Source organism: Phoenix dactylifera, chromosome 2, assembly GCF_009389715.1.
Source record: "Phoenix dactylifera cultivar Barhee BC4 chromosome 2, palm_55x_up_171113_PBpolish2nd_filt_p, whole genome shotgun sequence".
Taxonomy (NCBI): Eukaryota; Viridiplantae; Streptophyta; class Magnoliopsida; order Arecales; family Arecaceae; genus Phoenix; species Phoenix dactylifera.
The window spans coordinates 22861607-22933695 of NC_052393.1; the positions used below are offsets into that span (position 1 = coordinate 22861607).

The 72089-nt window shown below is 38.6% G+C and overlaps 1 protein-coding gene across 3 annotated transcripts; it reads left to right on the plus strand.

Moving 5' to 3' along the window:
* Nucleotides 1-2787: 2787 nt before the first annotated feature.
* Nucleotides 2788-48465, plus strand: LOC103719139 (ADP-ribosylation factor GTPase-activating protein AGD2-like). Of its 3 annotated transcripts, XM_008808241.4 has the most exons (20): nt 2788-2977; nt 4203-4279; nt 4877-4977; nt 6511-6581; nt 7969-8031; nt 14266-14310; nt 15212-15277; nt 15377-15424; nt 15513-15608; nt 15703-15744; nt 15838-16053; nt 16711-16842; nt 17723-17941; nt 18108-18194; nt 18779-19033; nt 35186-35307; nt 36165-36255; nt 43946-44400; nt 47140-47288; nt 47957-48465. In XM_008808241.4, exons 1-19 carry the CDS (start codon nt 2930-2932, stop codon nt 47252-47254), a joined length of 2349 nt encoding a protein of 782 aa, XP_008806463.4. In that variant the 5' UTR covers nt 2788-2929; the 3' UTR covers nt 47255-47288; nt 47957-48465. The 3 variants fall into 3 exon arrangements, with proteins under 3 accessions (XP_008806463.4, XP_038979615.1, XP_038979614.1); XM_039123687.1 differs by lacking the exons at nt 2788-2977; nt 6511-6581; XM_039123686.1 differs by lacking the exons at nt 2788-2977; nt 4203-4279; nt 4877-4977 and adding an exon at nt 6393-6418.
* Nucleotides 48466-72089: the final 23624 nt, after the last annotated feature.

The following is a 72089-nucleotide window of genomic DNA, read 5'->3' on the forward strand; positions in this document are numbered from 1 at the left end:
TATTTGCTTATTAAGAAGCTTTCCTTGTAACTTTTTCCAAACTATTTTCTTACTTGATTCAATCCCCTGATTGAATCAAGGGTTGTAAGGTTTGTTGGTGAGCTAAGGTTAAAACCAACGGTGTAAGGGTTCGATTTTGATCCCGGAAAAACAATCGAGTGGTTCTAGTCGGTGAGCCTGTAAAAACCGACCGAGTTCGTTTTGATCTCGTAAAACAACAAGTTGGGTTGTGAACTTGTAAAACAACCGGCTGTAATCCGAGGGATTATAGTGAACTCCTAAGTATAGCTTGGGGAGTGGACGTAGGAGCAGGGGTTAGCTCCGAACCACTATAAATTGTTTTGTGTTTGTGTTGGTTGCTGCACTCTCTCTTACACTCTCTCTAATCTTTCACTGCATATAGTTACTTAACCGGAATACTTGCAATAGAATTGGATATTAACCAAACGTAGTTTTTAATTGGTCGAAATTTAAATCATAACCCAATTCACCCCCCCCCCCCCTCTCGGGTTGTCTTCTTGGGCAACAAGCCTTATTCTTGGTGTAAAGCAGAGAGGATGTTTTGGGTTATGAATGATAACATCTAAGTTACTTGAACGGGACATTTTTTTTCATTGTAATACTTGTATATGTTTTCTTAAAAAATTACATATTCTTTCAACTTTATGTGTAACTTGTTGGGGGAAAAAAATGAATCACCCCGAAATACGTGAGAGCATTGCCAGCATGTGACTGAAGGCGCCCGACCCGAAGGCGCCCGATCTGAAGGCGCCCGACCTGAAGGCGCCCAATCGAAAGCCCGGCCTCACTATCCACCCGCTATGGTCACATCCTTCTGCAGCTCGGCCAGGGACCATACCCTACAACAATTAAGGCGCATGGCCTCCGCAGATCTCCGATTCACTTCATAATCAATACGCATGATCTCCGTCGATCTCCGGCTCACTCAACAATCAATACACGCGCTATCTACGGATCTCAAGCCCTCCACGGCAAACAGTTGACCCACTCAACTATGTTCGATCAGCCACGACGACTCACTGGCTCCGGCCGGATCTTCCACGGCAACGCATTAATTCACACGATCGTGCATTAATTCATACGATCATGCTCAATCATGATGGTAACCCGTTCACCCTATCACATCACAGGTACACCTGTACCCCTCTATAAAAGAAAAACCCCTCCCTCTTAGAGGGAACCCTGAAACACAAAAACTCTAAAATATCTTTTCTCCCTCTACACCTTAGCCCCCTCTGACTTAAGCATCGGAGGGCCGGCACCGGAAACCCCGGCCACCGGCTTTTTGCAGGTCTTTTGGAGGACGCCGCCCACCGACGAACCACCATCCGCCGTCTCCTGCTGGAGCTCTTTCCTTCTCAGCCACTGGTCATCCCCGGGTCCAAATTCCAGCAACAGTTAACTCATTGCCTATAGCGGTATCATATTGTATAATATATTTATATCTATGTAAACTTTGGCTTGAGTCATGATGCAAATGAAACCATTTGAGTTTCTATATAGTGCTAACATTGCATTAGAACCCCAAGTTCTAGTTGCTTAAGAATATAGTCTTAATATAGCTGAGTAGAACAACCTCGATTTGATTTTGAGAGGCATTGCCTCTCAATTTTCAGAATAAAATATTATGATTTTGTAAGCATAGAATTGAACAGCCCAAAAGCCCGAGTTACTCTCTAGAGTTTGAATCCTCTCCATTATAATAGAAATATGAGAACTTATATTTTACATAGCATACACCACATAGCCATGCTACTAATCATAGTTGCATATTCTTTTAAACCTGATTCATCAAGCGCTCATCAAGCGCAAGTTTCTCATATAAATAGTAGAAATTTCCTTGCATTATTCGATGGCGGCTAACTCAGGGCTTTAGGATTCTACAAAAATAGAAAATGGAAGGAAATAGCAGAAGGGATGGGTGACAATGGAGATCAATAAAACCATGCTTTGGAATGACCTCGTTATCCCTGCCGTCACCCCCTCTTTTTTTTTTTTTTTTTTTTTTGCTAAATAAAAGGGTGGGGGGGACAAGCCCACCCCCGCGTAGCAGCCTCCACTGGGCCCCACTCCGCCAGGAGAATGTTCGATGCGGGCAGAAATGACCGTGTGTTGGGCACCCTGGCCGGTTTTACTTATACCCTCTCCACCCGTGGGCTCGGCTCGGTTACCCCTCTGGGCTCCGGCACGAATACCACGTGTGAGTACGTCACACCTGGCACCACAAAGGCTACCAGCAGAGCGATACGCCCTTGTAGACCCCGTGTCCGAGTAGGGAGCATCCAATCTCCATAATTTAATCGACGCCCGTGCGTTTCGAATTTGGAACCACTTGGTTGAAAGTAAGACCACGCTCCCACTCGGCTACCACCTCAATAGTGTGATCCCCCTCCTTTGGTTGCACGAACAATCCTTACTTTTAAATCTCTGCTTTGTTCATAATTTTCATTTCGTACAATAGACACGTGTCAGACATCCATGTGCTTGACACCATCTTCAGCTACTCGGAGCTCAACGCCTGATCTTCTCCCATATTTAGACCGGATATCCAAATCGCCCCCTTTTTTTTTTTTGGTACAAATCCAAATCGCCCCTTAAAAGTCGCTGACAGCCTGACAACCTCTCTACCCAACCTCGAAAGCCCACCATCTCAAGCCACGTGTTGGTGACGAACATGTTCCGAGCCTGAACACTGTCACCCTCCAGATAAACGTCTGATCCCCATCAGACGGTTAGCCTTCTCCCCAAAGGTCCAAGGGAAACAGAACAGAACGGCGTGGGGGATGGCCATCGTGCCCCTGCCGAGTTCGTCGATCTCCCGATTGTATTTCCACGCCCTCCTCCCCTGATACCGAGAACTCTTCTTTTGTGGCGACCAGCTAGCGATCGAGCGAGCGAGCGAGAAGCCATGGCGGCCTTCGCGAAGCTCGAAGACTCCCCAATGTTCAGGACGCAGGTGCGTCTCTCTCTCTCTCTGAAAGATCCTGAGCTGAGATCTCATCAGGGTTTGTTTTCTGGATGACTTTGACCGATCTGGCCCGTAAAGATCGGAGCTTTCGATGTGGGGACGCATTTTGGTTGTTTTCCATCTCGATGGAAACAAAAAATTATTGGAATTTGTTGTAACTCGGAGAGAAATTAATAGATTTTAAGGAGGTTTCGGTTTGGATTATCATTTCCTCTTCATGAAACAACCGGGTATTTCTTTTTCTTCAACTGTGATATCTCTCCTTTTCTCCCCCTCAGAGCGAGTTATAATTCTATCTTGTTTGCTGCCGCATAACCTCTCGATAAACTCGCCGTTCTCATTTAATAAGTTTGTTTTTTTAATGGAATTGTTTAGTCTTTCACTGACACTCTTTAATTTTAAGGTCATTCATAGGCAGCTGAAAAGTGTCCACCTAAAACTGTGAAGTTTCTTCCTGAAGATGAACTCATTGTTGACAGCAACTGTTAGCACAGTTAGTTGGCACCTCTTTTTTTGAGAATGCAGTTGGTTGGCACCTCACTCCTAAGAGCTTTCCCCTAGAAGGTACAGTTAGATGTTGCATGACGATGTGTTCGTACAGCAATCATCTAGCGGCTCTGCTTCATGAGAACAGTAGTGTTGCTGCCTGAAGGGAAACTCTTTTTATGTTGCAGGATCATTCATAGATTTTGGTACTTGAAGAATAATTAATATGAACAGGAATGTCATAGGAATAAGACCAACTGAATTATCAGTTGAAATTAGAGCAGTCAAACTCGATCCTGTAATTCATTGCGATGTGTTATTACTTATTGAGCTTTTATTTAATAGCACAAGCTGAACTTGATTATTCAATTTTTTTTTCTCTCTGAGATACTCTTTCAAAGGCCCTCTGAGGTTTGCCATGTGTATCCTCTTCAGTTTTAAGGTGTTATCTTGGTTTTATACTGGGTTGCTTCAAGCATATCTTTTCTCAGGTGAAAACTAAACTTTGTTGTTCAATAAGGATTGTTGACATTTCTGGTTGGTGAACATTGATTACTCCTCCACCATCTTCCTTCTTTCTCTTCTGCCGGCCTTTTAGAGCCACGAAAATAATCTCAGCTGCAGCTTAGTTTTCCCCTTTTCTTTTAATTTTATAGTAGGATACTTAAGGTTGCCTTATTTTCTTTAAGCAAACTGAAAATTCTCTTTTCATTCTGTTGCTATGAAGATTTATTCTTTGGAACAATCAGCTGATGAATTGAAAGATCGCTGCCAAAAGCTTCACAAAGGATGTAAGAGATTTATGTGAGTATGCTCTATTCTTCTGAAAATTTAACAAGCTGAACTGCATATTTTGTGGCAAATACTTATTTCTTTATATATAGATGCCTGATTTACCTATTGATTTTTAGAATTTGTCATCTTAGTTGGACTTCTTTCTATTGATAGCTGGACGTGTATTCCACAGGTCTGCATGTCTGCATTTCTGCCGAAGTTACTGTTTGCTAAATGAACTCATGAATGTATTAGAAAATCCTTTTCTGCATGTATTAAAATGCATGCCTCTCTCCACTCTTGTGTTGTTAGTCATTTGCCCCATTAGTTTCATTCTGGGAGATCACCTGCATGCTCTTGATGGTACTCACATAGGAAAATTGACTATTTACATGTTCTGATTTTAAGGGCATTATAATTATGTGTGTCGACCTATTTGTCCTTCTGTATGCTTTAGCATTATATCATACTTTTGTTGGGTTGGGGTGTGGGTGTATGTTGACACTGATGAAGGTTTATTGGATGAATCCAGGATGACTATCTGTTTTATGAATATGTTTGTTCATGTATGTACGTGGCACTGCATTTGCGGTAGTCTTTTTAATGATTTAGTTTCTTATATTTCAGAACATCACTCGGTGAAGCATATGATGGAGACCTTGCCTTTGCAGATTCCTTGGAAGCATTTGGGGCTGGACAAGATGACCCTACTAGTGTAGCCATAGGAGGTTGTATCAGCCGCATTCATTTGTTTTTATTACTCTACATTGATGTGGACCTAGTTTTTTTTTTTTTTCCTTTCATAGTTATCAAATTTGGAAAGGATTAATCCGAATATGTTTGGCTTATCTATTTTCATTTGGATATCTTACATTTTTGACATTCTTGCTTGCGGTACCAATATCAAAAAACACATATGTATGGAGAAAGTGACTAGGGTGGTGTATGGAACCTAATTTGCAGTTATAAGCATATCATAGGTGATTTCCTATGTTGATTGCCTTTTCTCGAATAAAAAATTCTAAAAATTGAAAGCTGTGATAAATCCTAAAGCCTTAGAAATGAATGAGATAACATGAAGAATGAGTTACAAATAATATTACGATTGTGATAACATAGAGCATTAAAACAATAAATCAACTAGGAAGCAGCAATGCTTCATATTGCATGCAGTGTCTATATGGGATGTGTATTAGATACTGATACTTGTTAGATGCTTCTAGGGTATGTTTTTGATATTTATGTTAAATATCTTATTTTTCAAAATTGTAAGAAAACCATCCCGGATACTTCCCGATTGCACTTGAGATACTTCATCGATACCTCTAGGAATGAAAGGAGGTCCGGAGGATGACTTTTCTTCCTTTCTTTTTTTCTTTATGAATACTAACCTTTTAATAGTGAATGGCTAATTTTTGGAGTTTGTGATGTTGTTATTATAGTTAGAGTATGGAGTGGGCTTTGTGATTTTGAATGATGATTAAAAGATAGGTTTGTGGAAGATGATCTATTGTATAAAGTGTGCACTATATATATTTTTTATAGCCCACTATCCTTTATGGATGCATTTTTTTTTTTTAAGTTCATTGTTGTATCCTAGTTGTATTTATCTATCTATTCAAGATTCACTGAATTTGCATATCCATATTGTGTAGTGTCCTTTTTCCTTATCTTTTTCCATTCTTCATAATAAATCAGCCATTGCATAATTTGAACCTCTTTGCCAAACGAGATGTCTCCAATTTTGAAACACATTGACTTGGAAACTATATGCTTAGCTAAGTCACTTAGATTAGGTTCTCTGCTCCTGTTTATGCTGGCAAATCACACAATCAAGATCTCTCAATATTTGAAACATATGTACATGGAAACTATGTGCTTAGCTAACTCAGATTAGATTCTCCGCTCTTGTTTATGCTAACTATATCATATAATTATATATAATTCTATATAATTATAAATAATATTAAAAGTTGTTTTCTTTTCTTTTTTTGTTTCTGTTTGTTTTAAGTTATGGGAAGATTTTGTTGTTACTTTTCTCTCCTCATTATGCTTATTAAGTTTGGATTAACTAACATAGTTAGAATTTGCTTCTTAGTCTATGCAATGTAATGGCAGGTGTCTACTCATGACATAGAAACGTCGGTTAGAATTCTTAGTCTATGCAATGTAATCTTTTGGAGATCCCAATGAAATATTCTCATTTTTTTCTTAATACATATTCTTGTTTTCCTGAAGTTGGTGTGACTGTGTTGTAACAGGACCAGTAATGTCCAAGTTTACTACTGCTTTTAAGGAACTTGGTACTTATAAAGAACTTCTTCGCTCTCAAGTAATTTTTCTTTACTAAATTCTTTTCTTTCTTAGTTTTGTCTGATTACTTGCAAATCACTTATATTCATGAGGCATCTATGGTCATGCACACAGTCTACTGTACTTCCCGACATTGGGTGTATTGTAGCATACTGGAAGAAAATTGGTATGAAACTTAACTTTAAGTCGTTACAAGTCCCGTACTGCCCCATACCGAGGCGTACCATATTGTAATAAGGCATACCGACTTGTACCGAGATGCGTACTAGTCCGTACCAATGTGTACCGATCTGTATCGAGGCGTCCTAAGATAAAAGTTGAGAAAAATAGTTAGAGAACTATTTTGGTACAGGAGTGCATGTATTGTATCGAAGCAAACCAAACCGATAAGGTACCAATATGGTATCTGGTATCGAGATTGCGGCTTGGGTCATGCAATCATGGTTCACCATATCGTCTGAATCGGGCAGTACGGGGCATACCATAACGATTTGGTATCGATATCCGGTATAGGTGGTGTATCGATACTCGGTACGCGAAAAGACTCTGTACTATACCATATTGACAGTGCTAGTGTGGCACTGGTATGGAGTCCGGTGCCGAGACGACGAACCTTGCATGCAATAGATATGATAGCTACTGGAGGTTATCTTTGCATGAATTCCAAATATATCATCATCATTATTTATCTCTGTGCGTATTTGTATGTATGAATATGCATATATAATTTCCTTGACATAATAATAGAATTTCATATTATTTTTCCCTTAATTTACTCATAAGCTTTGTAATTAAGGAAGAGCTAGTCATTTCTCTTTTTCTAATCTTTGGCACTGCCAACTGAAAAGTATTAGAAAAAAAGAAAGAAAATGTGGCAATTCTCTACCATCTCTGTAATTAAGTATTTAAATTGCCATCAAATTTGTTCCAGGATATATTGAAAAAATTGGAACCTGTCTAGATCTTCTGGCTTTAATCTAGTTTCTGCTAAGAGATCTCCAAACTGACCTAGATATTATCACATTTTCGTATTTTGGCTCCAGTTATATATGTTTACTAGAAATGAATACTGAATAGCTTTTCAGATTAGTGCATAACCATACCTATGGTTTCAACATATTTCAAGGGAAACTAAATTAGTAGCATGTTGTTTGTTGGCCACGTACTTTTATGTAGTTAATCTGCGGATCTGATGTCTCAGAGACGGTGACTGATTATAATGCAAATATGATGCGTGTTTCTCTTATTTGGCTTAAAAGAATTATCCAACACGAGAAATGCATGCACTTATTCCTCAGATGTTCTTCCTGATTTGATGATTCTGTTGCCCATACTTTCGGTTTTTTGGTAGTCTTATTTTGTAATTATGATCAGTTCAGAACAATTTTGCTTCATTCCTGAAACAGGTGGAACATATACTGAGTGACCGTCTAATGCAATTCATGAGTGTGGATCTGCAAAATGTGAAGGTAAAACTTTATGGGTTATGATCAAGTTCCAATAGACTAAAGACGATTTATAGTCTGTCATTAATTTGAACAGTTTTAGCACAGGCAGTTGGTTAATCTTTCCTTGATAGAAAGCAAGCACCTCAATCTCTTGTTTAAATTTTGCTATGATTGTTCAATGATAACAATTAAATCAATGTATTATCTCTGTTGCTCAGGATGACATCATTTTTCTCTTTAGTTCGTCCAAAGGGGATCCAACTGATTAGCCAGTTGCGACCCACTAATTATGACTTTAGGGCCTACAATAGCCTATGAGGTCGACTATTGATTGGGAGGTCTAGATCAATGTACAAACAGAGTGGCTGTTTGAAAGAATAAGCAAAATGTTTTTTTTTTTTTTTTTTGCCCTAAAGAATAAAAAAGAAAAATGGTACTTAGTTCTTATTTAAATCATTTGGAGTCTGTAGTTGCCCTCCATCTTAGCCTTGATAAAATAGAAAAGGACACATAAGCCAAAGCAGTTAACAAGGATGACATTAAGGACTAAGGATAATATTGCATACAAGGGCACATTGTTATAGGGAAGCTAATGTTGAAGAAGTAAAACAAGCGAGAGGGATACTAGATGCTCTCTAAACAATATAAACCCTTAGATTTGTGATTGGTTACTCTCTAACCAATACAAGATGATAAACAAGATGATAAACAATGGTTGTATCCATAAAGCTGATTGGCATGTGAAACATTTAGAAGGATTATTTGGTCAAGAAAGTCATCTGATGGGGCAATGAGCAAGACAGATGATCTAAAAGACATGAAAAAAATAGTATCAACCACATTTTGGTACCATGAGATCTTAAAAATTTGTTGGATCCAAGATATGCCGTCTTTGTACTGGGCCCATATCGATGCTACCTTATTACTATGTCAGTACGCCTGGTATGAAGGTCTGTTCGCTGTACCGAGTATCGGTATGCCCTATACCGCATACCGATACCAAACTGGTATGGTATGATACGCTCCGTACCGTCCGATTCGGCACGCTCCGTACCGTCCGATTCGGCACGCTCCGTACCGTCCGATTCGGTATGCTCATGGTATGGCATACCTTGATTGGATCTATTGGAGTATTTTGGCAAGTCAGGGCAATGGTTAGCTGTAACAAAAGTGGGAGATCTCTTTATGCTGCTTGGATATGGCAAAAAAGTTTAGAGGGCTCTAGGCCATTGGATGGTTTCTTTAGTTTCTTTTGATGCTAGGTGACCAGCTGTTTTGAGATGTGGAGAAAGCCCTAAAGCTTAAAGCTAGAAGGAAAGATGAATGAACATAATCTTAAAATCATGTAGAGGAGAAGCATGGATGTTTGACTATGAAGGCAGAATTCCTTGGCAACAAGCTCAAATATAAAAATCTAGTGCAACCTATCATCATCCATCAAACATAATAACGGCACTCATAAGATAAAAATGTCCACAAGCACATAACATCAATCATAGATAAGGATGTCCATAATAAGATCATATCAACTATAGAAGAAAGATGTCTACAATCATATAACATAATTCACTTCTCTTTTCTCTTCTTCTCTCCCATTCTCCATTTGGCTAGGACAAGAAATAACAAGACGGAATCGTGTTTTGAAAAACTTGTTGGACTAGTTCTGCTAGGCTGGTCCAATTGGAAATAGGTCCAGTGTTCCATGGAATAAATCATTCAGTTTGAACTAGTAACTTAGCAACCACTAAAGCGGCTTTCTTCCTAATATTTTGGTTGTGCTATATACCGTTTCTACTATGGTCTCTTATGCCAGTATTTTGCCCCGGATCGATTGCCCGGTGGCACGGATCGGTCCAGGCCTGCGCTGTGTCGTGGCCGGTTTGTACCGACGTAGTAGACGAGGTGGGGGGAGAGGGCGAACGAGAGAGAGGAAAGAGAGAGAAGGGGGAGAGCGGGAGGGAGAGAGGAGGGTAGCGGAGACCGATGGAGGGCTGTTGGAGGCTGGCGACTCGGGCAGGAGGCGGAGAAAAGCTCCATGGCTAGAAAACAGGTTGGGTCTCCTGTTTTGTTCGAAATAGGGGTCCGGCCTTTTTTTATTTCATGATTTTTAAGTGAAGTCGGCAAGCGATTTATTGACTTTACTTAAAAATTGTGAAATTAAAAAAAGGTCGGGTCTCCTGTTTCGTTCCTTGTTTCTCGGCCGCAGAGCCCGGAGAAGCATCCTCCACCTCTCTCTCTCTTCCTTCTTCTCTCTCTCCCTCCTTCTCTCGCTTGCTCTCTTTTTCTCTCTTTCCTTCTCCTTCACTCTCTCCGGCAACGGGTTTCATTTCCATTGCCGAAATCATCCCGATTTGCCACTGGGATAGCTCGATATGATTGGAATCGCCTGGTTCGGGATGGTTCTGCTGACCTTAGTTTCTATGATACCTATCATTGTGTTTCCAGTTGAAACTGCTATGGCATCTGATGTTTAAAACATGGCATAACAAAGAATGCTTTGAATTCTTTGCTTGCCCTTTCTAGTAGCTTCACATGGTGTATAGAACAAGCAAAAGACTTGGGCAATGCACACGAGAATAAAAATAGAACAAAATTAAAATTGAAGGAAACATTAGAGTCTTTAAAATTAAGTTGTAAAATTGGACTTTTCATTTGATTAATTAAACGAAAGAATAAAAGCATGATGTGAACAATACATAGCTTACTCTGTCTTGTAAATATACATATTGCTATACATAATAGCAAGGTTTTAAATGCTAGCAGGACAGCAGGTTGACCCACTATACCAAGAGTTGGGACAAGCACCATCCCGAGATCTCGAGATGGGAGGAGTAAGGACATGGACCAGGACGGAACTGGAAATAGACCATCCTGAGTGTCAAGATGCAGAGTGTACCATTCCATGGAAAAGCTAGGACGACCCTATTCCATAGTAGTTAAAATCTTGCATAATAGATTAAAAATTTGTGTCTTTTGGCAATATAATTCATAATAAAAGAAAGAAAATAATAAAGATAAAAAAGGTAAACAATTTGATTTTAATCGCACTTTTTTTAATAAACATGTGGAGTACCAGCTTCTCACATTTACATTCTATTAATCTTATATTAAATTAAATTCTTTCCCCTCCTAGCATAGCATCTCATCATTGACCCCTTACCACACCTCGCCTCTCTTGTTGCATTCCTTAGAAGCTGAAATTTCTTGTAGCCCTCTTCTTTGGTAAAGATGTCTTGAAAATTACTTTCCAAACATTATAACTAAAATGTTTCATCTTCATTAACACTAAAAAATAATTGCATTAGGATAAAAGGAATTATGTAACATCTAACAGTTTTTGAAGAAGTTAGGTAAGAAAAGGAAAGACGGGAACAATTAGGTTTGAACTAGTTAGAAATATTTAACAATTCAAGTAGCTCGCTTAATTGATTATAGCGTTGACCTGACTTATACCAACTTGCAACTTGAGTTTAGACCTATTTCTCAAGTGGGGGTCCTAAACTAAGACCTTGGCTGGAGTTGATGAGGATGTTGGTGAGAATTTAACGAGCCTTGGCTCTAATGAGAGAAGGAAGGTGTGAAGGATGAAAATGGGTTTTAGGGTTCACTCTGTTGAAGATTATGGTAAGGGGCTGGAGGAGGATGGAGGCGAGGATGCCGTTGAGGATTTAACAAGTCTCAACTCTAGTGGAAGAAGGAAGGAGCGAATGAAAAGGCTTAGGGTTCACTCTAGTTAGAGAAGGGGCGAATATACAGAAGTGGAATAGTGAGAAAGGGTAAGGGTTAAGGCTGAACCACTGAAGAGCATATATATATATATAGAGGTTAGTCAGGTTAGTTTGAGTTAGTTTTTTATAAACTCAAATCGAAATTGAACCAACTTTTTTGGTTTGAAAAATTTGAAGCTGGAACTGAACGTAATATAAAAAAAATTGATTTAAACCAGACCAAGGTATGCGGAACTGAGTGAACCAACGTATCGGAGGGGATCGGTACTGGGTCGGTATTGGTTACCGAACCGGCCAATTGAAAAAAATTCCGCGACGCGCTCGCGGACGCATTTTTTTGTGGCATTAAATGCCCACGTGGGGCGTGCAGTTCCCTGTGCATGGAATCGCTCGCACCTGGGGCATGCAGTTCCCTGTGCGTGGAATCGCGCGCAGGTGCGAGCGATTTCCTATTGCGCCCGTGCAGGCGGGCTGCCCCGTGTGCGGGCGCGCTGCCCCATGCACGGACACCCTTTTTTTTTTCTTTTTTTTCCCCTTCCCTTCTTCCTCCTTTGCGAACTCTCTTCCTCTCCTTTCTTCCCCTCTCCTCCTCTCTTCTCCTCTCTTTTCCCCCTTCTCCCGCGAGCAAAGGAGTCGGAACTGCGAGCAAGACGGGTGATCCTCGTCGGCCGAGGCCCAGTGCGACAGGTAGGCTTCTTCTCTTCTTCTTGTTCTTCTCTTTCTCTTCTTCTTCCTCTTCTTCCTCTTCTTTCTTCCTCTTTCTTTCTCTTCTTTCCTCTTCTTCCTCTTCTTCTTCCTCGATGCCAGTACCGGGCTTGTACCGATTCGAACTGGACCAGTTCGCACCGGTACGGGCAAGGAGCCATTCGGTTCCGACCCCAACCAAATTCTATAGCTGTATCGTATCAGTGCTGGCCTGTATCGGTACGATATAGGCTGAACCGATCGGAACCGACTGGTTTGGGTCTGGTTCACTATTTGGTCAGTTTTTTGCACGCCCCTACTTAAAATTAGCCTAGCTAAAACCATCAGATGTTGATTTGGATCTAGACCTAAATGTTAGACTTAAAACCAATTTGGGCTAGATTTAGATCCCAATGTAACCACTTGGAATGAAAACAACAATTTTAGATCTTAGATGTTGTACATCAAGTACGCTTGCTAACCACGAGGAATTCGTAGACTCAAATTTGATCAATGGTCGACCTAACTTATAGCCAACCTAGACTTGAAGATAAGAGCTATATGTTGGTCATGACTTCAAATTAACACCCACCTCCAACTTGTGTCTCTAGAAGGTGAAAACATTACCTGATTAGACTTTGAATGGACTTAATTTGGCTACTCCACCCTCCCCCTCACCCCCCATCCCCAACCCCCAAAAAAGGAATGTTGACCAAAATTAGTTAGACTTAAAATATGCAATTGACCAAGCCTTAAATTGGATCTAGGTCTAATTTTAGATGCAAAACCTTGTTTTAGATGGATTGGGGTCACTACTTGCAGTCCTAGCGATAATTTTGGACTTTAGACCATGCCTAGCTAGAGTAACATGCACAGTCAAGTATAAATGGAACGAATAAACTTGAGTTTGACTAGTAATAAGTTCCACCTAGATCTTACTCAAACTTAAAATTAAGGCCCATTGGTCTATCATGAATCCCGAAATCAAGACCCAAGTCCAATCTAGTTAGGCGTATGTCTCAAAATGTGACCCAACCTGATCAAACCTAAATGGATTTGATTCTGTCAAAATGTCTAGGTATAGCACCTGAAATAAGTCGTAACAACCTTGGACCTCACCCAAAAAGCGCTAGCTAGGAGGTTTTAAATTGGGTCCTTGGCTTGACGGAAGCATCTCCTACGGACTGGTATTCTTTTGTAAGTGAGAAAGATGTAGCAGAGCATTGTGAAAGAAACTTGCCTCATCTAGAAGAGAATTTTTTTTAATTATCTAATGAGAGAGCAAAGAAACAGTTCATTTCTTCCGTTATGCAGGATTATGAAAGTCATTGGAACTTTGGAACCTTACATTTTTTGTATCAATTTTTGGAACTGCAAATATGCAATAGTCCATTGCTGGATCCAAAACAAGATATATGGTTATAATCAAGGCTAAAACACAGCAATGCCATACTGACACGGCATCAGCATAGTAGATGGAACTGACGTAGACGGCACCTAAATATACAACTATATAGGTAGTATTGCCAAATATAGCATTTCTTTGAAAGATATAACCCAAATCTCAACCACCAAAGCTTATCCCATTCATTGGTGTATGTTGTATATTGTATTGCAGCTAATGCATAAACATCATATAGCAATTGCTCTAGCACAAACATGTATTATTTTATAGTATCATTTGTGGAACAGTAGGCAAGCAGCCAGGCATGTTTTATAATATAATGAATTCATTCTAAATAATTAAATGACATTTCCATTTTCATATATGTTGGAGCTAGTATCAAGATGTGCAGTTACAAATATTTTTATCTTATGATCTAATAGTTAGTCATGAATGTAGGATTGTCGCCGACGTTTGGACAAAGCTACAGTTGGGTATGATCAGGTACTTATTTTATTTTTGTTTTAATGTTTTGCACTGCTCTTGTGTTCTGAAGTTGTCTCTGCTGGAGTGATTTATTTTGGAAAGTTGAGCAAGTTAAGCTTGCATGTTCTTCCAATTTAATGGTTCCTAAACTATTATGCACTTTAAATTCTATTGGGAAAGGTAAGTTAGCTCTTAAGCTTTCGTTAGTAACCACATAATGCTAAGTGGGTCGCATATGTGCCTGCATAATGCTAAGTAGGTTGCCTTTTGAGCCATATGCTTTATGACTGCATATGTTAACCGCATATAGGTAATGACCAAGGTATTGCATCCATGTGTGCAGCAGTATCATGTTAAAACACTGATTATGTTGTATCTCTGGGTTTTGATGGCATCAAGTTTAATATTGCAATTCCTTTAGGACTTTTTTCCACACCTTCATGGATTTCTCTAAGGTTAATTAAGTTTTCATTAAAAGTTGGATTGTATTTTGATTCATCAATCTGGGTAACTATTCACAGACTTGCTGCATTGGCATATTGTTGGTGCATCCTTTGGACAGTAAATTGGCTATATTCATTATTTTAATCGTGAAATCTTTTATTTTTGTAGTTTCTATGGATTTAAGTTGTCCTTAATATGCTTATTAAGATAGTTACAATCAAAGTCTGCCATACTGGTTTGTACCGCCTTGTATCGGGCATGCCATATTGTATCAATACTGAATCGAGACGTGGTACTGGGGGTGTATTAAGTCTCAGTATGTCAAACTGACCCCATATCAAGCATACCGATACTGTACCAGCATGTACTAGTACAGGGTCTAGTAATAAGACGGCGAACTTGGTTACAATATATTACTTAACTTTAGCCATAAACCTTGGCTTGTTGAGATGCTGAGAAAACTACATGTGAACAGGCACGCGAAAAATTTATGTCCCTAAAAAAGGGTACGCGAGCAGAAGTTGTTTCTGAACTAGAAGAGGTAATTCTTTCCTTTAGTGTTCATATGATATCTACTCTTATTGAATTCCTACTTGATCAACTGTATAGATCAAATTCTGCTCTCTGTTCAACTTGACAGGATCTGCATAACTCAAAATCTGCTTTTGAAAGATGTCGATTCAATCTAGTATGTGTTATATATTTCCTTCCTTCCTTGTCAAGCAAATTCATTATTGCATCCTTTCCAACTATGCTCCATGGTTTAAGGAATTCAGGTAAATGCACTTGCAAATATTGAAGCCAAGAAGAAATATGAATTCTTGGAATCTATAAGTGCAGTAATGGATGCTCATATGAGATATTTTAAACAGGTAGGTTCCTGAATTCCATGTCAACAATTATATTCTTTATTGGCTTTACTCATCTCTGCTTGTATTTGACAAGTTCTTCTGTTCTTGTTTTTAGGGATATGAGTTATTGAGCCAGATGGAACCATTTATTCACCAGGTAGTCCATGTAGTTAATGGGATACTTAACTGTGAATTGTGATTTCATTGAAACCTTGTTCATAGCAAAACTTCATGGTTTGTGTGAGAGCAGGTTTTGACATATGCACAACAATCAAAAGAAATGGCTAATACTGAACAAGACAAACTAGCAAAGAGAATCCAAGAATTCAGGACCCAGTCTGAACTTGCAAACCTAAGATCTTCTAGTAATGTGGATGCTTCAACTAGTGGTGATGGCATCCATGTTGTTGGAGTTAATTCGTACAAAAATATTGAAGCTATAATGCAGTCTACTGCAAAAGGACAGGTATAACTTTTGATAATCCATATTTATAATATTTCAGAGGTATTTTTGTTGTCCTATTCCTGAAGGAAGTCCCATCTTGCTTGGTGAATATTGATGTTATCAATAATTTTAGTATCTGGTTTTTGTTCTTTTACTTCCAGAATTTGACAGATTTAATTCTCATTCCTCCATAACCCTGTCTGTTAGATAAGTTCATTATGTTCTAAATCTTCCTTCTGACTTCTTTTGTTTTCCTTTTTTTTCTTTTGTGTGTGTGAATTGTATGGTTGATAATCCATGTTTATTATTTATAATACTTCGGAGGATCATTTTTGTTATTCTATTCCTGAAGGAAGTCCCATCCGGTTTGGTAAATTATCTTGTTATCAATAATTTTGGTATCTGTGTTTTGCTCTTCTACTTGCAGAATTTGAAAAATTTAATTCACATTTCCTCCCATAACCTTATCTATTGGATGTGTTCGTATTTTCTAAATCTTCCTTCTGACTTATTCTCTTTTCTTTTCTTCTTTCTTTTCTTTTCTTTTCCCTTTTTTTATGCCTGCGTGCATGTGTGTGGAGTGAGGGAGTCTGAATTCTATTGTCAAGTTTTGAGTCTGAATTCTATAGCTCAGCTATTTCTAGCAAGCACTGACAAATCCTTGTAATCTTCACTCAGGTTCAAACAATTAAGCAAGGTTATCTTCTGAAACTATCATCGAACTTGAGGGGTGACTGGAAGAGGAGGTTTTTCATACTTGATAGCCATGGAACTTTGTACTATTACAGAAATAAGCGGAGTAGACAGCCGGTATCTAGCTGCCTTCTTAATTACTGCTGTACTTTGCCTTCCTATTTAGAATTATAAAAAATCTGCCACTTTTGGTTGATTGCTGTTATCATTCTGTTACTTATTCTTCTCCTTAGATATGACTGTTCATATTAATTGCATTTTATTAGCTAATATTGAATTTCAGATTATTAGGGAAGAAGTAGGTCTTTTTCAAGTTGGAAACGAACATAGTTATAGATTTTCAAACATGGTAATCTTCTTGCGATTAGCTGGGTCCTTGAGTTTGAGAGCTACAGAGTTGGGTCCAAGAATGCCTATGCAACTTATTGTTGGACGGGAGCACCATCTCAAAGACTGATGTACAATTAGGTCTATGACAACTTGTATGTGTTAAAATACTTGTGTCATAATCATTTTTGGAATCCTCTATGTTAAATTAGTGAGACTATAAAAGATTAAGTAAAACATTGTAATGGTATTTGCATTCCAATGTGTGGCTGAATTAATAACGAAAACCTGAATGCAGTAGAAGTTGCAAACTTTCAATCTTTTGGAGCAGTGTTAGACCTGAGGCACGAAGCATTCTAGGCCTGATGTTTCTTATTATGCATATTTCTAAATATATGCTTATAGGAGGAGTATATTAAGTTATACAGGAATTATATTCTTTGGAAATTGGAACATTCTCGGAAACTGCCGTGGAGTATCAATTTCTAAATTATTGTCATTTCATTGGAATGTTTCTTCAGTAAAGTGCATCCTGATAAACTTATTCTGAATAGTTTCCTCATGTTTAGTTCTGATGGTGAGGTTCTAAACGAAAATATTTGTCAATAATGAGTAACGCATCTGCTATCATCTTTTTTAAAAGATATTTTCTTTCTTTTGATACTCTAAGCAAGGACCTCTATCGCAACAATCAACTGGTGCATCTGAAGGTACTGGTGTTTTTGGTAGATTCAGGTTTGCACACCGAAGGACATTTTCTCAGGGTGAAGATAACCTTGGGTGCCATACTGTTGATCTTCGAACTTCAACCATTAAAATCGATGCCGAGCAGACAGATTTGAGGTTTTGTTTCCGAATAATTTCACCAGTGAAGACATACACATTGCAGGTAACTTATGAATGCCCATCTGGTAGAACTTGAGTAACAGAATTCTGTCTGTACAAACTACAAAGGCATATTATCTTTTCTCTCTCTCTTCATTCGGTTATCTAGTAAAATTTTTACCTGGGTAAATTTCAAGTTTTGTTATACTGGCCATCTCTTTGTTTGACAGGCTGAAAATGCAGCAGAACAAATGGACTGGGTTGAGAAAATTACTGGAGTCATTGCATCCCTTTTAAATGGTCCTTTTCCAATGCAGGTTATCCATTAAAATCTTGAATTCATCTCTTTTATCCACCTTGTTCATGTTCCATAAAATATTCCAGTTTTCATGAATATCACTGCAAGGGGATCAGGTTGACCAGGCTCCTATAGGAAGCTGTTCAGAACTGTATCTGGTTTTGTGCTTCTAGCAGTGTACAGTAGTTAAAATACTTTTCCTGGAACATTTTGTCCCTTGAGAGTACAAATTTCTAACCTCAATCCACCTGAAGACCAAAAACATGATCAAAGCCAACAAGAGGAGTTTGAACCATTTTTTTATCTTTCCTGCCTTAAAATTGGAAACATTGACATCAAAGTCTACGGCAGTTAAAATACTTTTACTGTAACATTTTGTCCCTTGACAGTACAAATTTCTAACCTCAACCCACCTGAAGGCCAAAAATATAATCAAAGCCAACACGATGAGTTTGAAACCAGTATTTTATCTTTCCTGGCCTTAAAATTGGAAACATTCATGTCAAATCCATGTGTCTTGCTTAGCAGTATCCCAAACTGTTTAAGAATTTTGCATCCAATAAATGGAATATGCTTCTTATTATTCTCTGGTTTATATATCAGCTTTCTTCTGGAAGATCAAATATGGTCAGTCGCAGCTCTGCTGATGCAAATGGTCCTGATTCTTTATTACTAGAGGATAGAGCAGGTGCGGAAGTATACAATGATGTTTCCAGGCTTCTTAGGGGTATTCCTGGAAATGATTCTTGTGCAGAATGTGGTTCTCCTGAACCTGATTGGGCATCACTGAATCTGGGAATTCTGGTGTGCATCGAATGCTCTGGGGTTCACAGGAATCTGGGTGTTCACATATCAAAGGTATTTTAATTGGAAACACATGACCTTAGATATTGCTTCCTCATTATTGATGTCTTCAATTTCAGAGATGCAGTGTCTCAGTGATTTTAGAGATTATTGTCACTCACTTTAGTAGTAACCTCATCAAAGATGAATTTCACTGCTTATACTGTAATTTTGAAGGAATTCTAGTAACACCTAAAATATATTATAAGCAGGGACCTTTTTCTGGTTTAGACATTTTGATGTGGAAGGATTTTGTTTTGTTTCATAATGGTAAAGATTAGGGAAGCTTAGTATTTATTTCTGGATTTGTCAACATTTCCACTGATAAAGTTGTGTGAATTTTCATACTTTTGATCTCATCTATTCTATTTTGAGGCAGTTATTTTTGTCATATATTGAATCAAAGATAAGTACTCTCTTGGGTTAGGGAAGGAAAACTGTTAAAAGGAATAATAAATATCATCTTGCAACTTTGGATGTTGATGAGTAGTTCATTCGTCTTTAAATTAAATGCATAAGCATCATTTTTCCCATTAAGGATAATGGGACAAATAGTTGAACTGGAACAGGATCCACATGAAACCATATAGGAATTTGGGAAGGATATGTAGTCAGATGCTACATAACTTGCTGGATTTGTTGAAGCTTCTTAGCAAGCTGAGTGGCATTTGAGTAAGAATAGCCAAGCTCTAAGAGATTGGCTCAGTAACAAAGTTAGTTGAGGATTTGAAATGTATGCCCTACTTATTCAGCCACTTAATGTAAGCTTCATGATGCACTGAAATGCTATGAGTCATTGGCATTGGACCTAGATTAGCTTAATATTTCAATCTGCTGTTTTTTCTCATTGATTTCTGTTTTATGTTCAGTTTTAGTGAGTCAAGGGCATGTGTGTTTTGAGTTTAGAAAACTCAGAGCCATGTTAGTGGTTAGAAAGGCTGCTGATGTATCGTTGCTTAATTTATTAAGCCACATCAACCCTAAATTGAGTTGTCACATGACTATTATAGGCATTACTTTTCATGGTTATTGTAGTGTGAGTGGTATGAGTAACCAAGTCTTATGGTGTGCAGTCTAGGTATTGTATACAAGTTCTTTTTGGATTTTATTTAAGGGTCTTATGATATATATTAGCTCAGTTTCTGGATTATCAAAATAAGAGATTGTTCTTCTTGGGCAGCCTGCTGGTGCCATTTGCTCTCTCCTCTTCATTTCTCTTCTCTTGTCTATCCTTCTTTCTTACTTTTGTTTATTATATTTCTGCATGTCTTTCTTTTGTTCCTATCCCTTTATTCAGTTTCTCTGCTGATTTTTCAATTTCTGTTTGCTCTTTGCAAACTTTATTTCTGCGATTCTAATATATCCACGACATAAAAATTCCATCTGCTGGCTAGTGTTCTAACTTCTAACAGCCTCTTTTTAGTAGAGTATTTCCTGATTGCACTGAAATCAATAGTTTAACTGCAGCTTTTCTTGAAACCTGTGCTTGATATTTCTCTTGAAATCAATTGTTTCATTTATCAGGTGGTTGTTATTTTGCATCCATCATACAAAAGCAGATCTTATATTGTACATTAAGATTGCAAAACCCTTGTTCTATTTGCTGATATTTCTATACAACACTCAGTGATCTGTTTGAAACCCTAATAATCCTTTCTAGAAGGTCTCCGAACCCTCTTTCACGCAGATCTGACCTTGTGGTTGTATCACTTCATATTGACTAGGGTTTTAGTCTGTTGGGTCCTATGTTGGCATGTGTTTAATCCCACATCAATTGTGCATTGGGAAGGTCATGGGTATCAAGGTCTGAGGGATCGATATCGGGTACCGTACTAGTATTCCGGCGGGACGACCTGGTATAGGCCGTGTTGGGCCTGTACTGAGAGAGGGCACGTTGCCGGAGCTGGAGAAGGAGAAGAGAGAGAGAGCGAGTGGGGAAGGGAGGGAGAAGGAGAGGCGGCGGATGCCGGCGGAGGGCTGCGGGGGGCTAGTGGAGGCCGCGACCGATTTTTCTGTTTCAAACGAAACAGGGGTCTGGCTGCGGCTAAAAGATTTCGAAATTTTTAAGTGAAGTTGGTAAATTTTAATTTCGAAATTTTTAAGTGAAGTCGACAAATCGTTTGCCGACTTCACTTAAAAATTTTGAATTTTTTTAGCCGCGTGCGGACCCCTATTTCGTTCGAAATAGGAAAACTGGCTGCAGCCTCCGCTAGTCCCTTGCGGCCCTCCGCTGGCATCCGACGCCTCTCCTTTCTCCCTCAACTCGCTCTCTCTTTCTTTTCTCCTCTGGCTCTGGCAGCATGCCATTTTTGCAGCTCTAACCATACGGGTGAGTGTTGCCCAAGGTGACAAGCCAAGAGGGGGGGGGGGGTGAATTGGTTTCTTTTACTTTTAACTATCTTACTTGTGTTAAATGATGAGTTAGTAAACTTAAACAAATCACAATACAAACAACAAGAAGTATAGTGGTTCGGTGCTCTCCTTAGCACCTACGTCCACTCCCCAAGCGACCCCTTGGGAATTCACTATAATCCCGCGGATTACAGTTGGATTGTTTTTCGGGCTCACAATCCAAAAACCTTTACACTTTGGTTTTCCGGGTTCACCAAAAACCTATGTTTGTTTTACGGGCTCACCAACGAACCTTTGTTGGTTTTACGGGCTCACCAACGAACCTTTACAATTGGTTTTCCGGGTTCACCAATCAACCTATTCCGTTGGTTTTGCGGGCTAACCAACCAACCTTTACAAGTAGTTTAACAAATAAAGAAAGAAGATTTAAACTCCTAGATGAGCAAATAAAACAATATAATCAACAAAGAAGAGTTTAGAAAGTATTTATCGCTTGATGTGACTTTTCTCTTCTTTGTCAAGGATGCTTCACTCTTCAAGGAAGGATGGAGCTCTTGATGACTCTTTGAATCTGCTCAACCCTTTTCTTTGATTCTTGAATGAAGCACTTGGATGAAGAAGATTAGGGCACTTTCTTTTTCTTGTGTACTCTTTGATATTCTTTGGAAAGGATGTTCTATCTGATGAATAGTGCCACTTTAAATAGTCTCCTACATCCATTGGACAAGCCCCAATGGTTAGAATTCAAAAACTAGCCGTTACTCACTTTTGGAAGGACAAAAAGTACATCTGCAGAACTAGCCGTTATGCTTCTACCCGTGTTTGGGTCGGCTCAACCTGTCCTTGGGTCGACCCAACTTTCACTTGGGTCGACTCAAACATTCCTTGGGTCGACCCTCTCAGAAACACAGAAACTTGCAATTCAGCCTTCCTTCACTTGGGTCGACCCAACCTTTCTTTGGGTCGACTCAAGGTTCAGTTGGGTCGACTCAACTTCTTCTTGGGTCGACCCTAACAGGGTTTCCAGAGAACCTTTTCTGTCTTCTGTTCTGTCTTGCCTTTGGGTCGACCCACACAGGGTTTGGGTCGACTAAAGCTTGGGTCGACTCAACTATATCTTGGGTCGACCCTCTCAGTAAATCCAGAGAACCATTTTCTGAGTTGTTTGAGGATCTTGATGTTTGGGTCGACTCATGCTTTCCTTGGGTCGACCCAACTCACTGTTCATCTGTGCCATTTTTGCAGAAGTGTGCCAAATGCTTTCTTGATGTGCCGGGGTCGACCCAATCATCCTTTGGGTCGACTCAATCCACACTTTACTGCATCTCAAGGTTAGATTCATTCAAATAAACAATGAAATGTATCTATATCAATTTATACAAATATACTGAGAGTAATAGACTTATAAATGAAGTATCGATTTAACTTATAACATACTCTAGATAATTGCTTGTTAATCATCAAAATAACACTATCATCCTCAATCTCCCCCTTTTTGATGATTACAAAATAAAGAGTATGAGCCTATTGATACTTATCTTAAAATCAGTTTTTGAAAGGGCTTAACTTGCTGAATTTCAGCTTTTCATATATAAGAGTGAAGTCTCCCCCTATATCATTCAAATGTTGCCAATTTGACTTTTTGAATTGCTCCCCCTTTCATTTATAATTCATTAAAGATGAAACTCCAAAAATTTGAGATAAAACATGAGTTTCAGGTTATGTATCGAGGTGTGAAAGGTGCGTGCCAAATTCTGAAATTCTATGTGCCAAATTCTGAAATTTGATAGAAATTTTTGACTTGATCATTTTCATTGTTGCAAATTGCTCCCCCTTGGATGTATATGCTTTCCTATATGATTTTCAATTTGTTTTACAAGTTATTTCGTTATTTCTCCTTCTTTCTTTACTTCTCCTCTTATCACTCTACCTTTACTTCTCCCCCTATTACTCTTTCTTTACTTCTCCCCCTTTTTGTTATCATCAAACAGATGCATGGGAAAAGACATAATAAATAACAAAAATTCAAACTTCATTGATCAAAATAGGAACATTTTAGTACATTCATGCCCAAAAACAAAAACAAATACAATGTTCCTTAATCAAAGTTTAAAGATACATGATAAAAGCAAAATACATATGAGACTAGATATCTAGCCTAGGCTCTAAACAGAAATGCTAATATCAGCCTAGGGATTATCTAATGGCTGGGATCTAGTCCTCATCCTCCTAGTGTACGTGGCGAGGGGAGGTCGAGCCTGGTGAGACTGTGTCTGGCGTGGAGCACGACGAGCTGGATGACTCTGTGCCGAAATCTCTGACTCAGCAGCCTGTGGCACAGATGGTCCATGGGTCTCTCTCTCTCCGGAGTGCTCTTATCTGCTGCCTCAGATCACTGATCTCAGCAGACATGATGTCCAGTCGGCTCGTCAGCCCATCAGTAATAGTCCTCGCCTGAGCTGACATACTATCTAATCTGCTCGTCAGCCCGTCAGTGATAATCCTCGCCTGAGCTGACATGATCTCAGTCATCCTACTCCAGAACTCATCTGTATCTCTCGGAGGAACAGATGACGATGGTCCAGCCTCTGAAGGTGTAGTAGGATGATCCATATGCTCCTCATCCTCAGGGATAGGGTCTCCATGATCTGGTGCATCACCCTCTGGTGCCTCACCCTGAATCCCTGCTCCAGTATTAATCCACTGCCCGTTCACTTTCTCATATCCCATGCGTATAAGTGTCCGTGCAGTGTATGTGTCAGTATGAAGCAGACTCCTGGATGCCTCCCCCTCGACAGATATACCGTGCTGTCGAAAAATCAACGTGAGTATCAGACCATAAGGTAGTGATACTCTGGAGTTGCAGATCACTTTCCTCATCCGCTTCAGTATCATGGCCGGGAGATTCAGGGGAATACCCTGAATAATATACTCCATCCCTACTAGATCTCGCTCTGTGATGAGATCGAATCTCCCGCTCTTCGGAAATAAAATCCTATTTATAATGCTGAGCAGTAATCTCATTTTAGCAGAAAGAGAGCTAGCTATTACCTTCTCCGAAAAGTCGAAGTCCTCATTTTCCATTATCAACTGAAGGGCTCTCATCTTATTTTCAGGTTTTTCCGGAGTGGCTCCTTCGCAGGGTAGATGAAGTAGCTCACTCAAACTCTCCTCGAAAACTCGAACCCTAACTTCTCGAACTTCCGAAACAAGCCCTCCAATTCCAGTTTTAAGGAAGGCATAGAACTTCCGAACTAATCCGGGGTAGATCATCACATCTAGGGAGCAAAGATACTCCCAACCTTGCCTTTGGATCCATTCCCTCAACCTAAACCCTTCTTGATCAAAGAACTCGGAATGGATCCTTCTCTCCGTTGTAACCGGTCTCCCCGCAAATCTTGCAAGTATAACTGAGGGGGAAGGAGGAGGAGGTGGCTCCGCACGTGCCTCATGTTGTGGAGACACGGTGGATGGCTCCGTAGGTTGCCTTTCCTCACGTTGGATCCGTGAGACTCTTCCGGATCTCTTGGCTACGGCTCTTTTGGGTCCCATTTCTCCAAGATCTTAAGGTAATCTACTGTTTGGAGGAGTTTGGAGAGTGGGGATTAGAGTATTCAGAAGAGGACAAGGGCAAACAGTGCCCTAAAAGTGCTCTCGGGTCCCCCTTTTAACAGTGGGGTCCCGACGTTGGGTCGACTCAAAGTTGGGTCGACCCTATTCTGGGTTGGGTCGACCCAAGTGCAGAATTTTTCTTTTCTCTTCCTTTTTGCTTCTAAAAATTTTCCTTGCTTCTAAAAATTTTTCTTGCTTCCAATCCTTATAAATTCTTTCTGGGACAATGATACATGAGTAAGGAATCTATAGATAACAAGTTTGACTCATGTTTCATGGGTTTTTAGAAATTGGAGGAATGTATCATGAGACTACTTGCTCCCTTTTACATTTCTTCAATAAAAAGGATCACATATGCCTAATTCCCTCCTTAGCGTGCAGAATCTATCTTCACTCAAGGGTTTTGTAAATATGTCGGCTAATTGTTTTTCAGTGCATATATGTTCAATACATATGTTTCCATTTTGCACATGATCCCTAATAAAATGATACCTTATTTCTATGTGTTTGGCTTTAGAATGCTGAACTGGATTTTTAGTAAGATTGATGGCACTAGTATTATCACATTTAATAGGAATATTATCTAGCTTAACTCCATAGTCCTCTAGTTGTTGCTTAAGCCATAGTACTTGAGCACAATAACTACCAGCAGCTATATATTCAGCTTCAGCTGTGGACAGTGCCACTGAATTCTGCTTTTTGCTAAACCATGATACTAAATTATTTCCTAAGAATTGACATGTGCCACTTGTGCTCTTCCTATTTAATTTGCATCCGGCAAAATCAGCATCTGAATATGCAAGCAAATCTAGATAGGAGTCTCTTGAGTACCATAATCCTATATTGGTAGTTCCTCTTAAATATCTAAGGATTCTTTTAACAGCACTTAAATGTGACTCCTTAGGATCCGATTGGTATCTAGCACATATTCCTACACTAAATACGATGTCGGGTCTACTAGCAGTAAGGTATAGCAAGGATCCAATTAGTCCTTTATAAAGCTTAATATCAATACTCTTCCCTTTTTCATCTTTGTCTAGCTTACTAGTAGGATTCATTCCCAAACTTCTTTAGTATTTCCTTTGTATACTTAGTTTGATGAATGAAAATGCCTTCCTTAGTTTGTTTGATTTGTAATCCTAGAAAGAAGCTTAGTTCTCCCATCAAACTCATTTCGAATTCTCCATGCATTAAATCAGCAAATTCTTTGCAAAGAGTATCATTTGTGGCACCAAAGATTATGTCATCTACATATATTTGAACCACTAATAGATTTTTGTCCTTTCTTTTGAGAAATAGTGTTTTATCTACATTTCCTCTACTAAAGTCATTATTAAGCAGAAATTTGCTTAATTGATCATACCAAGCCCTAGGAGCTTGCTTTAATCCATATAATGCCTTATGTAGTTTAAACACATGATTTGGCAATTTATGATTCTCAAAACCAGGAGGTTGTTCTACATATACTTCCTCTTCAATAAAACCATTTAAGAATGCGCTCTTCACATCCATTTGATACAATTTGAAATCCATGAAACATGCAAATGCTAGAAGTAATCTAATAGCCTCTAATCTAGCTACAGGAGCAAATGTTTCATCAAAATCTATTCCTTCTTCTTGATTGTATCCCTTAGCTACAAGTCTAGCCTTATTTCTTATAACTACTCCATTTTCATCTAATTTATTTCTAAATATCCATTTTGTTCCAATTACTGAGTTATGCTTTGGTCTTTCAGTTAATGTCCATACATCACTTCTTTTAAATTGATTTAATTCTTCTTGCATGGCATTTATCCAATTAGTATCTTTTTCAGCTTCTTCATAAGTCTTAGGTTCTAATTGTGAAACAAAAGCAAGATAATCATTTAAATTTCTAAGAGATGATCGAGTTCTTACCCCTTGAGATGGATCACCAATGATTAAGTCTTTAGGGTGTCCATATGCATACCTCCATTCCTTTGGCAAGCTTTGGAATTGTGGTGGCACGCAATCATCTCCCTTATCTTGAATTGGCACGTCATCAATATTCAACTTTTCAAAGTCGATAATTTCTGTATCATCATCAACAATATTTTCTTTCCTAGCAGACTCACTATCAGACTCATCAAATATAATATTGACTGACTCTTCCACTACTAGAGTTCTTTTATTGAATACTCTGTATGCCCTGCTAGATGTGGAGTATCCTAAGAAGATACCTTCATCTGACTTGGCATCAAATTTACTTAGATCCTCCTTGCCATTGTTTAAGATGAAACATCTACATCCAAATACTTTTAGATATTTAGCAGTTGGTTTCTTATTCTTCTAAAGTTCATAAGGAGTTTTCTTGGTTATTGGTCGTATTAAAACTCGATTTAGAATATGGCAAGCAGTGCTTATAGCTTCAGCCCAAAAGTACTTTGGAAGATTTGACTCACACAACATCGTGCGTGCCATTTCTGCCAATGTCCTATTTTTTCTTTCAACAACCCCATTTTGTTGAGGCGTTCTAGGTGCTGAAAATTGATGTGAAATACCATTTTTAGTACAAAATTCTTCAAAGTGTTGATTTTCAAATTCAGTACCATGATCACTTCGAATTGCTACTAAGGTGAGTTTCTTTTCATTTATGATATTATTATATAGTTTCAAGAATTCTGAAAATGCTTCATTCTTATGTGCCAAAAATGAAACCCATGTATATCTTGAAAAATCATCAACAATAACTAGTCCATACTTCTTCCCTCCTAGACTCGCAGTTCTAGTGGGTCCAAATAAATCCATGTGTATGAGTTCAAAAGGCCTAGTTGTTGATACTATATTCTTTGATTTGAAAGATGATTTAGTTTGTTTTCCCAATGAACATGGTCCACAGATTTTGTTTTTTTCAAAAATCAATTTTTGCACATCCTTTATCAATTTCTTCTTGACTAGTTTTGAGATTAATTCCATACTAGCATGTCCTAGTCTACGATGCCAAAGCCAACTTGTTTCATTTTTCTTTTCTTCATTAGTAATTAAGCATAATCCATTTTTCTTGCCTAAATCATGAAGATCTACCAAGTAAATATTTCTTTGCCTTTGTCCTACAAGTACAATGCTATTATCTTTAGGATTTGTGATTATGCATACAGATGCTTCAAATGTGACTTTAAACCCTTTATCACAAAATTGACTTATGCTAAGCAGATTATGTTTCAATCCCTTAACTAATAAGACATTTTCTATAAAAATAGATGGAGTAATGAAAATTTTTCCCTTTCTAATGATATGCCCTTTACCATTGTCTCCATAGGTTACTACTCCACCCTTCTTTGATTCCAAGGTGACAAAGTGATCTACGTCACCGGTCATGTGTCTTGAACAGCCGCTATCTAGATACCATCGTTTTTCCACTTTATTAGCTGCAAGACACCCCTGCAATCAAGATCAAGAAAGAGCTTTAGGTACCCAAACTATGTTGGGTCCTTTAGGGTTAGTACTTGATGTTCTTTTTGGAACCCAAACTTTCTTGAATTTAATCTTTTGATTATTACTTAATTTGTTTTGACTGGACTTTCTATAGTTACATTCATATGCTCTATGTCCTAATTTATTGCAGCAATGACAAGTAATATTTTCACTTTTAGCTTTCACAAAAATGTTCTTTAAGAATTTTTGTTTCCTATTTATTTTATATCCTAATCCAGCCTTATCATATACAGCTTTTTGACTATCAAGAATCATATTTAATTTGGTAGAACTAAGTGTAAATTTATCTACCAAGGATTTATATTTTTCAGCATCTTCTTTTAACTTGATATTTTCAGCAATTAGATTCTTGGTTTCATTTGTAAGTTTTCTACTTAATGTTTCATAGTTATGAGACAGTTTTAACTTATCTTTGATAAGAGATTGATTTTCTTCTTTTAGAACTTTATTTTTATTGATTAGTTTCTTATGTTCTTCCATGAGTTCTAAGAATGCATCATGTAATTCATCAACAGTAAAATCACAGTCAAGTTCAGAATCTACCTCATCGTCATTGGCCATATGACATATTTGGGCCGTCTCTTGATGATCTTCCTCTTCCGAACTTGACTCCTCACTTTCACTCCATTCAGCCATGAAGTTCTTCTTTTTCAGTTTTCTTGCCATCCATTTCAAATCTGAGCAATCTATCTTATAATGCCCGGGTTTGTTACACTCATAGCAAATAGGAGTTTTTTTTTCTTTTCTTTGTCCTTACCCTTTTCTTTGCTCGAGCTACCTTTGAGGAAGGGTTTCTTTCTATAAAATCTATTCTTATCTCTCATAAATTTTCTGAATTTTCTTCCAAGCATAGCCATCCCTTCTTCATCAAATTCATCATCATCATCTGAATCTTCCGATTCAGTTTGTTGTTTAGGGGTGGTAGTCTTTAGGGCAATGGGCTTTCTTTTCTTAACCTCATCTTCTGAATTTTGCCTCATTGTCAACTCATGGGTCATGAGTGATCCTAGAAGTTCCTCTAATTGCAGTGTGTTGAGGTCCTTAGCTTCCTGAATTGCGGTAACCTTGGCTTCCCAAATTCTTGGTAGAGACCTGAGAATTTTTCGCACCAATTCAGAGTTAGTGTAAGACTTTCCCAAACTTTTAAGCCCATTTATAATTTCAGTAAAACGAGTAAACATATCAGTTATGGACTCAGTAGATTCCATTTTAAACAATTCATACTTGTGTACTAATATGTTTATTTTTGACTCCTTAACTTGATTGGTCCCTTCATGAGTGACCTCAAGTTTGTCCCAAATTTCTTTAGCAGTAATGCAAGTAGATATTCTATTAAATTCACTTACATCTAATAAGCAATAAAGTACATTTATAGCTTTTGCATTTAACTGTGCCAATCTTCTATCACTTTCATTCCAATCCATTTCTGGTTTGGGTATGATAGTGCCCTCTATATTAAGTGTGGGTGTGTGAGGTCCTCTAGTTATGATGTACCATAATTCATAGTCTGAAGCTTGAATGAATATCCTCATCCTAGCTTTCCAATATGTGTAGTTTGTGCCATTAAATAGAGGTGGTCTATTTGTGGATTGACCCTCACTCATAGAACATCCCACTTGGGTTGTCATGATCTTTAACTCTTGATTGTGAGATCAATGAGTACTATTGGAGCACCTTGCTCTGATACCACTTGTTGCCCAAGGTGACAAGCCAAGAGGGGGGTGAATTGGTTTTTTTTACTTTTAACTATCTTACTTGTGTTAAATGATGAGTTAGTAAACTTAAACAAATCACAATACAAACAACAAGAAGTATAGTGGTTCGGTGCTCTCCTTAGCACCTACGTCCACTCCCCAAGCGACCCCTTGGGAATTCACTATAATCCCGCGGATTACAGTTGGATTGTTTTTCGGGCTCACAATCCAAAAACCTTTACACTTTGGTTTTCCGGGTTCACCAAAAACCTATGTTGGTTTTACGGGCTCACCAACGAACCTTTGTTGGTTTTCCGGGTTCACCAATCAACCTATTCCGTTGGTTTTGCGGGCTAACCAACCAACCTTTACAAGTAGTTTAACAAATAAAGAAAGAAGATTTAAACTCCTAGATGAGCAAATAAAACAATATAATCAACAAAGAAGAGTTTAGAAAGTATTTATCGCTTGATGTGACTTTTTTCTTCTTTGTCAAAGATGCTTCACTGAGGATGGAGCTCTTGATGACTCTTTGAATCTACTCAACCCCTTTCTTTGATTCTTGAATGAAGCACTTGGATGAAGAAGATTAGGGCACTTTCTCTTTCTTGTGTACTCTTTGATATTCTTTGGAAAGGATGTTCTATCTGATGAATAGTGCCACTTTAAATAGTCTCCTACATCCATTGGACAAGCCCCAATGGTTAGAATTCAAAAACTAGCCGTTACTCACTTTTGGAAGGACAAAAAGTACATCTGCAGAACTAGCCGTTATGCTTCTGCCCGTGTTTGGGTCGGCTCAACCTGTCCTTGGGTCGATCCAATTTTCACTTGGGTCGACTCAAACATTCCTTGGGTCGACCCTCTCAGAAACACAGAAACTTGCAATTCAGCCTTCCTTCACTTGGGTCGACCCAATCTTTCTTTGGGTCGACTCAAGGTTCAGTTGGGTCGACTCAACTTCTTCTTGGGTCGACCCTAACAGGGTTTCCAGAGAACCTTTTCTGTCTTCTGTTCTGTCTTGCCTTTGGGTCGACCCACACAGGGTTTGGGTCGACTCAAGCTTGGGTCGACTCAACTATATCTTGGGTCGACCCTCTCAGTAAATCCAGAGAACCATTTTCTGAGTTGTTTGAGGATCTTGATGTTTGGGTCGACTCATGCTTTTCTTGGGTCGACCCAACTCACTGTTCATCTGTGCCATTTTTGCAGAAGTGTGCCAAATGCTTTCTTGATGTGCCGGGGTCGACCCAATCATCCTTTGGGTCGACTCAATCCACACTTTGCTGCATCTCAAGGTTAGATTCATTCAAATAAACAATGAAATGTATCTATATCAATTTATACAAATATACTGAGAGTAATAGACTTATAAATGAAGTATCGATTTAACTTATAACATACTCTAGATAATTGCTTGTTAATCATCAAAATAACACTATCATCCTCAGTGAGCTACTGGTATGGCTCGGAACGGACGGAACCACTCGGTTCGAGACGGTTACGCCGACCATGATTGATACTTAAGTAGGGCCAAGCACTATTAATAACCTTATGGTTTGCTTTTGGATAACATCTTGGGTCATTATCTATGGTATCAAAGCTGACCAAACCCATGGTCCATGTGGGCTAGAGGATATGGGCATGAGCTGGTCATGGTGTTTGTGATTGGACCATTTCTTTCATGAGGACGCCAAAGCTTAAACAAGGGAGTATGTGAGGTTTGGTGCAGATGTGTGTTTTAGCCTTTTTGTGCACTAGGGAGGTCTTGAATACTTAATCAGGGCCTAGGACCTCCACTAATAACCTTTTAGCCAGCCTTTTGGATGAGGTCCTTGGAAAACTGATCTACCTAAGTTGTGAAAGAAACTAAGAAGATCCATTTTCAACTTTCCCTTTGTCATCATATGATCATTATCTGTCAATTGAACCCAATCATTTTGTTAAACAAGTCAAAAGTCCACCTAAACTCGGCCTTATTATTAAATATGTTACCGGACCTCACCCGCATAACCTAGTTAATAAATGGGGTGAACAGGTTAAACATGCTAAACAGGTTAAGCAGGTCTTAAACATGTTAAACAGGATGGGTCAGTTCTAAATGAGTTTTAAATGGGTTGAACAAGTTATTTGTTAAATGTGTCAAAACAAGCTAAATGAGTCAGGACTATAAACTTTACCTAACGGGTTTAACAAACAGGTTGGATCGGGTAACCCAAACTTGCATAAAGTGGGTTGTGTAATTGTATTGGCTAGTCGGGTCATAAATTGCTACCCCCGCACCCCGCACCCCCCCCACCCCCCCCCCCCCCCCCCCCCCCCCCCCCGGGAAACACCAGCATACCACTCGTTGCCTCTATTTATTAGGCATGAAAGCTTAGTTTAGTTACATGGGGCCACTAGGTCGGCTTACTTAGGTAACTAACCTACCTTGGTAGTTGGATTGTGTTGGCTCAACTAGATGATTTTGTAGCAATGGAAGACATAGACAGTGTTAACCAATAACAAGACTTATGTACACGTAATATCATTCAAGTAAATGGACATTTTCTTGAGAAATTACATGTAAATAAGAAAAGTATCCCCTATTTAAATTCAATAACAACGCATAAATATCAAATTCCTCAAGGATAAAAAATTGACTTCCCAACTTTCATTCAAAATACCAATTTTTGGCTTTGAGTCAAAATTTCAATTTTGAAATGTATTGGTATTTCTCAAATCCTAAAGTTCTATAAATTCTATCATACTTGCACATTACTAAGATCCAAAAGTCTAGTTAGTAAAATCATATACGTTAGTTTTTTAAAGCATGTGACTTATATTGGATGCTAAACAACATTAAGCGCCTTGGCAGACTGATTCATCTTCAAAGGCCACACAAGTTTAACATATCTGTGTATGTTTCTAGTTGGATGTTGGATTCTTAAAATGTAGACTGCTAAGATCCAGTATACTAGATAAGGATGGATCTTTTGAGCTAGAAAGCTAGAAAGTGACTGGTAAATATCCAAAGTGTAAATTTATGTTTGCATAACAATGAACATGATGTTCAGGCCCATAAGGCACGGAATTGTTGTGTAACAGTTATGCCTAAGTGGCTCAAATGTTGGGGGAAGTATTCATGAGAAACCATTAAGGTTGCTAAAAAGCTCTTCAGAACATTAATAATCAGCTTGAGTAGTGGTGAGGAGACAACTTTGTTACTACTCAAGGCTTGTGCCAATAACTAGACAATATGTAAAGAACTCCTGAATATCTACTTGTGTAGGTTGAGGTGCACATAAAATTTGGTACTGGCAAGCTCCACTAGTTTGCACATAGAGACTGAAGAGGTTGGCCAATATGTTTGAACTTTGAAGTCACTCAAAAGAAGGTGATGCAATGACAAATGAATGACTCCACAAGTTCATTAAAGTGGGTTTATCCATCTAACAATTTAATGCCATAGAATGTCAAATAAAAAAAGGAAATTGAATAAGGTCCTTTGGTTATAATTTGATATTGTAGGAGTGGTGTAATATGGATCCAAACCCAAAAGGTCCTACAAACCATCTCTTGTAAGATGGAAACGGATAATAATAATAATAGAGTAGATTCTCTGGTGGCTGACACAAGCTAGCTGATATCAATGGTGAATGGTTGGTTGTTTGGGCATAAAGATGGGAGAACAAATTTAATAATGCAATGAGGAGGCCATGTGTTTGGGTCGACCAAAAGTTCTCCTTTTTGAATATCGGTAATTTTTTGCCTACCTGGATCCAATTCCTTTTAACACAAATCTCCAAATAATGGGAAATGTGATGTCTTTTTGAATGCCATGTGATCAATTTGGTGAATACTGCTTGTCTTACAAAAATTCTTGAAGTACATATACCTTCCATATGATGCGCTCATATCTTCCTGATATCGTGTTTATGACCCAAAGCCATGTTCCAACTGCTTGTGATGTTCAAGTACATGCGCCATATTTTTATGTTGATAATACCCTTGATGTGTAAATTCCCAAAATCCCCTTAGGTTATATTTAATACTCCAAACAAATTGTTTTACTGCTTTCAAAATGGCTAGGATGGCGTAGAAAATTCAGTACCTTGTTTCAAGTCCAAATGTGTAAGACAACCATTTTGCCCTATGTGGGTTCTATGCCTCGATCAATTTTTTTTTCATTGGTCTGCCTCCACTAGTATCTTACTATGGTTAGTTCCTCATCCAGTCATCATGTTTAATTCCTTGAAAGCTTGCGTTTTCAAGGACTTAGTTTTGCATGATTTGCATAGCTATGTTACTATGTAGCCATGTAAAGTTGCTTTTTTTTGGGCTTAAGATGCTTGAAGGTCATGTCTAACTAAGGTGCATGGACATCATAAATCCGTCATGACTCAAAAGAAGACCCAAAATGTGACGACAATCGAAACAAAATTTTTTATGGTATGGAAACAGAGAAATCTTCGATTGAATATTGGAAGAAAACTTGTTTATATCCAGAACAACCTAAACTATATACAAAATAATACATATATGCTTTGTGTCGAAGTGCTATGTGCTATTAGAAATTTAACATCATTTCCAAATGGTGTGAGATTAAGATATATAACTTCTTACCAAACTTTTGGATTAGTTATGAACTTATTGCAAAATTTAAGAAATTCCTTGACATTTAAAAGTTCAAATCTTGAGCCAACCCCCAAAAATCTAGAACATGATAAAAATCTTTAAAAAAATTTGGATGTGCTGGTTCGGAACTGGCACGCCCAAGCATACCATGTGTCAGCACGATATTGAAATGGTACCGTACCGAACCGCCCGCCGACTGGTATGGGTCCCGGTACCGGTTTGATGGACCTTGGTATGGATATATCATTGTAGTGGTTCTGAAGCCTTTTAAATTATATCAATTCTTTCTCATTGGTTTTTATATGCCTTCTTCTATTCACGTTTACTGTTGGTCCGCTATCATGATACTATCTTCCTTGATTGATGTGTTAGCAACTAATGTATTGTTACTAATTTTTTGTTGTCACATTTAACCACATAATTGCTTTACTGGATATAGGTGAGGTCTTTGACACTAGATGTAAAGGTTTGGGAGCCAACAGTCTTGGATTTATTTCGTGCTCTGGGTAATGCTTATTGTAACTCTGTGTGGGAAGAATTGCTTCTCTCCCAAGATGAAAGGTAAAATTTCATAAAATCAGTGAAATCCCATAAAGATGTGTAATAGACAATTTACTATAAAATATTGTAAAAAAACTATATCAAGTAGTTATTCTTTTTTACATTATTGATCATACATCACCATCAATTTGTTTACACTCACTGGTTAAGGTTCTATTTAGTAAATTTATTAACAAACTCACTAGTGCATGAGATTGTTGAATAATTGAATTTCCAATAACTATTTACAGTGATTTCTTCTTCATGTGGAAATATGCCAGTCTTGTTGACAGAATTAGAGCCAAGCAATATTGTGACCTGAATACGTTTAAACCTAACTGCTACCAAGTTGTGGAAATGGGAAATGCTAGTTTGTCTGAGGTCACATCCATTGTAGGGTGGGATGCTTATCTACAAGCTAGGTCCTAAGAGGGTCCTACTTGTCTTGCTAGCGCCTCATTTGGTGCTAGTTAAGAGAAGAAAACCTACATTTTGTGATAGATGTGAATCATGAATCCTTGTTAACGAGAAAGTTATGCATACTTCTAGTTTGTGTTTGGAAGTTTGCACTTTCCTCTATAAACTGAGCTTTACAAACTACACCATTATCATAGAATTGATTTAGAAACAAATTTAGTGCCATTTTAGTTAAGAGATGACAAGCATTTACTTCAGTCGACGAAAAATATTAGATCGACAAGACTAATGTATCTAATTTGTGTTGCCAAATCAAGGAGAATAAAGGTTGACATTGCTATAGGCTGAGGTAGAATTCAAAAGTTCACAATAGGCTTTTCTAGTATCATCTTTGAGTTCTTGAAATGACGCTAATTCATATTTATGTCTACGTTTTAATCGACTGTTTTAAATTCACGCAGAATGGATGAAGAAAATAAGGATCTTCTGTCAATCCAAAAGCCTAGCCCCAAAGATACTATTTTGAGAAAGGAAAAATACATTCAAGCAAAGGTACTTCATTCTTGTGTTATATTGTCACTACTTAAATAATTTATCTGCTGGGCATTATCTACTCCAAGCAAAACAAATTTTTAACTGAATAATTTGTTTCTTGTGACTATCGTTTGGCCTTTTAGTTTGAGCAGATATCAAATCGAAAATTTATCTTGTATTTTATAAAATACTAATTTTAGATAACATAAAGAAGTCCTAGATAAAAGAAACTTGCATATAAAATCTCCAAACGCAAAACTAGCAAAGATAAATAAGATTCACATGATAGTCATGGTCATCACACTTAACATGCTTATGACTAATCATCCCACCATCTACTAAACCTCTTATCTGAAACAGACAGATCAGAGAGTGAGTTTGACAACTTAGTAAGTAATTATAACCTCAACTAACTAGACCAAGCAAGGAGGAGATTTTAACAAAATCAACTTGTATAGCAATACAATGCTTTTTAGCAAAAATACTGTTTTGTAATCAAGTTCTGTATTTTTGAAATTGTCTTGATGTCAAAACATTCACAAATAAAGCTAAATTCAATGGTCTTATAGACTATGGCCATGCTTATCCCGTAACAAGGCCCAGAACCACATTTAACGCTTGTGGTGGAGGTCCAAAATGAAGGTAGTTCTATGAAAAACATGCTCAGTATGCTGTTGCTGCAAGAGAATCCGCAGCTATTGAATCCGGTCTTTTGGAATCGAATGCACATGAATAGGGCTTAGAACCTTACTTTACTCATGGCTAGTCATCCCGTGGTGAGGGTTTGGGGTGTACCATATTAAACCAATGCAAAATCAGATCGCTAAGGAGTTCCGGTTCCGAACACAATAGGAACCGGTTTGAATGGAGCTTAACTGTCTGTTTCCGCACAATTCGACTTTGTTCGGACTGACACCTCTCACTTCTGAGTTGAAAATTGAAGAGGGAGAGGAGAAAGGGCCTTCCCAACCACTTTCTCCTCTCTTCTTGAACTTTGGAAGGCTTGGGAGAGTGGGAAAGTGTGGAAGAGAAGCGGAAGGAGGGATTTTGCAGTCTAACAAGTTGGATCAAAGAAAGAAAAAGATAAAATCTTCTTCCTATCTTCTCCCCTCCTGTTTTTCTTTTAAGCTTAAAATCTAGGCCAAAAATTGCTAAATCAAGGGGAGATCATGTAAGATTTCTTTTCTCTTTTTTTTGACATGGTTTCGTGATATGCTATAGATTTAAAGGTGATCTATGCATTGATTCCAAAAATCGTGAATTTTCATAGCATTTATAATCTTGTAGAATAAAAATTTATTTTCAGTTCAAAAGATAGTAGTTAATTAATAATATTGAAAAATTTAAAGAACAACCTGTAGCATGCTTCCTGGGCCATATCTTGCTTGCTATTATTTTTTGGCAAGAATTTGTTTAAATTTGGGTATTGTTATGGCTACCAGAACCTAAACCCAAATTTAAATAAATTTCAAACATATTGGTGATTAAGGCATACATATGGGCTGGACCAAATATATGTAGTAATCCTGGTAGGAGCCTAAATTAATCTGAATTAAAATTAAATCTTTAAATAATTAAAAAAAATTAGAAGTATTTTTTTTTAAGTGATTCAACTATTTTTTGCATTGCCATTTATATTCTCAAATTTTTACATGTTTAAGTACTTCAAAAAAATATTAATTCAACTAGAAATCATGAAAATATGGCAATGTGTTTTCCTAATTGAGACACTTTTTCTAGGACAACACTTTGATAAATTACCATGTGCTTAAGTGAATTATATTATAAAAGTCACTAATATATCAAAAAATATATAATATTTTTGTTTTTAGACAAGTGTAGACCCACAATGTATTTTGTGTTAATGAATGAGGTGGTTTATTACATATGATCATTAAACTTGCAAAAATGATTTTAACAAGGATAATGATATTGACATTGGTTGGGAGCATCATGCAATGATCTCGGGTTGGTACCCTTGAAGGTGCAAGTAGTACAATGCAGAAGGTTTTAGTAGCTGATGAAGCGGCATTTGGATGGTGGTTACTTTGATGTAACTACATTCAAGAAATGCCCTCAAGAGGTTCAATAGCTGATGAAGAAGCTCTTTCATGACTTTAGGGAGGGTAAGAAAAAATATAGAGAAATCGGTAAAGACTGATTGTTGGGCAACTGAGCCACCATCATATCACTCCAAGGATTTAGAGGACTATGAGACATTAGATCTTTATGACATGGTGGCCCAAATTTAGGCTGCCATATGGGAGTCTGAATGATCAATGGTAGAGGAAGTTGCCAGGCACGAGACAATTTGGACCCTCGGAGTATGAGGTTTTTGGTTTTGGGCTGCTAGGACCTATTTAGCCTCTAAGAGGAGGTTGTTAGTGAGAGAGCTTAGTAAGGGTGGATGCCAGATAGCATTTACATTTGGGGCTTTTGTTGGTAATAAGAAGGGAAAGAAGCCCAAAGATATACCTGAGGGGCAACCAGTTATGACTTGATGTACATGCCTTCCCCAACAAAGACAAAAGGCAATGTAGGATTGATTACATGGTGGTCAAGGATAAGAAAAGAGGCATTTGGAAAACTATTGCTTCTTAGGTGTTGTTTGGAGCCTTATAATTGAAGTTGCACTGCAACTCAAGTTGCATTATAACTTAAATTGTAGTAGTTGTTTGGAGGAGAGTTTGGGGAAAAGAGGGACGAAACAGGAAAGGTTGAGAGGAGAGGGGGTGTGGCCATAAGGAGGGTGGAGGTTGAGGTGGAGGGGTTTGGGTGGTGTAGGAGATTTCCAGCACCAATAGGGGGTAGCGACAGTGGATTACCCATGAAGGAGATCAAACCTGCTGCTGCAGCCGATCAGCTTGTTCCTTCACAAGCAATGAGCCTCCAATGTCGACATGGACCTCGAGTTTGGAGGAGCTCGAGAAACCCTCCTCGACGACTCTAAGTAGTTCTTTGTCTCCTTCCAAACCCCCTCCACCGAGCCCCCCATCTCCTGCTGCTTTTACGGTTCCCCCTCCGTTGATGATGATGACCGTGACACCTATCACTGCTGCATCTCCAATGCCTCCTTCATCATCCTCTCCACCCTTTGTGCTAAGACATGCTCCTGCCTCATGGACCCAGTCACAATCATCAATGACAACAAAAGAACAAAAAGTCCAGCTGGTTCCCTACCTCGTCCTATTCAAATCCAGCATCCTAAAGTCTAGCATCCTTGGCAAGGCCTAGGCTTCCTATGATGAGGATGACAGGGTAATCATAGTAAGGGAAGGATGCACTCACAGAGAATGGGTGCTCGGAGAGGAGAGTGCATAGTTAAGGGCACGAAGGGGTTTGGCCAAAGGTGGTGGCAGGGGGAGGGGGCCAAGGTGAGAGGTAGGAGAGAAGTGGGTAGCAGTGATGCGGGTGGTGGTAGAGGGCAGTGAGGGGTCGCCGATCAGGAGGTTTTGGAGCCTAGATGGCAAGGGCTGAGATATTTGGTGCCGGACCCAGGAGTGGGAGCATGAGGAGGGGGTGATTGCTTGGAGGGGTGCTTGGAGAAGGGAGCATGGAAGAGTTGGGGGCATGGAGGGGGATTTAGTTTGACTTGCAGCTTGCGGTCTAGCTATAGGCCTCTAAGTATGCGAGTTGACCTATACTGCAGTTGGACCTACATAGCAAGTTTAACTGTAGCACGCCAAATGACACCTTAGTTGTGCTACTACAACCATTTTTAGTAAATGCCATAGATAACACCTACTAATGCTCTACTATTGACTCCAGAAAGTTAGTTAGGTTTTTGATCCTCCTAGATCGAGGAATATCTGGTGACCTGCTTGATATTAACAAGGGAGTGCTGGAGAGATGGATAGCCTCCTACCAGAGCAACCGAGGCATATATGGGTTGACATGGATGTTTGATGGTTAGATCGGACCCAACAAGTGAAGTGTCATAGATTTTTTGTGATATTGTGACAAAAATATATTTTTCGATGAGTCAGTTGATGCTTTTGACGGGATGCATGCATTCTGAGCTTGGATCGGGTCATTGATTAATAGGGAAGCATCATATCATGTAGGTGGTTATAGATAATGGACCACAATGCAAGGTTATTGTGGATATATTGATTATCAGGAGGCCATGCATGTGCTTCTTATTGAATAGACTTGATGCTGATGGATAAGGCAAAGTTTGTGGGGTGAAGTAGGTGGTGTTGATAGTCCAGACGATAACTATCCATATAGAGATAAGATACTGAGGCCAGCAATCGCCCACTTAGCCATGCATGACATTGCACTTTATAACCTCATTGAGGAAAAGGTAAGCCTATGCTAGATGTTCATGAGTGCAGAGTGGTAGGAGACTAGACATGCTCATAGTCACATGAAAGGGAGCCATATGGAGGGCTTAGTGACAAGCTAGTAGTTTTGGAAGTGGATTGAGAGAGTAGTTAAGTCACTGGCACCAATGTATTGAGTGCTCATGACTGGATAGCGGGATGTATCCCCAAATAGGTTTTTTGTATCATATGATGATGACCGCCAATGCTAAGATCAAGCAGGCAGATTTGAAGCATGTTGGTGAGTATAATATATCATCGAGGAGTGGTGAGAATGCTAGATAGGCAAGGAGTTGCATCTTGTAGAATCCAAGTACAATCCTTAATTCTTGCTTATTCTTATAAATACTATCGTGCACTCCTTTATTTGTATTTAAATCAGTTGCATTTCTTGGAAGCCAACCACCTCAATCGAAGGTTCCAATATAATGTCCGGAGATGGTGCTTGATGTGCCATTGCTGCTAGATGCTTGGAGGAGGTAAGTTAAATTTCATGAAAATAACATTTTATAAATTTAAGTAGAGATATGATCCTAGAAATGTCTGTGTTTAATAAATTAAAGCTTTTAGAGAGGGCTCCAATAGCTTTGGTGAAAAGGCAGCTATGGCAAGCAAAGACAATATGAATTCAAGTATTTTTGAATATTGACTCAAGCTGTTCTAATATTTTATGATATATGGTGTCTAATATGCAATTTGCTTGATTGCATTTGTTGCTATATGGTGATCCTTTTTGGATTGTCATTTAAAAATCACAGGAGATTAGCAATCTAGATCCTTTTATAAACAGTCTTCTCCATTGGTTGCAAGCACAATTGGTCAACCTTCCCATTAATACACAACAAAGGAGTCGCCAGACACGAGATTGAATAACTTAGTGCGTCCATAGATGCAACTGAAATATGATGAGCCACCTTACAATGCCTTTGTATATAAGGATGAGTATCCCATGGTAGGTTGGCTTGAGGGTCAGCAATAGCCAAAACTTGAGCCCAATCACCTCATTGATCTACTGGTATGATAGCAAAGAAAGCTGGGATCAAGGTTCATCGTCTCAGTACCGGAGTTTGTATTGGTACCATCCTATTACAGTATGGTACGCTAGGTTTGGGGGCTGGTCAGTATGCCCCTTCGTACCACATACCGATACGGTTGGTATAGTCAATATGTACCAGTACTGACTAGTACGACAAATCTTAGCTAAGATGAATGTAGAGCTGTGGATAGACCAATATATGCCAAAGTCAGAAGCAACCAATGCCCAACAACTGGAGTAACCACAGAAGTCAAGGGGAGCTAGTCGATACTGGAAGACTAAATTTATAACCTTCACTAGGAGATATGATATGGAGATGTTGAGGAGAGCTCATCATAACACGTATTCCAATTAGGAAGGTTGGACGAGTCAAGGTGGTGGTTTTAGTTGAGCCACCTCATAGAGCCAATCAAGTAGGGACAACTACGTAACGAGAGCAATTCGTCAGAGTAGCAAAAAGGGGATAGGAAAGCTATAAATCATTTAGAGACCGTTGGTGTGGGGTTGTTGCCCAGAAGATGCAACCCAAGAGGGAGGATAAATTGGGTTTTTCAAAACTTTTCTTCTAAGTGCAGCGGAATAAAACAATTCTTAAGTAAATAACTGAAATATAAATGCAATAAACAAAGTAAGCAATGCACACACACAAACACACAAGTTTTATAGTGGTTCGGTGCCACCCTGCACCTACATCCACTCTCCAAGACCTCTTGAAAATTTTCACTATAATCCTCTCTGATTACAGTGCGGTTATTTTACAAGTTCACAACCCAACTCGTTTTTTCGGAATCACAACGAACTCGATTTTCACAGGATCTCCAACTTACAACCTTACCCCGTTTATTTTTCGGGCTCACAAACAATCCAGTTGGTTTTTCTCAAGGCACACCAACCAAAACCTTTTTTCTTATTGAATCTTCCTGATTCAACACTTCTAATTTAGGTTTGGAAGAACCTTTACAAGTGTAAGAATGAAAGCAGTTACAACAGCAATTAAAACAAAGCATTAAATACTGTAACAAAAAGAGAGCTCAAATAAATTGAACAATAAATGGAAGCTCTGAAGCTATTAAGAGGAGTAGACTGTGGATGAAGGGCCTTGAATGCAAGCTGCCAACTCTTCACTTGTATCATTGCTTTTGCTCTGACTGATTTTCTCACACAAAGATTTGGATCTAAAACTCACTTGAGGATTTTTACTTGGGAAGCTCAGGTACTCTTAGATTTCTCTTTCTTTCGATAGGCTATTTCCTCTCCTTGTTCTTGAGGTGCTCCCATGTGTTTATAAGCTTTGGAGAACCTTGGAGACCCAAACTAGCCGCTAGAAAGTGGAAGAGAGCCTTTGAAATCCTAAAAACTAGCCGTTGGAGGTGTCAGCAGACTTGAAGTCGACTCGGCCATTCTGGGAGTCGGCTCGTCTGAGATAGAAGACGTCTCGCATTTGTTGGAAGTCGGCTCGAGATCGAGCTCTTCAAAAATAACATTCTATCATTTTTTGCGGGAGACAGCTTGCATAAGTCGGGAGTCGACTTGCATACTGTTCTTTCAAAAGTGTGTTTCTGCCTTTTTCCTGTGGGAGTCGGCTCTTGGAATGTTGGAGTCGACTCGAGCTCTGTGCCAAAGTTACCATTTGTGCCAGAGTCAACTCAAGGCTTTCAGGAGTCGGCTCCTTGACTATTTTTTTGGCATTCTTTTTGAAAATCATTAGATCTCTTGCTATTCTTCCTACAAAATAATATTTTTCTTGCAACATAAATATTAGTAATCATACCACAAAGTTTTGTGATCATCAAAATTAATTATAGGGTCAACAAGGGCCCTTTTACTCAAACTTCAGACCACTAAGCCTTTGAACGACTCGTTTCTTAGATGTCCTCGCGATAAGAGTGATCATACTAATGGCAGTCCTAAGAAATCTATGAAGTGAGTCAAAGAGAAATATTAGTGAGAAATAAATAAATACCTACTAGATAGTGTATAAAGTGGCCGATGGATTCCATAGTGCAGTCTGAAGTCCCAATGACAAGTTGACCCTTCCTGTTTCTATTTTCTTCACGGACATACACACGAGGGGGGGATCAGGATTATTGGAACCAGCATAGTGATGAAGTTTTTAACAGTGGAAGAAATTCATTTAAATGTTTAATGAATGTATCAATACACAAAACATCTTCAGAATTTCTTGTTCTTGTCACGTAGCTTTCATTACTTATAGAACTTGCAATTATGCAAGTTTAAAGTGTAGTTTCCTGGGGACTTCTCTGCTTGAATAGATTTTCTGCTTGTCAGTCATATATATAGCTCTGGATGCTTTGGCGTTATTCTGAAGTTTATTTTTTCCTTGCAGTATGTGGATAAACTTCTAATTGGCAAAGAACCAACCCAGCCTGATATTCCTCCACAAACAATCCGCATTTGGGATGCAGTTAAATCTAACGATATACGAGGAGCATATCGCCTCCTTGTGGCATCAAATGCAAGTCCCAACATTAGATGTGATGAGGTCTGTAATGATCTTTATCACACTGCAGATACACCAACATCAAGAAGTAGAGGATTTATAGAGAGGAAGCAATTTGATCCCGCAAATTGTCAGAAAATTAAGGATTCTGGGGAGCCTGGAAGTTGTATGCAAGGTTGTTCCCTATTACATTTAGCATGTCATATTGGTGATCCGGTGACGGTGGAGTTACTGCTACAGTTTGGTGCTGACATTAATATCCAGGACTTCCATGGAAGGACGCCTCTCCACCATTGTATCTTCAAGAGAAATGACAGCCTTGCTAAGTATCTTATTAGAAGGTATGTACATGAGGACCTTTCTTTTCTATGGTTGTCTGGTCTTGCCAAAACTTAAATCATGCATGTTACTTGTCTTCTGTGGATAAAACAGGACTTGTCAACTTGATTATAAGATTTTAGGATGAAGTAGATATTTGCTAATATACCTAAAGCACAGCCAATGAATTAAACTCAAGTCATTTCTTGTTTTGATAATGCAGTTAGATATTCGCGTGTAGTCATATAAATTTCTCTGATAATGTTATCACTGTAATACATCTTATGACTCGAATTTGAGAAGCAAATAAAGAAGTAAAGCACCATCTTATTGGGCATCAACCGATATTTACAACTACAATTGAGAAGCAGCTCAAGTAGGAATGTGGCATATTCAAATGTACAATCACTGTACTGCCTTGCATGCTAATGAAACAGAGAGAAATGACAACATGTTGAAACATGTTTTTGTTGTGAAGCATGCACGGTTTTTGCTGGGAGTTTGCCCTCATCGAATGAAAGTGACCATGATGCTTATCTGAAATGTTTACAATGAGATGGTCCTTATGGGTACATGATTGTTGACAAGGTAAAATAAGTGTGCTGATGGAAAGGATTGCTGAATCGGGCGGCCTGGTTCGGGCCAAACCGAGCCGACCCAGTCTCTAACCGGGTCGGTTTACTTATGGAAAATGGTTCCGGCCCCGTTACTATGGGGCCGGAACTGCAATAACACCGGCCGGAACCAGCTAGAACTGGACGAAACCAGACGGTTCTGTTCAGTTCGAACCGGCACCGAACCGGATCGGGCGTCGGCCGGTGTGGCACCTGGTACCGGTTTGGCAATCCTTGGCTGATGGTCAAAACATACTGCTAGGAAAATTGAATGTCTCACATGGGAGCTAGGATGTGGACATTGAGATGGTGCATTAACATGATAGCTAATCTTAGGGGTTTATGCAACAGTCAGGACAAATGTTAAGAGTCAATAGTAGGACAGTCACTGAATCCTCTAAAGGCAAAGTGTTCGAAAATTCGAATCTGATAGTGGTTTCTGAAACTGCAGGGCTGACAAGTTTAACGAAGAAAACTTGTTTCCCAAGTATGCTTTATGAGATTTCAAGCAATTTGATGAACTTAGTCTCATGGTAGGTATCTTAAGGTCAATCCACAAATTATGCAAAAAAAGGCATGGGAAACTAACATGATAAAGATTAGATTGGTTTCCCTTGGAGCTGCACGGTTAAGATAATAGATATGTAAGTTGTTTACACAAGAAATCTTAATAAACATTTTGTGTATAATTGAGTGAACAAATGGGAATCAAAAGCCCAAGGGTTATTTTTGGGTGAGGGAGTTGGCTTAGTGAAGTCAGTTTGGAACTTAATAAAACAACTTATGGTTCTACTGATCTACAGTTCAAGGATGCTTCAAAGGAAATCTACCATGAGCATGTGCACTGGAATGTTTAATATTTTACAATTAGTCATTGACAAACAGTGCAAGATAAGGTTCAAAAAATAAGTTGTTAAATTCCTTAATGGGCGAGCTAACATAGCCACTTTAGTTGTTGGACGTAACTGATTTTTGAAGAAGAACAAGTGCAAAGGGCTTGATTGAGACCTACAGGAAACTAGAAAGTCACTCATGTGATGGCCAAACATGATAAAGCCATGGATGGAAGATCCTAAAGAAGGAAGCAAATAAGATTTGATGGCAAAAGACCTAGAAACTAAAAGGATGAAGTGAAGCCTGAGGAAATTGGCTATGGGGTCTAACCCTAGAGTATATAAGCATGGATGATAAAACAAAGTAACCAATAAATGGAGTTACTCAAGGCTGTGCTGATATTTTTCATGAAGTGGTTGTGAAAACAGGCCTTCTGAACTATCAATATCATAGACAAATAAAAGTGGTCCAATACAAAAAAAATGTGCAGTTTTTAAAAGAAACCCAAATATTGGAACTAAAAGAAAAATGCCAAGCGATGCTAGACAGAATAAAAAGGCGCGATGGAGACTTCATAAAAGAATAATTAAGGAACAAAAATATGCACAGTAAGCAGTTAACATATTTCAATAATGTCATTCAAAGATGCTGGTATTTGACAAGATCAAGCACCCCAAAAGAGCTCTAGTATGTTAACTGTTGCAACAAGGTAATGACATTGATTTTATTGTTATGATTTTGTTTGATTTCTGCAAGGTCATTGTAAGATTCTGATTGCTGGTGGATAGCAATAGTTTGGTAGGTTGTATTTGCACAAACTTATAGTGGAGTCTAGACGTTGGATGTCAATTCTGTACTATAGTACCATGAGACTTTTGGAGGAATACTCTTTTAGGGTTTTGATAGTAATGAAGTTTTCAACCTTCAATTCGTGCATTTTCTGCAAATGTCTATTCAGACATGTCTGGGATGGCACAGAGGTATCTCGCAACCACACAATCTTTCTTGGCTTTTTAAAAGAATCTTAGTTGGGTAGATACCATCACTCATCAACTTTCCAATCTCTCATCGGCTTTCAAGGTTCTTTGTAGATGATTTAATGCATAAAGTTGGCTGTATTGGAAAAGATCGTCAACAACCTGAGTGAGATCTAAAAAGAAAAATTGAATTTTACGGAAAACTTGAGACATGAATATCTCCCAAGTAATGTTAATTTTTTAGGAAACTATACTGATTATGAGAATCAATGTATATGCTGGAATCTACTATCCAAATTCTAAAATGAGTTCATTCATAATATTTGTTATTACTCAGGGGTGTGCGTACATCGATTAAAGATGGTGGGGGTTTAACTGCTTTGGAAAGGGCAATGGAGCTTGGAGCAATAACTGATGAGGAATTATTTATATTGCTTTATGGGAATGATTGATGCATGCAGCTCTACTCACCAGAGTTGGCCTTCGGTATGTCTCTTTTTACTCTTTATTCTCTTCATATCGTGCTACATTCGACCATTTATTATAAATCTAATGTAACATCCCAGGTTATTAAAAAGTAATTAATCACAAAATAAAATGATGGAAGAATTCAGATTTCTATTATATGTGAGTCTGCAATATTAGACCCTGAGCATGAAAATCAAATTTTAGACTGGAAGATTTAGATTTCCCTTTGTCTTTTTTTCCATTTGATATGTGCAGCACATCACTATAGATTTCTGCATATTTTAATTTAACTTTGAAATGCAATGATTAAGAACTGATTCTGCACATAACACAGTAGTGTACCCTTTAGTTTGTCTGCAGTCTCTAGTCATCTATATGTCTGCGTGAATTGGTATAACATCATGGTAACATAAATATTAAGCAGTTGCTACCTCTTTTTTAAAACATTTAAGAAAATTTTGAAGGAAAATATATTGAGATTTTTTAAGCTGATGACGGCTAGATGGTAAATTACTTTCTGTATGTGGTGGTTGTTAGGGTTTTGCTGTATTTGATTGCCTATGTTGCCCAAACTAGTATAATCATGGTAGTATGTTAAACTGATCGTGGTTTATTATCATTTTAATTGCCAGTTTTACCAAATTCATTAAACAGGCTTTTGATGCGGTGCACTACTTTCTTTGCAGGGGGCTGTGTGACGCTGACCTGTCAGGGCTGCAAAGTCTTGTGCTCCTACAATTAGAACAGGTGCCCATTTTACAACTGATCAGTATCATATACCTGTGATGATGTTCAAGGATTGTACACTATTTCAGCAAGGCAGTTGGAGAATGCACTACCAGTAGAGTGGTGTATCTCCAATGATATGTTGGTTTATGCATCAAGATTTTATTTGTATGCTGAGGTACATCACTGCCATCTCAAGCTAAGCTTTCTAGTGTCAACTTGTATATTCTACAGATGCATACCAATATTCTTGCTTGCTTCTTTTTCTTTTTCTTTTTAACTTACGAAGGAAAATTTCCTTCTCAGTAGCATTGTTTTCCCACAACCAAATGGTCTGTAACACCTGTACCAGTTCTCTAAATGATGGAGAAGGTACTGAATTATGGATATGGCCTGTTTCCCTTTCATGAACATTGATGATTCTGTTTGTCATAAGCAGCAGTATTTGCGTACATGACAAGCGCTAAGATATGCTTGATTTTCTCTATTGAACTTATCACACTCTTGATAACTTGGTGTCATCACAGCTGTGTAATTTACAGGCATCTATAATAGCATGAGGTTTTTATTGGAAAGTTGGGTTCATTTTGTAGGAAAAGCATAGACTTTGTCATTTGATATTAAATATGTGATTTTCAAGAATGCATTGAAAATGGATAGCAAACACCTAACATTTTAGACAGCTAGATTTTTTAATAATATATATTAATCTATAATATTGCTTTTAAAAGTCTAATGCTTTTAACATCCATAAGAGCATTGCAGACATGACAATTACTAAGATATGCTTGTTTTTGTTTCTTGAACTTATCACACTCTTGATAACTTGGTGTCATCACAATTATGTAATTTAAAAGCATCTCATAACAGCATGAGGTTCTTTGATTATTAATATATCACGTAATATAATAAAATATGATATTAGAATATTAAATATGTAAAATACTGTAGTGTAATGTAATATGTGTATTATATATTTTAACAGTGTAACTTATCGCAACTACGAGATAATTTAATATAATATAGTATTGTGTATTATCTTGTACCAGTATCTAATTTAAATTACTTTTTCCTTGGTTGTTATTACATTGTATGATACTTGTGCATAGTATAGTGAAAGGTCATTTGTATTTGATACAAAAAATTGGCTAAGTCCTATGGCAAGTTCAAGAGTAATGCGAGGCTAAATATGTGGTTTACCAGGCTATGGCATGATACTGCAGGAGAACGAAAAGCTTTGTATATGTTCGAGCCCTTATATTAGTTTAAATTTAGCCAATCTTCAAGGTTTGAGTGTTTGTTTTCTATTGGAAGCAGAAAATTTGCTAAATCTTGGGAACTTGATTATTTACTCTTGAAGGGGTTGGAACTCAAATATTGGCTGTCCTGGAATTAAAGTTTTTTGTTGGGAGGTTTGATAAGAATAATCGAATGATTCACATAGTTTAAAATGTTAAAGTGGCAGAATAAATATCTGGTAGATGACCAATAACTACATATCAGTGAGAAATATATGTCTATTTCATTAAATTTAAAAAGATGCCATCATCATGCAAGTCTCGTTACAAATATTTTGTTACACATAGATTGGAAATGGGAAAGGAAAAATTTGTGCATGTACATAAATATTTCCAAGATAATGTGCCCAATCTACATAGATATAATCAATTAACTCATAATTAGAGCTGATCATTGGCTGGGTTTGAGTACAGAAAATGTTAAATTTTAAATAGGCCCAGCCCGAAGTCTAACTAAAAATGAATATAGTTTAGGCTCGAAGTATAAAAATCGGCCTAATTGGGCCCATCCTAGATTGAAGTCGGTGGTGCCCACCGACTTCAATTGGAAAATTATAAAAAGAAATTGGGATAGAAATAGAGGAGGATGTTTCATTCCTTCTCTGCCCTATCCTTGAGCGGTTGGGATAAGGCCACCTTAGCTGTGGTAGCTAAGGATTCGTCGGGATGGTGCGAACAGCCGTTGAGCGTCGCTGCAATCAGCGAACGGTTGCTCAATTCGAGCTTGTCACCTCTTCCAAAATCCTTATAAATTCTTGAGTTCCCTTTGTTCGGTCTACCTCAAAAAGCTCTCCTCTTTCTCTCTTTCTTCTCTAGTAGCTACTGCACCACCTCAACCAAATGCTACTGCCGAACTCCTGTCTTCCCTCTCTAGAAGCCCTTTGCTATCTTATCTTCCCCGTTCTGAGCCTTGCCACTACAAAGCTCATCGGAAACCACTATCCCTGGCCAAGCTCTATTGTCACTACCGCCTTTGGTAACCCCACCTCCTTCATGTGATTACAAGACGAACCAGCCTCTTTCCTCTCCTCTTCCCTCTCTTCCTTTACATTTTCTTCTTCTTCTTATTTCTTCTTTTTCTTCCTATTTTATCCTAATTCATTTATTTATTTATTTAAAAAAATGATTTATTTTTCTAGCTGTTATTTTCTGTTTGGCTTTTAAATTAGATGTAGGGATGATCGGTGCCACTAACAACCAAGACCAGGACCAGGCCCTTGATTTAATCCAGATTGAGATTCTATCTCCTCTCTCTCTCTCTCTCTCTAGATAGGCACAGGGATCTTAGTGAAAGCCTTGTTTTTCTTCTTGCTCGAATCTAAGTTGATCTTGGCTTAGGGATCTAAATTTCTTTTTGAAATTTGGCCACTATTAATCTTTTTTGAGTCCCCTAAATCATGTTTGAATCTGACTAGTTAAGTTCACCTTCCTCGCATCGAGCAGGTAGTCGGGTATTGCTACTTGACTAATCTGATTTAGGGGTATGGGATCGTATCCTCAATAGTATTTTAATTTTTGACTTTGCTTAGCTTCTAAGATGGTGATGAATTATTTTAATAATATTAAAACAGGTGAACCCGGTCCGTCTAATTGAAGTGGAATTTCGAAGCAAGAAAAGATACGTAATCTAATGCTCCAAAGTGTATTTTCTAAATTTTTGGTAAAATAAAAATTAAATTTAATTATAATATCTATTTGATACTTGGTTAAATGGGTCAGACATGTTACTGTTATGATTGAAATTATTATATTATAAAATTTAAAAATATAATTGGGTAAATTATGAAATTTGTTTCATATGTATATATTCTCAATACGGCTATGATCTGGCTCCACCAATGAAGATTATTCGTTAGCCTTGTCGACTTGTAATCTGAGAAATTGGTTTCGACACCAAACCACCAATGATTAGAATAGTGGTATTTGGACACCGAACCACCGATAGTTAAGAGTAGTAGCATTTGGCACTGTGCATTCTGACCCATACCACTAGATTATATGGCCGATATTGGGTTTCTATTATTAGTTTATAAAAATAATAGTAAACTTCAAAAAACATAATTGTATTATTCGAATATTGATTTATTTTCAGTCAATATCTTGAGCTTTAACTACTTATTTTTTTGCATGCTTAAACCCCACTTTAGGGTATTATGTTGTTTATTGGGCCAGTATAGTTCATTATCTTTTTTTTTTCTATATTTTTCAGATCCAGATTCATAATTGCTTGGGACTTGGGGGAGTGCACTAGATCTTCTAAAGATATTCTCTGTTTTTTTTTTTGGAGTTATAGTTAGACTATTTATACTAGTTAGAATATTTTATTTGATTTGAATAAATAAGTAAGCATATGCTGACTTATATCACTTTGGAATAATTGACTGTAAAAATTATTTGTATAAGATTTTGATTAAATTAATTTTTAAGAATTGTTTCTTTGATATGATCTATAACTTTGCATGTTTGTATGGTCTGCCATTCAGGCATGTGGCGCCTGTTACGCTTTGGCTTCGGGATGTGACACGAAGCCCGGCCTACGATCATCTCTGCTCCCAATCTTGAAACAAAAATTTAGTGAATTGAAGGACATAATTCATGATTTCCTGTTTTGAAACCAAAATAACGGGAAAATCATCTTAACAATGTCCGAAGTATGTCGACCTCCTGTTGGCAACTTGTTATCAAAGGATGACGCTTCTTCAAAGGAAAAGATGCACAAATCATGAGTTAGCTTGTCGGTCCCCTAAACATTTTCAGATTAGTTATATTAAAATAAAATGCAAGTGCGTATATTATTAAATATTCGGAAATATAAACTAGTGCATCATTACCCCTCATTGAATTGCATCAGTTGCCATTCAGCCATCCAAACTTGTAATCAATCCTTACCAAAACAACTAAAAGCCAACATAACACCAACATTATGAAAATGGAATCAAGATCAAAAGCAATGGTAAATATGAGATATGGAAAAATCACAATAAAGCAAATTGTTGTTGTAAAACCATGCCAAAATAAGCTTTCAATCAAATGTTAGTTAAAACGGATATAAAAGTAAATTGGTTAGTAGTTGTTTAAATTGAAATAAATAACATTAACTAAAATTGGAAGGAAATATGTTTGGTGCTATCATTGAAAAAGCAGAATAACTTTTATCAAGCAGAAAAACAGAGAAAATATAATATGGCTAAAGCTGTAGATGGTTGTCTTGGACCTATGTGGATCATCGTATGAAATTCGGCAGCTGATCTCATGGATATGTATATATACATCCATACTAAAACCGATCAGCTCCACTGTTGTCATTGGTTGGCCCCCTCCTCTCTGATTGCCAAACCATTTAGCTTAGTTGGACTATCCTAGTTGCAGTCTGTAACAATACATCGGCTTGGTATTGTCTTGTAAAAATCTCCACACAATCCACATAAAAATTAGCATCTTACAGTAACAATGCTAGAGAACCATTTGCATGATGTATAGTGTAGACTAGATGACATGCAAATGCATTAAGGCCGAAAGTACGTATAAATCCTCATACACACAGATATGACTCATAGCAAGTGCCAAATAAAGTCGAAGTACGTCCGTAGGTCCACAAATGGGTAGTTCTATATACACCCCCCCTATTGCTCAGGACACCCCCCAAAAATTAAAAAAAAATTAAATACTCTCTACACCCCCCCATTTGCTAAGGACACCCCTAAAAAATTAAAAATTCCTAAATTACCCCCCACCCTCCCCACCCCCTCACCTAAATTGCTCTCTACACCCCCAAACCCCCCCCCACCCCGCTCTTCCCCTCCAAAACACCTCGCCAACGCCCAAAACCCCCCCGTTCCCCCTTCTCCCTCTCGTCGCCGGCATTCTCCCGATCTCCGACCACCTCGCCGGCTTCTCCCGGAACCACCTCGCCGGCTTCTCCCGAAATTTTTTTTTTCACGGTTCGTGCTCCGTTCGGCACTGGATCGCCGAACAAAAGGCTTCTGTTCGGCTGAACAGTGCCGGACAGAAGCCTTCTGTTTGGCACTGTGCAGCCGAACAGATCTGTTCGGTTGAGGGTTGCCGAACAGAAGGCTTCTGTTCGGCACTGTTCAGCCGAACAGAAGCCTTTTGTTCGGCGATCCAGTGCCGAACGGAGCACGAACCGTGAAAAAAAAAATTTCGGGAGAAGCCGGCGAGGTGGTTCCGGGAGAAGCCGGCGAGGTGGTCGGAGATCGGGAGAATGCCGGCGACGAGAGGGAGAAGGGGGAACGGGGGAGGAGGGGTTTAAGGGGGGTTTGAGGGGTGTTTTTTTTTTTTCTTTTCAAAACGAAACGGAGGAGGAGGAAGGGGGGGTGTATGAGAAAATTTCAAGGGCAATATGGTAATTACACTAAAGGTTAGTTTGGGTATTTTTTTTTTGGTTTTTGGGGGGTGTCCTGAGCAATAGGGGGGGTGTATATAGAACTACCCTCCACAAATAGTCTTAGCAGTCTATAATCTACAAAAGTCTAATACCGTGATAGCCAAAACATGAAATGCCAATGTATGACCCAGTAAACTAGGCCCGGTCGAGTTGACCGGTCCAGTTCTTTTGGCCCGATGGAAGTCTCCTTCGTCCCCGAGATGGTTGGATGGAATCCAACTCTAAGCTGAATTTTGGTCACAACCAGCCCTATTTAGAGGCCAACTTGACTCCTTTCTCATGCTCACCAAAGATCCAAGCTTGAATAGAGCTTTTCACCGGAGATTTTGTTAGTTTTTCTCTTAGAATGCTGGCCGTTACTGATGCTGTTGTCGCTGCCATTCACTGCTGGAAACATGGTAAGGTCCCTGCTAGCTTTGATCTATCTTTCTCCTCCTCCTTTCGGACTCTTTAGAGCTTTGATTCCAGTCGGTGATCGCCGGATTTTGCTCAAAAAAAGGGATGCTCTGCTTCTCCTATTTTCGGAAACTAGCCTCTTTCTCTTTCGATTTCGGCTATTTCTACCGCCAGTGCTCGTCGCTGAGATTTCCCTTCGGTTCCCCATGGTACCTTATGGCCTTGGCTGCTGGCCGCCAGCCATAAGACAAGGGAGTGGAACCGCTATTTTAGGAGGATTTTTCTTTGCCACCGGCCGCCGGCCGCTAGTTGTCGTCGGCCGTCGGCCGCAGTGGGGTGGTCGTAGGTCCCTGACCCTAGGCACCACCTGCAGCCATCCTCTTCATTCCTCTTTCTTAGTTGGAGAAAGCTTTCTCTCTCTAACTAGACTTTCTCTCTCTAGGGTTGGACCCCTGTAAAAATGCTTCTCAGTGATTTTTAGATCGACTTTGGTGAGTCATCTTGAATTTAGGGTCGTTGGGTGGCGTGCTATTCCCACCTTGTCCCTGGTGAAATACTATCATATTTGATCACTCCTGATTTTTGTTGAGCCATGTGTGCCCTAATTTGAGCATAATTCAATGAAATCACCTTGATCAGACCGACTGGGATGTCGAGCACTTCTGCTTGGCCAGCCTGTAAGGATGTTAGAATTTGAAGTTTTTATTTTTAAAATAATTATGATGAAATTTTAATGCAAAATATAATTTGAGAATAATAGGCTTTGAGAATGATTTTTGTGATTAATTGAATCTATTAGTTGGATTGTATTTGTAAGGCAAGCAATGTAACTCTTTTTTAGATTTATCAACAAATTATAAATATTTTCTGAATCAAAATACTCTAGATTCATGAATTTGATGCATGGTGTTTTATCATCATCATCATCATCATCATTATTATTATTATTATTATTATTATATATTCTCAAATATTGTATGATTCTTGGTTGAACGTATTGGTTTTGAAATGGATTATGTTTCATTGATTTCAATATCGCATCTTACGATTTGGAACACTGAATACGTTTTGAGAAAGAGTTTTGAATCGAAATGGATTTGACTCGCAGCCACACTATATTTTGATATCAGCCAGTAGAGGTTGTACATTGGTACTTGATATCTTACCAGTAGGGGTTGTATATTGGTACTTCAATACCCTGCTAGTGGGGATTGTACATTGGCACTTTGATACCTTGCTAGTGAGGATTGTAGTTGGCACTTCGATACCCTGCCAGTGGAGGTTATACATTGGCATTTCGATACCCTGCTAGTGTGAGTTGTACGTTGGCACTTCGATACCCTACCAGTAGAGATTCTACGTTGGCACTTGGATACCCTGCTAGTGGAGGTCGTATATTGGCACTTCGATATCCTGCCAGTAGAAGTTGTACGTTGGCATTTTGATACTCTGCCATTGGGGGTTATGCGGTGGCACTTTGATGTTATCATAGTTCTGGGTTGTCGAGTTAAATTTGATGATTTGAAAGAAATTGATTTATAAACGACATTTGGATTTTGAAAAAAATTAAATTTGTTATGCGTAATGTTTTGATAATACTGCATATTTGGATTTAGTTTTAAACTTATAAAACTCATATGCTTATTTTATGTAAATAATTATTTAATTTTTTTTTGATTTATCAAGCTAAAGTGTTCATTGCTTATTGGGTTGTCTAGCTCATTATACGATTTCTAACTATTTTTACAAATCTGAAGAATTAGCTTGACTCGGAGATTTATCATATTAAAGCGATTAGAGATAAGATTTTGACATCTTTATTTAGACTAGATTTTGTTTGAGTTGATGCAAGATTATAAAATATTATTGATTTTGTAAGACTTTTAATTTTGTCATTTAATTAGAATTTGAATGTTATTATTTAAATCATTTTCGCTGCCTGATTATGATATCATGATGATATGCCTTGCATTCTCATGGGGAAAATTTCCTATGAGTGTGTGGCGATTACCACGACTCTAACATCTTGGGTCGGAGGCATGACTATTAAAATAGTATCAGAGTAAACTCATCGCATAGCCTATGTAAACTAAGAGACACTGCAGCATGGGTTCATAGAGGCTGACCACGTGCCGATTGTGGTGCTTGTGATTAGATTTAAATGGATTTGAATTTTAGCTTACTGAGGACACCAGGGCTTAAACGGAAGGAGTATGTGAGGACTCGTACGGTTGTGTGTTTAGTCCCACATCGGCTATTTGCCGAAAAGATCTTAGATACTTATACATAACTAAGAATTCAAAAAAATACTTCGAGCTAGCCTTTTTGGATGAGGTCTTAGGTTATTATAACTAATATCAAGTCATAAGAAGAACACAGGAGGTAGGGTCATGACACACCTAACCACCACGAGTAGGCATCGACATACACGTGGCCGTTAATCTGAATAGGAGTGTTGCTGATACTCCTGCGAGGAACGATGACATCCCTCTTCTCCTTTGGACTTGATCATCCTGGCCAACATAGCTTGGATCCTACTGTAGTCGATGACAGCCTCCACGATGGCAAATCTCTCAAATGATGCACTTGAGTGGGTTAGCTCCTAACTCTGGCACTCAGACCAAGCCATATATCTTTATGGGGCCAACATAAACAACATGGAACCTTCCTTGCATCCACCATGGATGCCTGCATGATAAATTACAATGTTATGGAGGACAAAAATATCATGAACAATAACTTATATGTTACGAAAAGCTTGCTCTACGACCTTGGTGATGCACCATCAAAGGACACGCATGTTGACGCTGATCCCTCCTAACCAGTGCGCATGAATGCAACCCGATGATCGAAGGCGCACATGGCCATTAAGTTCAAGGATGTGAATCCCTCGTTCATGCAAGATTAGAGGTGCAAATAGGTCGGGTTGGGTCGTGGTCATCCCTTGTTCATGCAAAATTATGGTTGCAAATGGGTCGGGTCATGAGTGATCCCGACCCAACTCGGTTCTTTGTTTGAATCCTAATTTTAGACCCAGACCCAACCCAATAGAAGATCGGATCGAATTGGGTCGGGTCCACCACTACAATTTTTGACCCAACGGATCATTTGGGTCAAGTCAAACCATATATAACCCGGACTCAATCCAAAAAATTTGGATCCGGTTCGGATCATGTTCGGGTCAACCCATTCATGGTTTCAGAACTTGTTTGCACTCCCACGGGCTACAGTCGGCGAGCCCAAATAATTTTACAGATTTAGGTCGGATCGGATCAGGTCGGATCGTAGGATTGAAAATTCAAAATTATTCAAATTTCAAATAGGTTGGGACGGGTCTGAATTCAGTAAATTCAGACTCGATCCAGAAAATGGAACATGTCCAATTTTAGGATCCGACCAAGCCCCACGGGTCCTCCAAAGCGGATCGGGTCGGGTCGAGTCACTGGTCAATCCGACCCATTTGCAACTTTATGCGAGATGTCATTAGAGTAACTGGTGGCCTGTGAAAATCCTAGTTGGTTAACTGCATCGTGGAATGTTGTAACATATATACCTTCTGAATTTTTATATATTTAATTTTTTGATTTCCATGAATGTAAGCAACTAGATTGGTTTAATAAATCTGGCTTGCCAAAAAAAAAAGAAAAAAAGAGTGAAGCCCCAGCTAGTTGATTGTACATATATAGGGTTGCCCGAGATCATGATATAACTGAGGACCTCATCCCGAAAGGCATCATCCTCCACCCCAAAGTAGTTGATGATGAGGACGCGAGTCTGTGATCATTGCACTTCCCCGAATATGTTATTTTATTTCCACTTTAATATATAATGACTTTGAGAGACAAAAGTAAACATTGACCCACACAACACAACCAAGATAAGCAAAATAAAGAAGCAGCATTGAATAATGACATCGTGGAGCACGCAACGAAAGCTAACTAAAGATGTATTATATGTTTTTTGGGGTGAAAAAAGATGTATCATATTTGAACACATAAATTTGTCTAAAAGTCTCGTAGCATACACACCTGAAACCAAACCATGAAGAAGCCCTATACAACATGAAACCAAACATCTAATAAAATGCAGGGAAATGATCAAACCCTATACTACTGCTTAGATGGAATATGGCGAACTGCTACACTATCCTGATTGTGGTAAAGGTACTAGTATAAAACTATGAAGAAGCATTTCAAACGATGTTATAAAATTGTTTCTCAATTAAGTGATGTTAAAATGAACTATGTAGTGCATGTAAGTCATTCAGAAAGCTAGGGTTTGATGATTGTAAAACCATCAACATTATTCCATTACAATTTTTTTTCTAACAATGACAATATGTTAAAATTTAATCCTACTTGCTACATTCTTGGATATTAAGTTATATACCTAAAGAAAACCCTTAAAATGGATTTGAGCAAGGACCAAAAAGCAAAACTTCTAGTAGAAGCATGGTTTGCCAAATAGAAAAACATCAAATCATGATCTATGAATTTTCTTACAAACATAAAAGTTATAATGTATGAATTTTCTTCCAAAAATAAATAATTACTAATCTAGAGTTAGTGCATATGAGTACAGCTGAAAATACAACACAATATTGGGTAAAGGGTTCAAACCATCTTTGGAGAATATATTGGCAACTTTTGTATAGGCAATTAAGGCATGGTGAGCAAGTGCAGTGTGTGGGCACAAGAGGTACAGCCAACAGGAAGCACCATGCTGAAGGCATCCAAATTGCTGAAAGGTTCTTGATCCATTAATTAATTAGTTCTTATCTCCATTGGAGTTAAAAAGGATGAGATTGTAATCAAAGCCTTTATACTGTTGTGAGGAACAACACCAAGTCAGATTCAGCACGAAGCTTTATCCCCTTAATAAATTAAATAAGGAATGAGCTTGCATATAACAAGATCCCAAAAATTAAGCATAATGAATTAAATCTTTTCTTGGATGTTAATTAAGGTTATTTGGAACTTAATAAACATAGAGTTAACTTCCTTGGGTCCCACACAGGATTTTTTATAGAAAGATTTAATTTAACAAAATTAGAATTTATATATTAGTAGCATATGAGTTCTTTACTACATGCAATGAATGGCTTGAATCTAATTAAGTCCATCCTTTCACTTGGACAGTTCTTCTTTCTGAGAACCCTTTTATTTTGATGTTGAAAAGATAATTCATGTCAAAGTTTTAATAGAGTAAGTTCATATAAAAGTTAAATTTGAAATTCAAACTTAAAAAAAATCTATTTTGTTATAATTTTAGGTTATATTTTTTAGTATTTTCTTGATTTTCCCTAAAGACTTTGGATTTTTTCCTTTTTTTCAATTTAAGTATTAAATTTTTTTTTTTGAATGAGCCTCATATAGAAAATTGATAAATTATTTTATAATAAAGAAAGTAATTCTTACAAGGTCATCATGCAAACATTCAAACAGAACAAATTACCTCCAGATACACATTATAGTACCTATTTCCTTTCAAGTTAGGACCATAAGTACGTAACCTCTTTAAAGCTACCAAAATACCAAATACATACATACATACGTACGTACGTACATACATGCATACATATATATAGAATGTACATTTAGTTGTGTATACGAAAGAAAAAGCAATTACTACTTGATCAGCTGGCAAACTATCACCAAAATAAATTGCTATTTAGCTACTAATGAGACAATCTCATTGGTATAGCATTTGCTTTAGGTATAAATGTAAATCCTAACAGTATTATTAGCTTCAAGAACACTTGGATTATTATAAACATAGTGATTAAACCAAGTGTTCAAACTCATTAGAGATATTATCTCCAGGATAAAAAAGATGTGATAATCAATATTGAATTGGAAGCTAAATCATGAATATTCAAGTTCTAAATAAATTAACCAAGAATAAATGTAGAATTTATAAGTAATCAATATAAAAAGAATAATGCATTCAGCCCCAATATATGAAATTCCATTACCTCCTATGTGAAATGTTTATAATCACTTATTCCACCTTGTCACAAACATCCTGGTAACTCGTGCTCACACTGCTAACATGGCATTGCCAATGGGCCTTCTTGGGTGGCCAACAGGCTTTGATCATTTGGCTTCTTCTAGAAAAACAACATTCAGATGATCAAGCTAGATGTGTCTCCTCCCATCTGAGCCTAAACTAAGTAATAACTTTATGAGTGGAGGTATATCCGCCTTCAAGGTTGGCAGCTTTCGTCAAAATATGTACGACCTATAGTACTTTGGTTCTTTAAGCCAATTTTTAGAGAGAAACTGAAACATAATTTCATTAATGGTTTATAATAAAGGATACAAAATCCAGCATTCGCGAATCTTACTGATGATGTGCCCTAAGGTTGTCAGGGTTTGCATGTCCAGTGTAAAAATTACCCTCCATGATTTTTGAGCTCGATTAGTCACATGAGTTCTTCTCACTTTGCGGTTTTGTTCTTTCATGAAGCTAATTCTTCAACCTGGACCGTCTGATTGCAAGTAGATGAGCTAGATCTCCCAGTAAAGAGTCCTCTAGATATAGCGGCGATCGCCCTAGCAAGTGGTAGATCCTCATCCCGCCTTTCAGAGGTTCACTTTTTTTATCAACATCCCTCTAATCGTCCATGTATCTATCGAGGTACCCTTGTTGGATGAGGGCCTCAATCTTCTCTGTATGCACTCCTTAGTGTCATGCATGTGATCTTTGGGCAACCAATAGTATCTGCGTGTCCCTCTTCTTAACAGGAGTCTTCATGTGATCGTCCGAGGTCCCATTAGGACCTAAGCTCTTGGAAAATTAAGAGAGGTGTACCCCTCGAACATCTGAGGTGGACTCTAGGGTCATATAGCACTTCTTTCTTCTTGGCTACACTTTATTCTCAACTCATCTTTTCCCTTGCAGCTATTGCGCTTCTTGCTGCTTTTTATACTACCTCTTTCTGAGTAACTACGGATTTCTCAACATGGGCATATTTATCCGCCTAAGATAGAATCTCAACCAAGTCCTTGGAGGTCACTTCTTTAGTGAAAAGCTGAAGCATGAGCTATTTTGCTCATTCATCACTACGGCTATCATGATGGAGTGATCTAACTCATGCACCTCTAGTGACTCGCTATTAAATGTATTAATAAAGTTTCGAAGGGACTCACTTTTTCTTTGCTTGATAGTGAATAGGTTGGTTGAGATCTTCCTCTGCCTTCTATTGCAGATGAAGTGGTTGATGAATTGGCGGCTGAACTGGTCGAAGGAGCAGATCAAGTCTGGTCGAAGGCTTGAATACTAGAGCCAAGGAACCTTCCTGAGAGTGGTTGAGAAACTCCAACACGTCACGACATCATTAGCTTCTTGCAGCAACATGAGGGCTTTGAAGCTCTTGAGATAGTTTATTGGATATGTGGCACCATCATAGTGCTCGAACTACGATACCTTGAACCTCTTCAACAAGGCTTCTTGATGATCTCTTTGGTGAAGGAGGGCTTGCTCATCTCCAAATTATGTTTAGCTTTAGCCTTCCATCCTTGTAGGGCCCTGATTTCATAGTACTCGATCTTGTGATCGAGGTTGGCCCCTTTTAGAGACTTCATGGCTTCTCTTCTTTCTTCCCATAGATGGTGCTAATCTGTTACCACCAATCCTCAAGTCGATTATATGGGCCACTTCCATGGATCAGCAAGGCAATAAATAAGATTAGAGAGCTCGCTGGATCGGCTCCAGCAAAGCCATGCGATGCTTAAGTGATCAAAGAGGGCTTCTTGGTGGGAGATAAGGAACAAGAATATAGAGAGAATAAGCAGCAATGGTTGTAATAATGCGAGTATTAGGAATTCAGTAGTTGTAGATCGATTACCTTTCACGGAGGGTATCATGGACTATTTATAGTCGCAGGGTCCTGAATCTTCTGTGAATCATATCCTAACATCTTCGAGTTGTTCTATAACTACCTAAAGATTCGGCATAACCATTAAGGCGAACAAAAATCATATGGGGCGCGTACCATACTAGATCGTATGGTACGCGCCCCTATTTCGGCCACGTCCAAGAGATGGGGTGACGGGATTCGGGAGGTGAGGTTAGTTAATATCAAGAATCATTAATATATCTGGAGGTGAAGTTAGTAGGTGAGTTAGTTAACCCCATATCCCGCCATATGGGGTCGACGCTTGGGGCCACTAGCTGTCATTTTTTATTCCTTAACGGGAGTCCACCTTGAGAAAAATAAATATATCACCGTATCCTCTTTCTTCCTCCGTATCAAGACCAGAGACTATTCATATCCTCTTTCTTCTTCATCAAGCTTCCCCTTCTATCCAATTCTTCATCAAGCCATCTCTCCAAACCATCTCTCCCATCCTTCTCTCCTCGAGTTCCTTTCTCCTCCAAATTTCTCTCTTTTTTAAGATTTTTGTATCTAAGAGTTCATGAAATCTGAGAAATGGTATGTATATAAATTTTTATGTTAGAAAAAAGTAAAAAGTTTTTTTTATCATTTTGTTAATTTTTTTCTCTTTTTTTCATAAATTATGCTAGAAAAAAGTTGGAAAAGTACTCAAGAGATGAGATTTCAAGTTCTAGTACAAGTCCCATTCGGGATACCGAGCTCTCCTCGCCAAAAGCTATGGTATTAGTTAAAATTAATTTCTATGTTTCATCTCTTATTTCCAATGCTAAATTATATTACTTTATATATGCCGATATCCGCATATTACGTTGTACTTATGCTAGTACATACAACATATTCAAATAATACATACTTATACCTAGTTGAAATAATATAATAAGAGTAACTGCATGCATAATTTTTCTGATATAGATATAATATCAGTTAAGTTCACTATAATTATTGATGTACTACTTTTGGATGCATTACCATTGTTATTTTTTATCTTGAAGAACATGACATATTATTTTTTTCTGTATTATTTGATGTTGATAGATATCTATTCAAGACGAAAGTTCATTGCAAAAGATAGTTGTTGGTTCAGATTCAAACCCAAAAGTTGGTATGTTGTTTACTTCAGAAGAAGAAGCATATGAATTTTATAACTCATATGCGAAGAGAGTTGGTTTTAGTGTTCGCAAGGGTCACCGTAGGATCAGAAAGAATGGAAGCATACAGAGTAGAACATTTTTGTGCAATAAAGAAGGCACTCGTGGTTCTCATCCTACACATATAACTAAGAAACCACGAGCGATCGAGAGAACTAATTGCATGGCTCGTGTTGAATTCAAAATTGATCGTAAAAATTCATGAGTTGTGAGTAAAATTATCATTGATCATAATCATCCTCTAGCAAGTCCTGACAAGGCATATATGTTAAGGTCGCATCGCAAACTACTTTCTGGTCATATGATGGTTATTGATCAGATGGAAAAAGCTGGAGTGAATCCTTCACAAGCTTACAATTTTTTTGCCGCAGGATCCCAAGGTGTTGAACATGTCGACTTTACAAGAGTTGATTACTCTAACTATTTGCATACAAAGAGAGCTAGACAACTTAACGTTGGAGATGCACAAATTCTCTTGGATTATTTGAAGAGTTGGCAGTCAGAAGATTTTTTTCATTTTATTATGCTATACAGGTCGATGAAATAGGGCAATTGGCTAATTTCTTTTGGGCCGATGGGAGATCAATTATGGACTATGCATATTTTGGGGATGTGGTTTCATTTGATACTACTTTTAAGACAAATAAATATGAAATGCCCTTTGCTGCACTTCTTGGTATTAATTATCATAAGCAAACGATTGTGTTTGGGGCAGCTTTATTATTTGATGAAACAATTGATTTATTTGTTTGGTTGTTTAGAACGTTTTTAGCTACCATGTCAGGAAAACAACCAAAAACAGTCTTCACAGATCAATGTGCCGTCATGTCTAGGGCGATCAAAATAGCCCTACCCAATACATGCCACCGTCTATGTTTATGGAATATATTTCAAAATGCTGCAAAAAATCTTTCTCACATATATTCTAGTCATCCTGGATTTCAAGTCGAGTTCAAAGCTTGCATATATGAATGCCGCACTGTGGAGTATTTTCAATCACAATAGAAAAGCTTAAAAAATATAAACTCGAGGAAAATCGATGGATGAATGAATTTATGAATTACGTGAGAAATGGGCTTCAGTATATCGTCGAGAATCCTTTTGTGCTGATATGACAACGACACAACGAAGTGAGAGTATGAATGGTCATTTCAAAAGCTTCTTTTGCAAAAAATTATCTCTTTCAATGTTTATAGAAAGGTATCAGAAAGCAGTAGGTCTATTTTGAGAGAAGGAATTGTATGAAGATTTTAAATCAAGACAAACAAAACCAGTTGTTTATGTCCGTGGACTGCCTATGTTAATTGAAGCTGCTGAAAAATATACAAGACATGTTTATAGTGATTTCGAAGAGGAGTTCAAGAGCCAACTTGCATGTCTTTGTGAATGTACAGGATGTGAGGATGGCAAATACACTTATAAGATTACTCCATCAGATGGTTGTTATCCTGGTTCTGTTGAATTTAATTCGCTTGATATCTCAGTTAAATGTAGCTGTTTAAAATTTGAGAGTATGGGTATTTTATGTTTGCATGCACTGAAGGTTCTTCATCATAATAATATTCTTCATTTGCCATCTAAATATATACTAAAACGATGGACTAAGTATGCAAAAGATGGAGCATTCTCAAACAGTCATCAACCAGGGGTCCATTCAAATGGCAAGGAAACATTGGCTTCTTATTATACCAGAGTATGTCAAAAGGCAATCGTTGTTGCAGTCAAAGGTGCTATTTCAAGTGATATTTTAAATATCGTAGAAAATGGACTTGATAAATTGACTACGGAGGTCGAAGGGATGCTACATCAAATGAATATAAATACTGTTGACAATGGAAAAGGAAAGAATGTTGTATCAGAAATATGTAATATGGAGATACCTAGCAATCATATAACAATGAAGCCCCCACCTGTTAAGAAAGGTCCAACCACTAAAAGGATGAAGAGTGCACTTGAGAAAAGAAGGAAAAAGAATAGAGAAGCTATATCGAAAAAAGATACAAGTAAGTGATGCTAATTGATAATCTATGAATTATAATACTCAATATGTTAATTGAATATTATAACTTGTTGTATGTGACAATTTCTTATTAACATCTATGTGCTAGGAGGATCTTGTTGCCCAGATAGACAACCCAAGAGGGAGGGTGAATTGGGTTTTAAAATAATTATTGCAATTAAAAGCTTTGTGAGTAACTAATTAAAACTTTTTGCTAGTGGATTAATTAGTTGCTATATGCAGTGGACGAAGGGAAAGTAAGAGACAATGGAGCAGTCACAAACACAAGCAATTTTATAGTGGTTCGGAGCTAACCCTTGCTCCTACGTCCACTCCCCAAGCCTCACTTGGGAATTCACTATAATCCCTCGGATTACAGCCGGTTATTTTACAAGTTCACAACCCAACTTGTTGTTTTACGAGATCACAACGAACTCGGTCGGTTTTCACAGGCTCACCGACTAGAACCACCCGATTGTTTTTCCGGGATCACAATCAAACCCTTACACCGTTGGTTTTAATCTTGGCTCACCAACAAACCTTAACACCCTTGATTCAATCCCCTGATTGAATCAAGTAAGAAACAAGTAGTTTGAAAACAAACAGAAAAAGGAAGCTTCTTAAAAGCGTATTTAAACAATTTAAGCAAGGAAGAGTAAGAAGCCCTCCAACTGATTTCGGATATGGAGGAAGGGGCTTTTCAAACTCTTTGACTCCTCTTGAATTTGATGTAGACTTGCTGTCAGGAGGAGAGCCTTGAATGTGAGGAAGAGAGTTGGAGAGTCGACTTCAATGCACTTCTTCCTTCTTTTTCGTGTAATCACTCTAGAGAACTCTTGGTTGGTGGAAATCCCTTTTGCTTTGAATGGAGTCTCTCTTTCTTACTCTATTACTGTTCCCTCAGGCTATTTAAGCCATTCACAAAGAAAAATAGCCGTTAGACACATCTTTCTAGCCGTTCTGCACATTCTGCAAATCCTGACAATGTTTCCGTTGGGATCGGAGTCGACTCGCGCGATCTGGAGTCGACTCGTCTGTTGCAGGAGTCGACTCATACTTTTCAGGAGACGGCTCGACAACTGTTCTGGATTTGAATTAAAGTGCTGTCTTGACTTGGAGTCGACTCGACTGAACCTGGAGTCGACTCCCCAATGTCTGGAGCTGACCCGGCACTTTTGGAGACGACTCGTTCTAAGAAATCCAAAGATCTTTCTTTCAAGTTTGCTCACTCGAGTCGACTCGGATATTCTGGGAGTCGACTCGGCACTCAGAGCCCGAAATTCCGATCTTCTGTCTGTTGACTTGTGCTGTCTCGGAGTCGACTCAAACCTTGCTGGAGTCGACTCGGCTCTCAGTATCCGAAAAAACAGTCTTCTGTCTTTGGGGTTGCGCTGCCTTGGAGTCGACTCGAACTGTCTCGGAGTCGACTCGGCTCTCAGAGACGAAAATACAGTCTTCTGTCTTTGGGGTTGCGCTGCCTTGGAGTCGACTCGAACTTTGCGGGAATCGACTCGGCTCTCAGAGACGGAAATACAGTCTTCTGTCTTTGGGGTTGCGCTGCCTTGGAGTCGACTCGAACTTTGCAGGAGTCGACTCAGCTCTCAGTGTCCGAAATTGGCTCTCTGACTTTTAGCCTTGCATTTCTCTGGAAGTCGACTCGTGCTTCCTTAGGAGTCGACCTGCCAACCATCGGAGTCGACTCGAGTTCTTCGGGAGTCGACTCGGTTCTCAGAGTCCAAAACAGCTTCTCTGTCTTTCTGTCTGTTCTCAGTCGGAGTCGACTCATAATGTGCAGGAGTCGACTCGAGCTTGTGCCAGTGCTTCTGATACGCTTGGAGTCGACTCGTAATCTTCCGGAGTCGACTCGAGACTCAGACTTTGGTTCAAATTGAATTCCTTACTTATCCAAAGTGTATTGAACCAAAGCTAGAGACACTTAACCATAAATTTATAAATATTTGACTGAAACACTAGATTGAATTCATTAGTATAATATAAGATATACTCAAATGCTTTGAGCTCATCAAAATCAAATAGGGTTATAATCAATCACTCCACAATCTTCCCCTTTTTGATGATGACAAAACATTGAGTATTTGTAAAGTGAATTGCTCAACCAAAAAAGAGATTTATAGTAAAGTTTTAAAATGAATTCAAGTGTCTAGTCATTTAATTTATCCAAAACTGAAAGGTGTGAAACAGTAAATTTTGAAGTTAAAGCTCCCCCTTTCATTTGGAATTATATAAGCCTTCATGTCATGCAATCAATTGTTTGGCTTATATATATTTAATGAATTTGCTTTCTTAAGATTTCAGATTCTCCCTCTCAACACATGCATTCAACTTTGTTTAGATTCTCTGAATTTTCTTTTAGTGTATTGAAGCTTTTGAACTTAAATTTTTGGTTTTAGAGGAAAAATCTGCCAATTTGTTCTTGAGTATGATTCAACTAATCTCCGAATATCCCTTGAATAGATTCTGGAGATTACTCCTTTAGGAGCCCCAACAGACAGATAATGAGCCTCGAGGTATCGAATCCACTTAGAACAAATTAAAAGTTCTATTTTGTGCTTTAAAAGTTCTCTTTTTATTGATTCCCTTTACATGTCTATTCAATATATTTTCTCCCCCTTTTTGTCATCATAGCAAAAAGGAATAGCACATCATAAAAGCAGTTAGAGTTCAAATTTGCACAATTTGGAAGAGAAATGTCTACTCATTATATTGATGTAAATTTAAGTACAATTGTAGATACATCAAAAGTATAGAAGTAAGTACATATCAATAAGAGAAAAGGCAAGCTACACTAGAATTTCTTTGTGGTGGAGGATGTGGCTCCCTTGCTCAGTCTAGTGTGTTGCATAACTAAACTGATCCCTTCTGAAATGTTTCCTAGCTGCTTTATGATCTCCGAGGTGGCCCTATTCTGGATCGAGGTAAGCTCAGTCAGATTCTCCTGGAGGGTATCCAACTTGAAGATCAGTACATTGGCTAGCCGTTCGGCACCCTGACTCTGGCTGCCTAGCTCCTGTCGGATGTCTTCTCGCATCTTTCTTGTATTACTCGTGACATCGCTCATATTCGAAAATTGGGCTTGAATTAGGCTTCTTACATTGTAAATTTCTTTCCTCAGATGAGCCGTCATCTCGATCACGGCTGCCAATGATGGAACCATCGCAGTGGAGGGAGCAGTCGCTGGACCTCGGAGCTCCCTCAGTAGGTCGTCCCGTAGCTCCCTCACGATCTCCTGCCGCAACTCCCGGAGCTGCTCTGGAGATATCCGGACCTCCAGTGGCTGAGAAGGTGGTGCAGTGGAGGGTCCGGCTCAGGTAGATGGTGCTGAAGTGGAGGGATAGGTGGAAAAATCTGAGTCATGATCAGGGCTGGAAGAGTGTCGAGTAGTAGGGTCAGAAGGTGTGGAAGTGGATGGTTTCCGGACCCAGACTCCCTCAACCTTATGAAATCCCATCCTGTGCAGAGTCCCCTCACCCATGCGATCTGTGTATCGCAGTGAGCGAGAGGGTTCCCCCTCAGGAATGGGGACCTCTAACTCCCTAAAGATCAAGGTATACATCATCCCATAGGGAAGACTGAGCCTAGGTTTGTCTAGAGGCTCACATAGGTATTTGTAGATGAGTTTTGGGAAGTTGATTGGAGTATCTTGAAGAATGTAGAACATCAGGGCTAGGTCCCTCTCAAATACAAAATCAAAACGGCCTGTCTTGGGGAAGAGGGTCCTAGATATGATACTTAAGAGGAGCCGCATTTCAGCTGATAGCTGATTTGCAGACACCTCTTCTAGGGGGGACTGAGGTGGACTCTCTAGTATGGCCGTAAGGGCGGGGGTGAGAGGGAGACACTCCTACTTGGGGAAGATGGAGGACTTGAGCAATGAAGTCCTCCGAAATAAATATAGGGACTCCCGCTACAGTTCCCTGAATACCATCATTACCCCTAGCTACAGTACCGTAGAATTTCCTAACTAACCCCGGGTAAGTAGGGAGATCTAGGGAACAAAACCTTTCTAACCCTTGAGCCCTTAACCTATGCCCTAGGGTAAAGCCTTCCCGGGAGAGGAAGTCAAAGTTGACGTATCTCCCGGTGGAGACCGCCTTCCCGGCGCACGGGCGCGAGGGAACCGGCCTCGGCGGGGAAGGAACCGGAGGTTGTGGCCTCACGGGTTCATTCCGAGCCTTTGACCGTCGCTCGGTGCCGCTCGCGGAATGGGGCCTTTTCCGGCTCGGGACAACAGATTTCCGAGGCATCCTAGACCTAAGGAGGGGGAAAGGACACGAGGAACGGAGGAAAACTCGACGGAAATGCCCTAACAAAGGTCGGAGACGACTTTAGGGTTTTTGAATAGTGACGGCGGTGAATAGAAGTGTCGATTGAACGTTTCGATTAGGGTTAAAACATCGGATTCCCGACCTCGAGTCGACTCCAGTAAGTCGCGAGTCGACTCGACCTCAAGTCGACTCCAAAATATGCGCGAGTCGACTCCCCCTATGATGTCATCGACCTCGAGTCGACTCCAAAATATGTGCGAGTCGACTCCCTCATGAGCCGACTCTAAAATGTATCCGAGTCGACTCGAACTCTGGCACGCACCCAAAAATCATGTTATTTTCGTGCCAAAGAAGGGATAATCAAAAAGTTTATAAACTGATTTGATGATCATAGATGAAAAACTCTATATTTAACACAAGCTAATCATCAAAATCAATGAATTAGAAGAGAATATCACTAGGATGAATCAATCACTCCTAATCCTCTCCTAAGTACACAGAATCGCTCTTCACTCAAGGGTTTTGTGAAGATGTCAGCTAGTTGATCATCAGTGCAAATAAATTGAAGTGTCACATCACCATTCAGTACATGATCTCTTATGAAGTGATGTCTTATCTCAATGTGTTTGGTTCTTGAGTGCTGAATTGGATTCTTAGTTAGGTTAATAGCACTTGTATTGTCACAGTTAATGGGAATTTTATCTTGTTTAATTCCATAATCTTCAAGTTGTTGTTTGATCCACATAATTTGAACACAACAACTCCCAGCAGCAACATATTCGGCTTCAGCTGTAGATAATGCAACCGAGTTTTGTTTCTTGCTAAACCATGAAATTAAATTTTCTCCTAAGGATTGACATGACCCGCTGGTGCTTTTTCTATCAAGTTTACAACCAGCAAAATCTGAATCTGTATACCCTATTAAGTTTAGCTAGATTCTTTAGAATACCATAAACCTATATTTTTTGTTCCTATTAGGTATTTAAAGATTCTCTTAACTGCAATTAAATGTGATTCCTTAGGATTAGATTGATATCTAGCACACATGCATACACTAAACATGATATCAGGTCTACTTGCAGTGAGATATAATAAGGATCCTATCATACCTCTATACATCTTTTGATCTACTGATTTACCTGATTCATCTTGGTCTAGTTTGCATGATGAACTCATGGGTGTGCTGATTGACTTGTTTCCTTCCATATCAAACTTCTTAAGCATCTCCTTGATGTATTTAGCTTGATAGATGAAGATCCCTTCTTCAGATTGTTTGATTTGGAGCCCGAGGAAATAGTTCAGCTCTCCCATCATGCTCATTTCAAATTCACTCTGCATCAAGTCAGCAAATTCTTCGCAGAGGCGATTGTTAGTATTGCCCAGATAGACAACCCAAGAGGGGGGGTGAATTGGGTTTTAAAATAATTATTGCAATTAAATGGTTTGTGAATAACTAATTAATACTTTTTGCAAGTTGATTAATTAGATGCTATGTGCAGTGAATGAAATGAAAGTAAGAGACAACAAAGCAATCACGAACACAAGAAATTTATAGTGGTTCGGAGCTAACCCTTGCTCCTACGTCCACTTCCCAAGCCTCACTTGGGAATTCACTATAACCCCTCGGATTACAGCCGGTTGTTTTACAAGCTCACAACCTAACTTGTTGTTTTACGAGATCACAACAAACTCGGTCGGTTTTCCCAGGCTCACCGACTAGAACCACCCGATTGTTTTTCCGGGATCACAATCAAACCCTTACACGTTGGTTTCAACCTAGGCTCACCAACAAACCTTTACACCCTTGATTCAATCCCCTGATTGAATCAAGTAAGGACCAAATGGATTGAAAAACAAACAGAACAATACAGCTTCTAAACAAGCAGATATTCAGCGATATAAATAAGAGAGAAGTTAAGAGCCCTCAAGCAAATTTATGAAGATGTAGAGGAGGGCTTCTCGAACTCTGGGTCTCCTCTTGAATGTCTTTAAGAATTGAAGGCTGAAGGAGACTTCTTTAATGCTGGGAAGAGTTGGTTGAATGAAATTAATGGCCCTCTTCCTTTTTTTCCTTTTAAATCCTTTGGTAGATGAAGATTTCTTGTTTTCTTTGAATGGAATGTCGCTTTACTACCTTGCTACAGTTCTCTGTGGCTATTTAAGCCATTCCCCACGGAAACTAGCCGTTAGACACAATCTTCTAGCCGTTCTGCACATTCTGCACATCCTGACAATGTTTCCGTTGGGACCGGAGTCGACTCGCGCGATCTGGTGTCGACTCGCGCGATCTGGTGTCGACTCATGCTTTTCTGGAGTCGGCTCGGCAACTGTTCCGGATTTGAATTAAAGTGCTCTTCTCGACTGGGAGTCGACTCGACTTAACCCGGAGTCGACTCCCCAAAGTCTGGAGCTGACCTGGCACTTTTGGAGTCGACTCATTCCAAGGAATCCATAGATGTATTCTTCAACTTTGCTCACTCGAGTCGACTCGGAAATTCTGGGAGTCGACTCGGCGCTCAGAGTCCGAACTCCCGATCTTCTGTCTTTTGACTCGTGCCGTCCTGGAGTCGACTCGAACTGTTTCGGAGTCGACTCGGCTCTCAGTATCCGAAAAACAGTCTTCTGTCTTTTTGGGGTAGCGCTGCCTTGGAGTCGACTCGA

Bases quoted from the DNA above. Each gene is read 5' to 3' on its own strand.
- LOC103719139 (XM_008808241.4), top strand. From the start codon at position 2,930: ATGGCGGCCTTCGCGAAGCTCGAAGACTCCCCAATGTTCAGGACGCAG. The intron at 15,745-15,837 runs GTAGTCCATGTA...GTGTGAGAGCAG, and splicing joins TGGAACCATTTATTCACCAG to GTTTTGACATATGCACAACA. The intron at 16,843-17,722 runs GTATCTAGCTGC...TGATACTCTAAG, and splicing joins ATAAGCGGAGTAGACAGCCG to CAAGGACCTCTATCGCAACA.